At 43.9% G+C, this 70,698-nt stretch overlaps 4 protein-coding genes and 1 gene segment (V, D, J or C); 1 reads left to right on the top strand and 4 right to left on the bottom strand.

Annotated features, from left to right (window-relative positions):
• The window catches only part of PRSS58 (serine protease 58), a 6,366-nt gene extending 2,585 nt beyond the window's left edge, over positions 1-3,781 (bottom strand). Inside the window, exons 1-3 of the mRNA XM_010989861.1 lie at positions 3,742-3,781; positions 1,966-2,104; positions 1,490-1,746 (exon numbers count right to left, since the gene is read on the bottom strand). Coding sequence (XP_010988163.1) covers positions 1,490-1,746; positions 1,966-2,104; positions 3,742-3,781 — 436 coding nt within the window. The remainder of the gene's footprint in view (positions 1-1,489; positions 1,747-1,965; positions 2,105-3,741) is intronic.
• Positions 3,782-10,239: 6,458 nt separating this feature from the next.
• Positions 10,240-14,578, bottom strand: LOC105097333 (probable inactive serine protease 58). The gene is made up of 4 exons (XM_010989862.3): positions 14,430-14,578; positions 12,648-12,898; positions 10,895-11,031; positions 10,240-10,494 (listed from the first exon to the last, which is right to left on the bottom strand). The coding sequence occupies exons 1-4, from the start codon at positions 14,516-14,518 to the stop codon at positions 10,345-10,347; spliced, it is 627 nt and encodes a 208-aa protein (XP_010988164.3). The 5' UTR covers positions 14,519-14,578; the 3' UTR covers positions 10,240-10,344.
• Positions 14,579-22,621: 8,043 nt separating this feature from the next.
• Positions 22,622-26,670, bottom strand: LOC105106781 (serine protease 1). The gene is made up of 5 exons (XM_064487780.1): positions 26,605-26,670; positions 25,039-25,198; positions 24,032-24,285; positions 23,353-23,489; positions 22,622-22,831 (listed from the first exon to the last, which is right to left on the bottom strand). Exons 1-5 carry the CDS (start codon positions 26,642-26,644, stop codon positions 22,682-22,684), a joined length of 741 nt encoding a protein of 246 aa, XP_064343850.1. The 5' UTR covers positions 26,645-26,670; the 3' UTR covers positions 22,622-22,681.
• Positions 26,671-37,065: 10,395 nt separating this feature from the next.
• On the bottom strand, positions 37,066-41,003 carry LOC116154090 (serine protease 1-like). Its single transcript, XM_064487779.1, has 5 exons — positions 40,964-41,003; positions 39,423-39,582; positions 38,416-38,669; positions 37,737-37,873; positions 37,066-37,215 (listed from the first exon to the last, which is right to left on the bottom strand). Exons 1-5 carry the CDS (start codon positions 41,001-41,003, stop codon positions 37,066-37,068), a joined length of 741 nt encoding a protein of 246 aa, XP_064343849.1.
• Positions 41,004-68,283: 27,280 nt separating this feature from the next.
• On the top strand, positions 68,284-68,890 carry LOC135321766 (T cell receptor beta variable 5-1-like). The segment is given in 2 exon segments: positions 68,284-68,332; positions 68,469-68,890. Coding segments are annotated over 2 exon segments (471 nt in total).
• The last annotated feature ends 1,808 nt before the right edge of the window (positions 68,891-70,698 follow it).

Raw genomic sequence — 70,698 nt, 5'->3', positions numbered from 1 at the left:
TCCAAACTTTCAGTGGTAAGAGGAGTAAGTTCTGGGGATTTGATGTACAGCATGGTGACTATAGTTCATATTATTGTATTGTGTACTTGAAATTTTCTAAGGGAATAGATCTGAAGTGCTCTCACCACACACACACACGTGAATATGGGAGGACGTGGTGGAGAATTAGCTTGATTGGAACCATCAGGTCACATGTATATGCCTATCAAAGCATGCATAGCTTTTTAGAGCTTAAATATATACAGTATTTATCTGTCAATTGTACCTCAATAAAGCTGTGAAAGAAAGAATGTCTCCTTTTGTGATCTATTCAAGAAAATGTACCCCAGGATCTGAAGGTATTTACCAAAAAGTAGTTTAAAAAGGTTTGAGTAATGGCAGCATTGTTAGGATAAACGTACAGCCACCCCTTGGCTTCTATAAAAAGAATGTAGAGGTGGATGGATGAATATAATCTGACAGGCTTTAAAATTAATCTCCTTTCCATACTATGATGTCTAGTGTGTGATGTATATTAAATATATTCAAACTTACTCATGAGTAAAAATGTATTAATAATTCTTCCTAAAGGATTCTATCATAGTTTTCTTTCTCTTTTTCTAATTGTTTTCTTTTTTAATGAAACTAGATCACTGCTATTTTTCTTATGGTTAATCACCCCCCCCCCACTGTCCCTCCGTCCAGTCCTCAATCCCATCTTGTTTAATAGCTGCAGTAATTAGAATTTACATGAAAACTATGAAATGGGATAGTGGGCAGATGGGCACAAAACCTAGAAAAGAGAGCTGTCTTGCTCAAAGGTTCTTCATGGAATTTGAAACTTGTGACACAGAAGAAAGCTGAAGAAGGACAAGAAATTCAGTAGTTTTGCATTATATAGAGAAGACTTCCGCTGAAAAATAAATAATGACAGCTGTTTTCCAGTTTCCTGAAGAAGTGAGTGCATGTTCATTCTTAGGATGTAACCAGTTAAAAATACTTCAGAAATATTTTCCTTACACTTGTGTTGATCTGTATCATAATTTCACATTAAAAAAAGTTCTGCATGATTTTTAGCACAGTATATGTATTTATCTTTTGTTTAACACATAAGCATCATTTTGTGCTATTTCAAGGCTTTAAGTTTCTTTATTGCCTGGAAAATGGCTTGAAAACCTCTGACAACATTGGTGCCACATTTTAGAGTTAAGAAAATTGAGGCTCCAAAGGTTAAGTGACCTGCTGTCACACAGCGAATTGAGACCAATACAAAGGTCTTCTTTTCCCTAAAACCACTTCTGTCCTACATGAAAGCAAAGATGCAGAAAGATACAGTGGGGAGGGGGAGGTTTCAGGGCTCTAACAGGGAGGTGCCGGGGAAGGGAAAGGAGATGAAAAGATAAATGAAGAGGTTAGCCCAATGAAGATGAGAGCCTCCTTGGGAGGAACTGCAGAAGCCAGGAGTGCAGAAGGGAGCGATGCGTGTCTGGTTCTGGGAGAAGACACTCACAGAGGTCACACATGTTGTAGGCCCAGGTGGACACCGTGCACACGGTGTTCTCAGCGGCGGGTTCCTTGGGCAGGCTGGCCAGTTTCACGTAGTCATTGAGTTCGATATAGCTTTTCAGCTTGATTAACATGAGGTTATGCTCAATAGAAGTGACTGAGAATTGTGGGTGATGGATCATCTTCTGATAACCAACCACTTGTAGATGTTTTTCTTTTGTATCTGATGGTTTTGTAACCCCCAGTATTAAGAGAAGCTTCCTGGAACAATAGGAATGTTCATGAGAGGACTTTGGGGACGGCTTTTCCACCCTCATGGACCTTTATTAGCTCCTCCCTGAAGCCTTCTCTCTACTACTGAACATCCCCAGAAGGCCTCTCCAATCCCCTGTAATTGGGCGGTGGCCCCAGGCAGGGTTCTGATCTGTGCGCATCCTGAGAACCCAAAGCATAGCGTGGTGTCGGGGACTTCCTACTCACGGTAAGTTGCAGTGTGCAGCTGTGAGCACCCAGAGAGGGTGGATCAGGACGCCAACACAGGGCAAGTAATCAGATTTCAAGAAGACCATGTAAGGAGGGGTGATGGCATCTTTGTAATCTGGATCAAAGTTCAAAGCAACTGGCGAGACAAACATTGACAGGAAATTCTGAGGGTGTTTTTTCTTTAGGTATAATTAGAAAAAACCACAGGAAAATAATTCAGTAGGCTCAGGACCCCCCTAGCCTTCTCTCCAGTACCTTTATCTGTGAGTTGTAAACTGGATTCCTTCGTTCTAAAACAAGAGGAAAATAATAGAAACGTATCTATTGCAAAAGATAAAAGGTGTTTTCCCTTTTAGTTGTCAATAAATAGACTTCAAATTAAAATACAAGTTTCCTTAAATACCTTCCACATTTCAGTGGCCATATGTTAAACTGATTCATGGAGAACACACTATTTTTACCATTTTTAAAATGTTTTGGCCAATCTTATCCCTTTCTCCTGACAATGCGAGGCTGAGTGGTCTAGATGTCATTTAAAGAACAGACCAAATGCTCAGAGTCTGAGAGGGGAGGAGACCATTCATTCCTTCAGCAAGTACATACTGAGCATCTAGTACGTGCCAGGCTCTGTCTTAAGGGCTTGGGCTCCATAGTGAACAAAACAGAGAAACAGCCCCGCTCTCATCCGTTCTAATGAGTGTGTGTATAAATACTATTTATTCAATAGTGAGAAGTACAACACACAGGTAAATGATGTAGTGTGTTTAGATTAGTGCAGGAGATGGGGAAGAAGCAGCATCAGGTGCGTGTGTGTGGCGGGGGTGTTGTGCAGGATTACATCAGTAGTCAGGATAGACTTCATGGCCAGTGAGAGATGAACAGGGAAAGGAAGATGAGGGTGTTCGATAATCAGGGATCTGGGGAAAGGAATTCCAGGCAGAGAAAGCGGCTGAAGCAAGAGGCCTAAGGCCTGTTTAAGGAGCATCACAGAGGAGCATGTGGTTCGGGAGAAGAGTAGGAAGGGAGGGAGGTCAGAGAGGTGATGCAGGATTTTGTAGGGTTCTGTAGGACGTGGATTTGTCTTCTGAGTGAAACGTGGAAATGCTGCCAGGTTTTTGGTAAAGCAGTGATGATAACTGCCCTCTGGAGAAGTGTTGAGTGTCGGCATGTAAAGCAAAGAGGGATGTTTGGAGAATAATTTGAGAGTCAAGACAAGAGATGGTGTCTTGAGTCACAGTGAGCAGTGGAGGTGGTGAGATGGGATTGGATTTGGGATGTGTTTAAAAGACAGAGCCAACATTTTCCAAACAGATTGAATGTGGGCTGCGAGAGACAGAGGATTTATGAATACCTCCAGTGTTTTTCCTGAGTGACTGGAACCATGCCTGGGCAAGACTGAAACCCTGAGCGCTCTGCTGTGTGCATTAATTGGACCCCTGCTCTCCCCTCTGGACTCCACTTTTCCCTCTGTCATGCCAGCATCATTCCTGTTCTCGACAGGCCCAGAGCCAGGCATAATCTTCCTTAGGAGAGGGTCTGGTGTCGGGTTTCAGAATCCATGCTTCCCCTAGAAGTATACAGACCATCAACCCGAGGTGAGACTGGCAGGCATTGTCACAGGAGGAAGCCTGGTGGGGATGGTTGCAGTGCAAAAGGAGAGCCTCAATCCTGTCCTTGTAGTCTGGAAACTTGCCTCCTGATTTTATCCATCTTTCAAAATTCTGCCAGGATTTCTCTTGGGCAAGTATGGAGGAAAATGGGCAAGATACTCACCAGGCAGGTTCAAGAGAGCCCACAAGAAGATAAACTTCATCATGTTGTCAAAAGCTTTTCAAAAGATGAGGTTCTGCTCAGGGTCTCTGGAAAGGATGGCGAGGAAGGAGGGAAAAGGACTAAGTAAGATAAAGTATGAAGGGGTTCTAGGATTGGGAACAATTTGTCATCTGAGTTCTTTCAGTGGCAGAATTCAGTTCCCGAAGAGGTGTCCATCAGTCAGAGTAGGGGGTGGTGCCAGGTGTCAGAGGCACAAAAACAGAGATGCAGTGACTTGGTCCTTGACATCGCAGAGAATGGACCTGAAATCTGGCATTTCACTCTCCCCCTTCAGGAAGAAATGCCTGATGTGAGAGATGTCAGTGCTCACAGTGTTTCCTCCACCCCTGCTTTGTAAAACTCAGAAACCAGGCCCCTCTCTGAACTACATGCAGGATGCTGATCCCTCCCATCTTTGTGATGCTAACCCACATTTATGTGACAAATGACATTCATCTCCAGTGACCATAACCCTCTGGTGCTGAGCTTGACCCCTCTGCCTAATGCTAGACTCCTCCTTGAGCTATATTGGCCTTTTCCTTCATGTCACTACTCATCCATCTAGTCACTCAGCCAGCCAGCCAGCCAGTGATTGCCATTATGTGTCAGACTTGCGCTAGGACCTGTGTTCACCGTAGAGGATACCGACACGTGAAGACACTGTCCCTGACTTCAAAAAGCTTATAGACCAGTGGGAATGGTAGATACATAAACAGGCAATTACTAAACAAAGTATTCAGACCTAAAGATCTAGGCGTACCACTGTCTAGGGGAAAACATTTACAAAATACCTATCTGTTCAATGATTTGTATCCAAAAGATATAAGGGACTCCTAAAACTCAACAAGAAGAAAACAAACAACCCAATTAAAAAGTGGACCAGAGATCTGAACAGACAGCTTACCAAATGCTCGTGTCTGCTCAAGCTGCCATGACAAAACACCACAGAACAGAAGGCTTAAACACCAGGCATTTTCTCATAGTTCTGGCAGCTTGATGTTCACGATCAAGGTACCAGCATATTCAGTTTCTGGTGAGAACTCTGTTCCTGGCTTGAGCACAGCCTCTCACTGAGTTTTCATGTGGCCTTTCCTCTGTACGTATGTGGAAAGAAAGAGCCAACTCTTCTTTTAATGAGTTCACTAATCCTGTGGTGAGTGGTCCCAACCTTATGACCTCGGTTCACGTAAATTACTTTCATTATCTATCTTATCTCCAAATACAGCCACACTGGGGTTTCAACATATGAATTTTGGGAGGACACAATTCAATCCATAACAACAAAGAAGATATACAGATGGCAAATATCATATGAAGAGATTCCTAACATGTCATGGGGAATTACAGATTAACACAATGTTGAGCTACAGCCACACACCTAGTAGAATGGTGAAAACACCAAATGTTGGCAAAGATAGGGACCAACAAGAATAAGGCACAATGGTATAGCCACTTTGCCAGACAGTTTGGCAGTTTCTTGCAAAGCTAAACATAATCTTACCAAATGACTCAGCAGCAGCGCTCCTAGGTACTACCCAAATGTGTTGAAAACTTACGTCTGCAAAAAATTTACACATGAATGTTTACAGCAGCTTTATTCGTAGTTGTTAAACCTCAAAAGCAACCAAGATGTCCTTAAATAAGTGAATGATAAACAAAATGTGGTATGGAAAACAGTATAGCAATTCCTCAAAAAATTAAAAATAGAGCTGCCATGTGATCCAGCAATTTCACTTCTGGATATTTACCCGAAGTAAATGAAAACACCAGTTCAAAAAGATATGTGCACTCCAGTTGTTCACTGCAGCATTATTTACAATAGCAAGGCATGGAAGCAGCCTAAGTGTCCATCAGTAGACAAATGCATAGAGAAGTTGTGTGTGTGTGCGTGTGCGCGCACACACACACAAACACACACACACAATGGAGTATTACTCAGCCATAAAAATGATATCTTGCCATCTGTGACAACATAGATGGATCTAGATAGCATAATGCTAAGTGAAATAGGTCATATAGAAAGACAGATACCATGATCTCACTTACGTGTGGCACCTAAAAAACAAAACAAATAAAATGAAAACAGACTCATAGATACAGAGAACAAATGAATGTCTTCCAGAGGGGAGGGCAGGGGAGATGGGGTAAACAGGTGCAATGGATTAATTAAGAGGGACAAACCTCCAGTTATATAATGTTATGGGCATGTGATTAACAGCATAAGGAATATGGTCAGTAATATTGTAATGGCTTTGTATGGGGACAGATGATTACTAAAACATATTGTGGTGATCATTTCATAATGCAAATGTCAAATCACTATGCAGTACACCTGAAATTAATGTAAGTGTATGTCAATTCTATTTCATTTTTTTAAGTGTGGTACACCCATAAAATGGAATACTATTCAGGGACTTAAAAAATGAGCTGAGCTATCAAGCGATGAAAGGTGGGGGAATCTTAAACGCATATTACTGAGTGATAGAAGCCAGTCTAAAGTATTATATAGTGTATGACTTCAATTTATGACATTTAAAAAAAAGCCAAGCTACACAGACAGTAAAATGATTGGTGGTTGCCAACGTTTGAGGTGAAGGAAGGAGCAGGTGGAGTACAGGGCCTCTTTAGGGAAGTGAAATTTTTCTGCGTGAAACTCTGTGGATACGTGACTTCATGCATTTGTCAAAACCCATAGGACTGTGTAACATAAACAGTAAACTCTACTATAAACTATCGACTTCAGTTGATAATAATTTATCAATATTAGTTCACCAGGTGTAATGAATATACCACACCTACGCAAGATGTTTTAAATGAAGAAGTAGATGACTCATTGGTATAATTCAAGCGGTATATGCAGGTGTACTTTGTAAAATTCTTTCAGCTTTGTTGTATGTTCTAAAATTTTCAAAATAAAATATTGGAGAAACATTTCTAAAAATTGAGATATGTGACTTAAAGCATACCTTAAGAAGTGAAGACACTGTGTATAAATAAGAAGTACTCAGAAATTACAGTTTATCTGGGTCTTAGAGAAGGGGAAGGAGCTTGTCTGGCATAAAAAGAAGAGGGAAACATAATTCAGAAACCAGGAAAAGCATCTGTAAAGGCACGGATATGTGAAACAGCACGATATGTTTCTGGAACTCCTACCCAGTATAATAGGGCGCGTGCTAAGAGACAGGTGGAGATGATCAGAAATTAAATAATGAAAAGCTTTATCTTTAAGTCTTGAATATATAAGACTTGCATTGTCTTTTTTTCTGTAGGAGATAAAGAGCCAATAAATTCATTATTGCACAAAGTTCTATTCACTGTTGTGGAGGACAGACCTGAAGCCCATGCCACACCCTGCAGAATTCCCAGTTGCCTCCCCTTGAGTGTGGGTGGGACTTATGACTTGATTCTAACACAATAGGACCAAAGTTAGGGGATGTCATCCCCGTGCTAATGTTACTCTGTAGCGTTAACATTGTGTAAGTATCCATCCTGCTAGCCGCATAAGATATTCTTCCTGCTGTTGACAAAGTAGGTGACCATGCTGAGGAAGCCCAGGTGGCAAAGAACTCTGAGCAGGCGGCCTCTCTGCACCAAGTACAGCCTCAGGGACCCGAAGGCAGCTTTCAGCTTTCAGCCAGCAACAAGCAAGGACCCTGTGTCATACGCCACAAGGGGATGAATTCTACCAACAACCTGATTAAGTTTAGAAGCAAATTCTTCCCTCAGAGACTTGCTAGACCCAGCTAAGCCGTGCCTGAACACTTGACTCATAGAAACCATGAGATGATAAAGGCTGTTTTAAGCTGTACAATTTGTGATACCATTTTTATACAGCAATAGAAAACTAATACAAATGTATCCTGTATGGTGGCACTTTATTAGATATTGATAATGTAGTGATAAGGGAGATGAGAATCTTGCCCACATAAAGATTAACAGGGGAGACGGATGTTGTAAGACTTACCATCAAGAATGTCACAATGTGGGAAGTAAAGGGAGGTGGAAAACATGGAGCAGGGACCCGAATGCAAGGGTCAGAAGAAGACCTCCCTAAGGAAGTGATGTTTAAGGCTTGAAGGATGAGTAGAAGTTAATCAAATGAAGAGACGGGGAAGAAATCTCCAGGAAGATGAACAAGGACTCAAAAGAGAATAGAGCACATGTGAAAGGACACAAAGAGAAACACAGAAGAATCTTACAGAACAGACCTTACAGTAACTGCCTGTAAAGGAGGTGAGAAACAACCAGAGAGTAGATAAAGGGAGAGTGTCCTTGGGTGTTACATTTTAGATGTGAGAGGCTTTATCTCACTTAGATGGTGACAGCATGAAGCCAAGAGATAGGGGAAATTGAAAAATACAGAAAAGTGGAGATAATCCGTAAAGCAAGTCCATGAGGTCAGAGGCGGGGAGATCCATATCACAGGTGAAGACAGGGCTTCGCTTCCAGGAAGGATGGGAAAAAAAAAGGAGTAAGAAAAAAACTTGGCATGTTTTCAGGTTGGGTGGTGGGAAGTGTAATAGATGGGGTATCTTCTGATGGTTTCAATCTTTCTACTCCCAAACCTGAGGTCATCTGCTGAAGGTGAGCACTGAAAGTTGGAGGAAGAGAGGAGAACGTTTGAAATGGCTATTGTGGAGAATGAGATAGGCAATTGACTTGAAAAATATAGAATTGTCAATACATGTTGAAGACCTGATTTGAGTTATAAGAAGTTAACTGAATCACTCGTGTGAAACTAACACAATATTGTAAATCAACTAGATGTCAATAAAAATAGTTACAAGAAGTGATCAGATGAGCCTTTTATTAAAACTCTGGGACAAGTATGTGATTCAATAAAGGGAACAGGGAGCGCTGCTCAGTGAATCAGAGATAGGAAGCCGGGAGTAACTGGGAACAAGCCCACTGGAGGGGACAGGCAAACGAAGGGGCTTGAGGTTTGGCTGGATCAAAGATTACAAGAAAAAGAAACATCACTGAATTCAATGGCCTTAGTGTCCCAATCTGAGGATATGGTGTTTCTGTATGTGCCAGGATAAGTGGTGGTCTTAGTCATAACCCAGCTGGTTCTTCTGTTGTTGTTTTGCTTTGCTTTGGTAAGAGAGGAAGAGCACCCATGCTCAGCGTTTTCAGTATCCAAGAACCAACCCACCTCTGCATTCTCTTCACACAGATTCACCACCTCCCCCATGGGATGGAATTCCAGACCTCTTCTCTCTGTGCGGAGTCTTTTTCTCCTCTGACGTGATTCTCTCTGCTCATCTCCTGGCCCTCTCTGTTCCTCTTTCCCTTTCTAATAGACGACCCGGTGTCGCACTGCCCTTCCTCTACATGTAATTCCATTGCCTCTCATATGTCATTCTAGACCCCTACTTTTGGGTCACTCAACATCCTCTCAGTTCTGTATTTTTAGGTGTCTTGGCCAATGGGTTTGGGATGCTCTACATCGCCCCACTATATGCCAGTGCGAGAGAAGCACTGAGCATCCGTCAAAGCTCTTCCCAATAATGCAGAGCGCCACTAAAGTCTGTGGCTGCTACCTATAAACACAGAGCCCCCTAGTTGTTATTCTCTAGACAGCATCTGAGAGCCGGACCTTTGTCTCCAGTTGTCTGCTAGAAATGACCACCTCTAGGTCCTTCAAGCATCTCAGATACAACTTGCCCCATCACTCCTGATTCATGACCACGCTCCTAGTCCATTACGCATGAAATCATTGGTTCTCTTTATATTACCGTTCAGAACCACCATTCACCTCATAGTGCAAGTCAGAAACTCAGGCGTTATCCTTGACTCTTCCCCTTCTGTCTGTACTCAGTCAGTATGTCTAAATTGTCTGTTCTCTGCTTTCCCAGTTCAGAAATCTGATGATGTTTTATTTGCCATGGAGGCTTTAATGACACGCCTTCTGATGCCTACAGGATACAAATCTACATTCCTTTACCAAACAGGTCAGGACCTTCACTAAAGCTTACTCACCCACTGTAAATCATACTCTTATCAAATCCTCTCTTCTCCTCTGCAAACTATTTATTTTCTACCTTCCAGTATTACTTATTTACATATATTTTTCAGAACATGCCACATTTTTCATGCTTTTCTGACTTTTGCCTGACTATACCTCAGTTTTACAACATTCTCCCCTGAATTGTTTGCCTCTGCGGTGGTACCTCTCATGACTCTGAAACCGGAATGGTTTTTTTCTATACTGTCATGGAATTTATTGATCATCTCCACTGCAGCAACTGTCACAATGTATTATAATTGGCTACTTGATGGCAAAACCTGTGTCATATTCACTCATGTTTTCGGTAGCGTATGCAGTGCCTACCAAGTAGCCAATGTTTCAATAGTTTTTGAATGAACAAATCGTGGGGATGTTGCTAAATTTCTCATCATGTTTACAGTTTATATGACAAAGAGATTAGGGGTCATGGCATATGTTTTTAAGTGTCTTTTTTAATGGATTCTGTTTGAGAACAGGAAAGATCAAGAGAGTTGTGCATCCAGTGTAGAAATGGTGAGCATATTGCACTGAGGGGGTGAAGGAACAGAGGAGCCTCAGTAGGTATCAATAATTTTCATGATCCATCTTGCGTAGGGATCAACTTCTGTGAAGAATCCTTCACTTCCCAGGGTGACACTTCCTCTTGCCCAAGACAAGATTCCATGCACTCTCCCACCACAGATGGCCGGGGCAGCGGAAACCTCCTGCCAGGGAAAGGAAATGGAAGGTCAATTTTACTTTGTCCTCATGGAACAAGAATTAATCCTAAAGCAGCACATTGTGGCAGTAGAAGTGTTTAATGGACTAGAATCATTTTTCTTGAGAAGTGACAACTCTCTCTTCACATCCATGTAGGTCTCACCTCTCTTAGTTTGAATCTGACCCAACCTGAGTGCAAGTAGGAGGAGAAAGGACAAATGGTTCTCCTCTAGCATTTCTCCCACTCTAAAAAGGGGGGAAGGGGAATTGATGATAAAGCCAGAGACTGAGGAGGAAGGGGAGGAGGCTCCAAGCCATCTGGATGAGTACCATTTGGTTTCCCCTGGGCACCTCTCCTCCTCATGGTCCCCTTGCTATCCGCCTGTCTGGGGAAAGGAAAGATACCTTATTTTCAGATAGGGTTTTTAGAGGTTGTCCTACACACATGATATTTGCTATCATTCTTTTGGCCTGAATGGTCTGGCAGTCATTGGAAGGAAGAATATATTGGTTTATCCAAGTCAGGATGTCAGGGTCAGTAACTGCGGGAAAGAGAAATGAAATCCAGGGTTACTCTTCTTCTCATAGATACCTGTGATCAGCCTCTATTTTGTAAATTTGTTAATCTCTGAGACTATTTACAGCGGGTGTCAGACCTTCCATCCTCCTTAGAGTTCCTTATTCAGTATCAGTGTGACAGAGCAGTGGATTTAGAGCATGAAGTGCACCTTACATCAGATGACATAAGATCTACAGTTCTCTCTGTACTGTGAATGACTTAGAAAGCTTTACAAACCCACAAGAAAATTATGGTAGTGAGAAGAGATAGACACAAAGCCATTGTCCCCCAGAAACCTTCATTTTTGGCACCACTTTGTTGCCTTTACATTTAATCATAAAGGAAAAAAAAACTACAATGTGTCTAAAACAGCTTTTTAATGAGATAATTTATAAATTCCCCTGTGAAGTCATAATGCTCATCTCACCCACAGCAATTGTTACTATGCTGTTAACCTCAGGATGCAAAAGTCTAACCAAGGCATTATATAATTTTAATCTCTGGCAGAGAGTAGCAAGGAGGAAGGAAACAAAAAATTGATCAGCACTTACTCAAGCTAAGTTACTTACAGAGCAGGACTTTTCTGGTCTATATCTAATCTACTATCTTAAAGCAGATTAGACCAGAAAGTATCAGGTCAGAAAAGAAAAGAGAAGAGCTATGTTCAGTTTTAAGTTTTTATGGAAATTGAATTTAAAGACACAGAGCAAGCTAGGTGGAAATAACCTAGTTACCTGGAATAATAAATTCTTAATGAATATAGGAAGCCTTGCACCAGAGAGCTTATGGAATTGGTTTGTCACTGTGATTCTGACATGGAGAGCCTATGTGATAAAAATTTGACTGTAGTTTTATTTTGTTTTCCAATGATATATAATAAATTAATTTTGTAAAATGTGATAGTTACTTCTCATAGGATTTACAAAGGATAAAATCGTAAAACTTCAATTAGTTCAGAAAATATATTCACTTAGATTTCCTGGAATGTTGCTCTTAAGTTGAAAATACCAAGAATGTGAAAGTTCCCAGTTTTTATTTTAGTTTTCACGAAACAGGCTGATCTAAAAGCCCCTACTTTTTGTTTTTACAGAATGTATAGATTGTTCTATAACCACCAGAGCAGTGTCTACACCTGATTAATAACCTGACGCAGACAATCAATGCAACTTTTTTAAGTCAGCCAATCACACTCCCCTCCCATGATATATGCTGGGGGCCAACCAACCAACAACAATCTCCACCAGGTGACCACACCTCTACACATGATGTCAACTCTCCATAAAAAGTGTCCCACAAACCCCCTATAAGCCCAGTCAGTGCTCTGCTCTGCTCCTGAGACCGTGTCTGCTCAGCATTGCTCTTTTTTCCATGATAAGCAAGAGGCTTAGCTGTGTGATTTCATGTCAGCTATGGAGTGGTGTTTCCAGCATCCTTTGACAATACTGAAAGAGAGTGTAATGCCAGTATAAGGCCCTGGCAGGAATCCCTCTAGGGTCAAGACATTAACTCATGGCAGGGATTTCCTTCAAGTCTATCCCTCCACATTTCCCCCAGCTCCAAAACTTTCTCAGCATGAAGAACACGGAGTCAAACCCTTACATTTTTTGTATTTACTCCAGGTCCAGGTGGGGATGAAGCAGGAGTCATTAAACGCCAAGGGTTCCATCGCTATGGCGATGGTCCCCACGTAGCTGTTGATGGCCGCAGGCTTAGACAGTTTTATCATCATCAGGTCGTTGGCCAGAGACTGTGCGTTGAATTCAGGGTGGGGCACGGTCATCAAGTAATTTCGTGTCTGCTCTTTCTCAGTTTTGATGTTGGGTTCATAAACTCCCAGTCGGATCTGAACACTTGGGAAGAAGAGAGGGCAGGGAGATGGAAAAGAACAGGGTCACAGAATGTCAGAACTCCAAAAAATGCCAGAGGTGACCTTCTCTGAGCATCTTAATTTTATCCCTTAGACCTGAGCCCTGAAGTGACCTGCTTTGGTCTGTAAAACAGTAATAACAATGGTTTACAGGATTGTTGTATTAGAGTCAATGTGTATGCATAAACCTGCTGTAGCATAACCTAGTTGTTTTCATGATGATGACGATAATTTGGATAATCGGAATGAACAGGTAACAGACGGCACCACAGTCCATTATTCCAGAGCTCTTTGCCTGTACCACACTGTCTCAAGCAACTCTTGGACAGGCATATTGGATCCTTTGTTTCTGGATATTCTCAGGCCCTTCCCAGCTCCTCTCAGGCCCACATCATGGTATTAACCACGGGCTGCCTACATTGATCGCAGATTCACAAGACACTGAGTAGTCTATCAGGACTCCCACTTACCAGTTTCCATTACATTTCCCAGACAAATTAGAACCCACCCTTTCCCATTGCCAAGAGTCCAGTCCACGCAACAGATACAAGAGCCACTGCCCACCAAATCCAGTTCATGCATTAGGTCCGGCTGAGAGAAGAACACCTGTTTCTCGCAGGGGATGGACCTTTCTGTATTTCCTCTGTGTTTCTCATAACACACAGAACAAGGCTTCAGTCTGTGTTTGGGTAAACCGCCCTGAGCAACCAGATGGCTGAGAGTTCTGAGTCTGAAATGGCCCTTATACCCCTGAAACTCTCTGTCCCAGTCATACAACACAGGCTCACACACAACACAGACACTGAGGTTTGCAAGGGACAGCATCATTGTGTGCAGGGCCCCCTGCCTCGCTCCTATTGCCTGCTATCACAGGGCTTCTGCCTAACGCTACAGCCTCAGCCTGTGAACACCCATCCCTACTCATTACACTCACTCAACCCTGGTCTCTTGGTTTGCCAATCACTCAGTCATCTTTATCACTTTGGGGACTCCAGGCATTCCATTCCCCCTGCCTGGAATTTTCCCCAGGATGTATTTACTTGGTTGTCTCCTCCTCTTCCTGTTGGTCGCATGTCTTCAAACAGGCCTGACACCATCACCCTAACTAAAGTAGACACCTTGTGTCGTTCTTGTGTATTACAGCGTGCCACCCTCTCTGTTTCATTTTGGACCATTTATTTGTTTTGGCTTACTTCCTCTACCAGAATCTAAGCTCCCTGTGGGAAAACTAATTTCCATCTTGTTCCCTTGCTCTTTTTTCAGTGCTTTTCAATAAATATGTTAAATGAATGAATATTATTTCCTCTCCATGAGAAAGGGTCTCTTGATAGCTTCCTAGTCATCTCTTAAACCACCCAAAATGTGCATTATTTTTCCCATTGTGGGGAAGATCCTCTTTCTTTCTGGGTCTTCTGATTCCCTACGATCCCTTTAGAATATGCTGGGACACCTCACCAGACCTCCTTTTGTTTAAACAGATTCACCCTGGCTCCCAAGAGCGAAGGGGTACTTACGGTAAGGGGCAGTGAGCAGCGGTCAGCACCCACTCAGGGTGGATGAGACACCCCACGCAGGGTTCTGGGATGGACTGCAGATAGACCATGTAAGGAATGGTATAATCTTCTGGGAAGTTCAGCTTATTAGTTTCAAAACCTTTGGCCAGAATGACTCCTAAAATCAACACTAGAAAGAGAGAAAGAGTGAGAGTTGTAATTTTTTCTACCTGAGGTTTTCAAAGATAATATCGAAGTCTTCAAATTATTAAAAAATTTTTTTTAATTCAAAGAGGAATCATGTATGTCACCCAAGCTATACAGATTAAGAAAATCGACACATCTTTGCTTGAGATGGAAGTATATTAAAGTTCTGTGAAAACTAACGCACAGGCTTATCTGAGGCTGATCATAAACCCTGATTGGCTGTGCTGGATATTATAAAAAATTTTAAAAAGAATCATTGCTTTAAAAACATTATTTTAAATTAACTTTTGCCTGGAATGAAAGTAAAAAGTTAAATATCACCTGACTTTGGTGCTGAAAGGAATGGAAGAGCTCAGGGTAGGGCCATGAGCACTCCAGAGCCCCTGACCCAGCCCACCTTCCTCCCCTATACTCCCTTCTCCAAAGTCCATCTGCCCAGAGAAAGGGAAGGTACACTTTTCCCAGGTCTGTCCAGGAGTAGTGGCAACCCAGGAAATCACACATGCAAGAGTCTTGGGAAAGTGTAGGGCACTTACAGTGACACATCCCAGCATGCTCATGGGCCTCGGAGAAGCTTAGAGAGAGTGATGATGGGGTGAGTTGTGCATCAGGAGTGGTTCCTTTTGTTTCCATCAACAGTTAATTGAAGGAAATGCCCGCCACCCCATCTCTCTTCAGTTGTGGTTTGCTACTTCCCTTTCTGACCCTTCCAAAGACCACCCTGTCTCTCCCTAGGCACCGGACTCACCAGCCGTGCTCACGAGCATGAAGATGAGATAGCCCTTCATGTCAGGTCGGGATCTCGCCCGGAGCAGACAAGTCAGATAAAGCCTTCAGCTGTCTCAATCTTTGGTCCTAGTGTTCTTGGCAAGAACAGCTTGGGGAGAAATACTAATTGTGGGGTGCAGGGTGTAGGGGAAAAGCAAGACTCTTCTAGCAGTCTTCAAATGATTCCTTATCAAAACCCAGTTGTATAAGGCATAGCTGGGAGCTGCCTCTGATGAGAGTAAGAGGAAAGGACAGACCACGTCCAGCCCCTGGTGCCTCTTGTCTGATCCTGAAAGTCTCAGGAGTCCTAATGTACCTGCTGACTGTTTCCTCCCCTCTCTGTGACACCATCTTTTTTTTGTCCCCTCCTTCATTTGTGACTGTGAACCTCTCTCCCTGACCTCACTTGCCATCTCCTATTTCCCCAAGAGTCGGTCCCTCTGCCTCTCTCAGGGAGTCATCAAACATTGGAGTATAAAATAAATTTAACAAATCATCTTTCCCTCCTCATTTTTGTGACAAGGAAGCTGTGGTCCTCATAGCAGTTAGCGGCAAAGTCAGGACTTGGAACTGAGTCTCCAGATTTCCTCTGATGTGTTGAACTCTACCTGAACCCTGGGCTCCCAGAAAACAGCAGTGGGTGAAAAATCCCTAGGAATCCTGTATCCTGGGAAGTGGCTTAGCACAGAGAATTACCCTTCCCCACATAAATGAGAACAGACCTCCCACTCTTTCTCATGGCGCCCTTGAGGTTTTAGGTGACTCCTTAGTTAACCTGTCACAAGACCTTTCCCCTTTTGCCTAAACCCACTGACATGGCCAAAAACACGTACCTTCCAGCTCCCCATTCTCTTTTCTCGTCAATGATTAGCCGAACTTAGAACTGTCTTCCCCCTGAAACTAGCTACATCGAGAGATAAACACTTCCTGTTCTGCTGACTGAGAATCCCTCTGATTGCAGAACAGCTTCCACTGCCAACCCCCCACCTGCAGCTGGTCTGTTTCTCCTGTAAAGGCCCTAAGGCAAAGCCAGCCTGCTGAGACCCTCTGATCTTTGGATCTGGGATGCTCTTCTTATTACAATAGCCTGAGTAAAATCAATCTCCCTTTCCATTCAGTGTTTGTCTCTGATTCTCAGCACTCTTTCCAGTGCGCCCCACTCCTTTTTATGAGTTGGCCTCATGTGATAACGTTCTGAGGTGAGCAATAGTGGGTTCAGCCAGGAATACTGGTCGATGGTTTTCTTTTCTTGTAGTGTCCTCTGGCTTTGGTATCAGGGTAACGGGGCCTTTTAGAATGAGTTTGGAAGTGCTCTCTCTTCAGTTTTTAGAGGAGTTTGAAAGGGGTTGGTGTTCATTCTTCAAATGTTTGGTAGAATTCACCAGTGAAGCTATCTGGTCCTGGGGTTTCCTCTGTTGAGAGGTTTTTGATTACTGACTTAGTCTCTTTACTCATTATTGGTCTGTTCTGATTTTCTATTCATAAAGCGTTTAGAGCAGTGAGTTCTAATGGTAAATAGTGAATGCTATGTAACTGCTTGTTAAGTAAAATGACTATAACCTTAGGATCCTCAAATTTTCCAGGCTTCTGGGGACACCTTTTTATCTTTATGTCCAAATATTGCTGTAAGTCCTTAAATCTTTGTAACATTTCCATGTTTATTAATAGCAGTGAAGGGCATGGACCCAGGAGTCAAGATCTTAGGGTTCAATTCCTGGCTTCAGGACTTTCTAGTTGCCTTATCCTGAGAAAAAAAAATTTAATCTCTTTAAGCCTCAGTATTCTAATCTGTAAAATGAAAGAAATATTAGTGCCTACCTCATAGGATAGCTGTGAGGATTAAATATTATTTAAGCATAATTAAATATTATTTGTGCATAAGCATAGTGTGTGACACCTAGAAGATACTTAATAAATACTAGTTATAATTATTATTACATTTTTTGCACCTTTGCATAAATGAGAAATGAGTCCTGAGGACTTAGGAGAAGCAAACCTTAAGTATGTTTCTGGTCCACAGAATTGTGTATCTTGGCTCCAGCAGAGTCCTGGACCATAGTGCTGCCCGGAGTCAGGGATTCAGAATTACTGAGCCCCCTGTGGGTTTCACATCTCCCCAGTCCAATACAGCTTCCTCTACTGAGAAGAATTACCACCCCCTCCAGTTCTCACCATGTCTGACTTGTGACATCCAGTGACAAACGTGAGACTTAGAAAAGATGTGGGATTCTCCTTGAAGATGAGGATGGATGAAGAGATTTTGGTAAGGTGATAAGGACTAATACTAAATTTTGTAAACTAAACTGTCTGGAAATTTCATTAAAAATAAACGTTATTTTTAATGTAAAGTCTATCACATGTTTATTGAGAAAAATCCAGAAAAAGAACATCAGAAATAGGAAACAGTTACAATGAAAACTCACTAATTTAACTCATTTGGAGTTGTCCGCTATTAGTATGTCACACACGGCAACACTATATTTTTTGCTCTGCCCATTCTCTATAATTTCCCCTCACACATGCAAAAAGTTAATAATTCTTTAAGACTTTAGAGCAGTTTCAAGTTCACAGCAAAACTGAGAGAAAGGTGCAAGGATTTCCCATATACCTCATCCCCCTACACGTGCATAGGTTCCCCCATTACCAGCGTCCTCCATCAGATGTTACATTTGTTACAGCTGATGAACCTACACTGGCACATTATTGTCATCTAAAGTCCATAGGTAACCCTAGGGCTCACTCTTGGTGCTATACACTCTATGGGTTTAGACAAATGTATGATGACATCGTAACAGCATCATACTGAGTGTGGTACTGGTATCATTTAATAGTGTCATCACTGTCCCCCCGAATCCTCTGAGCTCTGCCTGTTCATTCTTCCCACCACTCCGAACCCCTGGAAACCACTGATCTTTTTGTTGCCTTTATAGTTTTGCCTTTTCCAAGAATGTCATCCAGTTGGAATCATACAATACGTAGCCTTTTCAGATTAGCTTTTTCCAGTTACTAATGTGCGTTTAAGTTCCCTCCACGTCTTTTCATCACTTGATAGTATCTTTTTAGCGCCGAATAACTTTCCATTGTTTGTATATACCACTGTTTATTTATCTTTCCGTCTATAGGAGAACGTCTTGGTGGCTTCCACGTTTTGTTAATTATAAATAAAGCTGCTATAAACATCCATGTGCAGGTTTTTGTGTAGAGATACATTTTCAACTCCTTTTGTAAATGCCAAAGAGTGTGATTGCTGTACTATACAGTAAGAATATATTTAGGAAGTTTCTTTTTTTTTTCTTTTTTTCAAAAATTGAAGTATAGTCAGTTCACAATGTTGTATCAGTGTCTGGTATACAGTGTAATAGTTAAGTTATATATATGCATGTGTATATTCATTTTCATATTCTTTTTCATTATAGGTTACTACAAGATATTGAATATAGTTCCCTGTGCTGTACAGTATAAACTTGTTGTTTATCTATTTTATATATAGTAATTAGTATCTGCAAATCTTGAACTCCCAATTTATCCACTTAGACTGAGCTAGTCAGAATAAATGAATATTTTTAAGACTAGTGACTTTTGTAACTGTATCCTTTCAACAAGACAGACACTCTGAATTGACTTTTAAAAATAAGACCAAGTTAATATTAAGACAGTAAATATCTTTATTTTTAAAGATCTTTTAAAATTTGATTTTAATACTAAAGTTACTTGCCATAAGAGATAAATGATTAGAATATTTTTTCATTTAAATGATGAATTAAATACGATTTCTAGGGAAAAAAGAGGCTTCTATTTGTCTTATTAAAGCAAATTTTCTTAGATAAATTCATCTGGAGCATTCCTTGAAATTCTTTGCTTGTTAATGGGAAAACTGACAAATAGATTATGGACTATAGCAGTTTGAAGTAAAGTTACTTCTGTCCAGCTTGTGCATCCCACAGGAAAAAAAAATATTTACATAAGTAGTAAAGCTTCCAAGTGCAAACATTGCTTCTCTTTACATAGCTATCAAAGTTCATAACCATGAAGTTGACAGTTGACACCATCTTCTCAGAGTTTTCAGGTGTAAGAGATAAATAAATTAATCTGTTACTATAATAAGGCATACCAAGCAAAAAACAAAAAACAAACAAACAAAAAAACCTCTTTGTTTCTATGCATTTGCTCCTAATCTTAGATTGTTACCTCTTTGCCTTATTTTTGCTACAAAATATCATGTCTCCCTGGATTTTATTGAATCATAAATTAGGTGTTTATTTGTAGTAAGTATATCTTGGTGAGAGAGACCTCCTCTGATTCTGCAAAGTGGGTTTTTACTTTACACTCTATCTTGCTGTCATAGGTCTTTTTGCTTTTCGGTCATCCATCCCTCAGTCTGGTTTGCTTTTCCTGTGGCATTTGCATTGATTAGCATTATATCCAATAGCCTCTATTTATTTGTTCTCTGTTTACCCAGTCAGAAGGGATATACCAGGAAGGCAGGGTTTTAACTGATTTCCTCCTTTCTGTACCTTTAGTGCATAAAACACTGGTAGGCATGTAATAGGCCCTCAGTAAGTATTTGTTGAGTAAGTGATTGGATAAATGAATGGAATAGTTACATTGTCTCCACTGTATGACATACCAGGTTTATTTAATAACCTTCTATTAATGAGTATTTGAGTTACTTCTGGATTTTCAGTGTTAGGTAGATATCAATAAGCATCCTTGATTACTCTAGTGGAGATCACAGCTACCTCCTTATCATTTACTCCTCCTCCTGATAGGCAACCTTATAATTACTCAGTCAACCAAGCATGTACAAGTAGGCCAAGCTTATTACAAAATAAAAAGTCTACCTCACACTCTGACGGTATGCCGCATAACTTAATTGTAAGTTAATCAGCATAATCCCCTTCGATTACTGGCTCAGGGATAAGCAAGGCACCAAATTCAGTTAAGGAGATACAATATGGTGTTTAACAGGAAAGAAAAAGCTTCTCTCTCCCTAGATACAGGCAAGGGAGAGTGCCGCCCTGAGAGCCATTTTGATCGCAAGGGTAAAGCCTTGCGATCAAGATCACAGTAATGCATTACTGTGATTGAATGGAATCTTTAACTAAACATTTCTTGAATTGCTGAATCAAACTATCCTTGAAGTCCTCACTATATCTAAGCTTCCACTAGCGCACTTTTGAATATATTTGAAACGTACGAGTTGGACATTCTGTTCCTTGCAGCTGAATGACTCCTAAAGGATACACGTGCATTAATACATTTTTTTGCCTTTGTTTTTATATGCACATTTTAATAAAGTAGAATTGCACAAGTTAAGTTACTGCGCCAAAGAGCACAGAGAATTTACGTTTTAATATAAATTCACAAATTGTGAAGATTTATATTTTAAAAAAAATAAGAGATAGAAAATGCCAAAATATGCTGAAAAGGGACTGTTGGATGGCATCAAGAAAAATGATGTATTTGTCCTTTTCATACTTTATTTTGGTGCTTTCCTGATCTCTCATCTTTTATATATCCCACTTGTCAGGTCTCTGAATCTTCCCTCTACCTCGAGGTGAGTAGGGGTATATTTGTAGTGGTAAGGCGTGGGTTAGAAAGACATTTCAGAGGGAACAGAGAAATCTTTAAACTTGTTTGTTTCTGTAGAGAAGCCTGAGGTGTTTAGTTAAGGTAGATCCAAGGTAACATTTTTAAAAAGAGGAATTATATGCGAAATTATTTTAGGCCATGTGGAACATAACAGCAATTCAATAACAACTAAGGAAATACACAGGATAGGTTAGCTATGACCAAAGGATTTGTGCTCCGTCCTTGTGGCATTGATAACGCAATGCTAAGGGCTCAGGATGGCTCCCTACAAAAGTGCCACCCAGAGTAACAGAGGGATAGGAAATTGGTAATAGGAGAACATATCTTCCCATATCTTCCTTTTCTAAGATACCTGTTATGGACTGCACATTTGTGTCCCCCACCCCCCAAATTCATACATTCAAATTCTAAACCTCAAGGAAATGGTTTTAGGAGGTAGGTCCCTTGGAAGCTTTAGATGAGGTCATAAAGGGGGAGGGGCCCATGAGGGAGTTAGTGGTTTTATAAGAGGAAGATCCCAGAGCTAGTTCCCTGAGCCATGTGAGGACACAGCAAGAAGGCAGCTGTCTACAACCAGGAAGTGAGCCCCCACGACCTCCTGCATCACCTTGATCTTGGACTTTCCAGCTTCAAAAACTGTGAGAAATTAATGTTTGTGGTTTAAGCCATCCTGTCTGAGGTTTTTTCTGTTACAGAGCCCCAGCTGACCAAACAATACCCAACCTTCATCTTATCACCTTATCTTTCTTTCTTGATTAATACCAAATACACACAGGAATCATGTATTGGAACTTGTACCTCAAATCAATCCCTGGGTGATCCGAGGAACAACAGAGATGGAGGGGAGCAATGTTGAAGAACTAAAACAGCGGGTCTGTGGTGAATATTGGCGTAGGACTGAAGAGAACAGAAAGCACCCCTGTAGCCAAGACTTTTATGACGTCAGGATAATAGATCTATTTTCGGCAAACTTATCTGCATTTGTCACTTTTTTTAGCTTATAGTTCAAATTAGTAATACTTTGGGCTGGGGTTTAGGGAGTGTGGTGTTCGGAAAAGGGCACAGATTACTTGCAGAAATCATGCCAGCTATAGAAATAAAAATCCAGGTGGAAAATAAGAAATATCTTGGAGAACACAACACATAGGTAGAAGAAACTTTGGAAAATACAGGGAATCTGTGATTTAAAACATTATCTAGACTTTCTATTGTCTGGCCTCACAGATTCCAGGTAGATTAGAGACAAAGGGGGAGCAGGGGGTCACAGCAGTACAGAGCACTGAGGTCTCACCTCTGCTTCACTAGGAACCAGGTGAATGACTCTGGACAGTTGATTTTAACGTTCTGTCACTTTAGTGTCACTCTCTGTGTAAAACTGTGACGGTAACAGTGACCCCTAACCATATTCATATTTATATCCTCAACACCCACACAGAGTCTGGCATATAGCATGTGACTAGCCATTTATTTTGCTCAGTTTGAATGAATGACTAAATAACCTTTCAAATTCCATCTTTATAGAACAGTTCAGTTCTATGTTCACCCTCTTCTCAGCAGCCACATTAAAAAGAAAGTACATTAAAAACCAAGTAAGGATACTTGGGACATATTTGTACAGGAAAAAGCATTTTTATTTAGATACCACTTTGAGGATGGGAGGAAGGTGGAGCTGACTAGCAGGGAGGGTCATGAAGAGATGAAGCTGTTTAGTAGGAAGAGATGGTCTGCCGAATCCAGCTCACGTAGTTGCAGACCTTGGTGTAGACACCAGGCTTGCCTTTCACAGCGCAGCCGTAGCCCCAGGACACAATACCCTGGAGCTTTCCATTGCAGACCACAGGGCCGCCAGAGTCACCCTGAGCAAGAGGGAAGAGCCAGTTAGAACCCTCAACTATGCCCAGATGGGACAAAGGCTCCAGGATGTCCCTCCTCTATCCTGGGACCACCTTCCCAGGCTGCTGATCCTCCACGAAGCCCTGCGCCTTCCCCGGAAATCCAACCCTCAGCCTCTATACTGTATCCCTAGCCTTTCTCCTCCCTCCTTCTAGCTCCCCTCGGTCCTCACTCACAGGCCTGTAGGGCCAAGAAGAGGTGAGGACTGGGTAGGACAATGCTGCCCAGTTAGCCCTGCTCCTTCCAGAGGTTCCTTCTACCATATCCCTCTGCAGAGGGCGTCCGGATGTACTGTTTGCACATGATTGTCTGTGTATCTTTCTAGCCTGAACCCTAGGCATAAATATGTCCAGAAGAAAATCGATCGTTTCTGCCAGATCGATCGCTCAGAGAGAGCTGTTGAATCTTCTGTTTTGCAAAAGGGAAGGATGGCGGAGATACTGTGAGGCTGAGCTGGAAGGAGAAGGCGTGCAAAGGAACGAACCTGGCAGGAGTCCTTCCCACCCTCCAGGAAGCCCACGCAGATCATGTTGCTGGTGATCTGGCCTGGGTAGGCGCTGCTGCAGGCGCTGTTCGACAGGATGGGAGCGTTCAGACACTGCAGCAGGTCAGGGGTGCTGGCTGTTGGGGGCCAGAGTGAAGAGCGAAGAGGATTACTGCTAGGATCCTGGAAACTTCTTTCTCAGTCTCGTTGCCCTCTCTTCCCAATACCGCCACTCCCTCTCTCAGATTGCCAGGAGCTTCTATTTTGGAAGAACAACTTTTATCTGGAGGTCCTTCCAAACGTGTTCATCAACAACCTGTTCTCTCTCTGACACTAGCATCAGTGACCACAGACCGCAGATCTGCAGACTTTGCTTCTCAAGCAGGTCTATAGTTCGGGAAGTCCCAAATCCCTTAGCCTCTGTTCCTTTTACCTCCTCAGATTTTGTTCGGTTATCTGCAAATCATGAACCACACTTCAGCTGCATACCCGGCAGCTTTATCATGCTTGCTTTTTGCTGTGTTGGCAAGCAGAGGAATCTTATGCATCTCAGTTAGTATTCTCTAAGGCTCCATAGGACCACACTATCCTCTGTGAACATGGCCTTGAGCGACCAATGGGATGAACTGCCCCTAAACATGTTCTTCACCTTAGTGCTTCTGTTCCGGGGGAGACTTACAGCCACTGCTTTTGGTGTTGCCCCAGCCAGAGATGAGACACTTGGTCCCAGCAGATGCACAAGACGTTGGTAGAGAGATACTGGCTACTCGAGAGTTGAGAGTGGCAGCAGTCTTCAGTTTAATCAGCATGATGTCGTTGTCCAGGGTATTTGAGTTGTAACTGGGGTGTCTGATGATCTTGGACGCACTAATGAATTGCTCATTGCCCTCCACGACGTTGATGTTGTATTCTCCCAGACGCACCTGTATGGAGCTGGACAAAGGAATGAAAGTTCTCTAGGTACCCAAGTTGAGCTCCTTCCCCTCCCAGTACACCCCGGTCATGGGCACAAGCACCGACACCTGCCCCTTGACGCACTCTCACACACAGGCCATCGTGCACTTAAGGGAGTCCTACCCGACACGGTGCAGGCTAGAGGAGTCCTTAGGAAGGTGTCGCTACAAGCATAGATTCAACCCAACATCTTGTGAGCGTGTCAGGTATAGGAATAGCGACCAAATGATGCCAACAGAACAGCGGGTGACGAGATGGGAACTGGTAGTGGTGATCAGACAGCACCTGCCATTTCTCCTCTGGTGGGGCTTACCAGTCATTGCAGGGAGGTGTGGCAGGACTCAGAGATGCAACAGAATTACCAGGGGAGCAGAATGCGCTGTGCCTGTTTTAAGTTGTACCAGAAGTTTTCTGTGTTCTGTGACTTCCATGTGCCATTTTTCCTGCTTGATCTCCGATTAGTGGTCTTGAGATAGTTCTAGGTATAATTCATCACTCACTATTTCCCCTCCCAGGATTATATTGCCGTGATTTGGAAGGAAGTCAGGGCACTCTGAGGGTGTCTGAGGGGGAAAGTCCCTCAGTGCTTAAAACGTCTCGGGGAATAATGAGGTTTTAGACTCTGAACGCTCACCCCTCGAGCATATCCTGTAAGTTACCCTGATTGCACTTTGGCAGGACTTGGGGCTGGCTCGAGCCCAGAGGACGGGGCTGTGAGTGCTGGTTACTTACGACTTGTAGCAGTGAGCAGCGGACACCACCCACTGGCTGTTGATGAGGGAGCCCCCGCAGAAGTGGTAGCCGGAGTTCAGGGACACCTGGTAGGGGACGGAATTCTCCGCACAGGTGTAGCCCCCGACGATCTTGTCATCGTCGTCAATGGGGACAGCAACTGACAGAGAAAAGTTGGAAGCTATCTGTACAACAGCTCTGTTGTGGAATCCCTACCCACCACCAAGTTTTTGCAGATCAACCAGGAAAGGATAAGTGATGTTTCCATGTCACGCATAATCTGTAACACATAGTCTACTTGCTATGCCTGTCTAATTTTTAGTTTTATGCTTTAAATTTGATGAATAGACTGATTTTCACATATGCTACACACACACACACACACACACACACACACACACACACACACACACACAATCAGAGACTCCTTACATGATAAATGCCTTAAAGCCCACTACCTGAGGATATGAAGAATACGTTTTACCCAAAACCCTGCTGAGCAGACATTTAAGTATGTGGTCAATGAAGCTCTGCAGGAACCATCAGTATGTTTATTTGTAGATTTCAGTGTGGGATAAATACCACATGAGGTAACAGGAAGGGAGCTTTAGAAGCTACCTGAGAATGTTGTAGCCTGGGATAAAATGGAGAGTTTTGTACTTTTGTTCTCCTAACCTCTTCCTGGTTCTTGCCTAAAATGCTCACTAAATAATCGAATAGAACTTTGTAAGTTTTCCCTCTCCAGTCTTTCCCCTTATCCCAATATCTCTCCAACATTTTGAATTTATTCAGCACTGTGAAGTCTGGAGTATTGATTTATTGTAATTTCTATGAACATCAAATGCCTAGGATTATACTATATGTGCCCTATTGTTCATGTATTTTTAAAGTAATTTAGGGAAAGTCATTTCCTGGTATATAAATAGGTGTATTGAATTTATAACTACGCAGTTTGGGAAGATTCAGTAGTAAGTTTGAGTTGCATACAACTGAGTAGCTTGAAAACAGAAAGAGTCATTTGTCTATTTCTTTTCACCATTGCAAGAGGTGTTATCTCACACTAGCGAGATTTCCTTACTGATGATGTGGTATAACCGAGTCCATAGCTTTTATTCATGAAAAATAGAGTATCTTTGCCTGTTAAGGTCCCTGTTAAGATGCCCTTTAGTATAGAGGAGACTCAGGTTCTCATTCTCACAGCTTCTTCTAGAAGCAAAAAATAGTCATTAGTCTTACTAATTATTAACTCCATATCCTTAGAAAGGCCAAAGCAACATTTCCTTAACTTTGCCTATCCCTTCCTCTTCTCTTTCTTCAGAGATTGTACCTGAATTTTAGGGAAATTCTATCTCTTAATACTTCCTATACTGATTGCCCCTTTCTCACCATAATCTCTAATAAGTGAGATTTCATTATCTACAGACGTATTTGCTATACACTGTCGTTTCAACGTCTTAAGCTCCTGAGTGCAGAGATTATATTCAGCATTCATTGTTGTCTTCAGAGTAGAAAGTCCAACTTAAATACATGACAGAGACCTATCGCCCTCTCAGTAACAAGACTCACCAGCGGCTCCCAGGAGAGCAAGAAAGATGAAGGTCTTCATGTTTGCTCACTGGATCTGGGCTGGGGGTTAGGTTGAAGGGTTTCCCTCCACCGCTATTTATACGTCCAGGTTTGTCATTGACACCCATGGCCACAGGTGCCAGGAATGCGATTTCACTGGAAACTCACAAATCCAAATTTAGAATTCAGTTCTGTGCCAAACTGGAGATAATTTAGCATCCAATTTAAACATCCACCTTTGTTCATTTTTCCAGAAGGTTATGGGAATGGAAGAAATGAACCCACCTGGCAGGCCCTGTTCCCCGTAACAGCAAAGTAAGTTGGAGGAAGGTCACAAACAGAGCTACAGGTGTCTTGCTTCTCAGACAAAAATTGTAGGTTCTTGGTTGTCTCAAGTGTGAACTTTTATCCTGAAAACTATCTTGTAGCTACACCCAGATCTTTAAGTAACATTGGCTCCTTCACTATCGTAAATCTGTCTTATTGTAGGTCTGGCCTTATATACCTATGTTAACCTTTCACTATTAATAGGAACACTTTTTCCTCTGAGAAAAAGAAAATCTTTCTGATTTGAAACCACAATAGATCAAAGAAGGAAAGAGAAAGAATGAGGATAACTTATGTTTGTTTGGAACTTACTATTTAATAGGCATAGTCTCAATACTTTGCCTATGTTACTTTAATAAATCCCAAAGCAAACCTACAAGATACCTATCATTGTTCCCACTTTACAGATGGGAAATCTGAGGCACACAAAGGTATAAGGGACTTTACCAATCACACAGTAAGTACATGGTAGGGTCTGAATTCCAACCCAGGATGTCTGGCTTCAGTGTCTGTGCTCTTAACCGCTGTATATAACACCTCCCTAGTCAGCGCATCAAAATCTGGAGACCAAGGCAATACAGAATTCTTGCCCAGTGAAAAGACAGCAAGGATTTATCGAGTGCTTACTGTATCTCAGACAGTTCATCAGGATTTCCACATATTAACTCATTAATTCCTTACAAATAACTTTATAAGTGTGCTCAAATGTGTGCCATTTTATGATGGAGAGGTTGAGGCTTAGAGAAGGTGATTTGCTCAAAGTTTCATAGCTCTAGATGTTCAATACAGGGTTCAAACACAAGCAAACTCACTTCAGGGTCCATGCCCTCCACTGTGATTCCATAAATATAATAGAGGAATGATGAAATAAAATTTGTATTTTCAGGCAGGACAAGAAAAATTAAACACAAATTTCTCCCTGTGTCACTTTGGGCCTCCTTCCTCCCTCTTAATATGCGGTGTGCATGTGCATTTCACATTAACCAGACCTCCTCAAAGATAGGAGTACCTATTTGGCAGTAAAGATCATTTTTTTCCCTTTTTTCCTGAAATTAGCTGTGTAACTTCTTCAAAGTTCTTTCCCAGCTCTGTAGGGGATCATGGTGACTTGCTGCTCGCTTTTGTACATGTTTACCTGGACAATGTATGCTTGGTGAACTTTACATGAAATAACACTGTATTATTTTGATGTATGATCCTGTGTCTCAAAATGTATTTGACTGTGCCCTTGACTTCTAATAGGTGAAACAGTTCTCAAACCTTAGTTCTGAGGGTCTGTTTCATGTGTTGTAATCCTCAGGTTGGCTCAAATAAAATTTCCCTTTTCCCCTTAATTTGATTGCTAATTGAATTTTCATCGACAGGAGAAAATTCAGAACTGTACCAAATTAAGGGATGATTACAAGTAGCATATGGAATTCTGAAAAATCCAAGAAATGGATTTCTGGAACAAGAAGTGTCATAATTAATGGGGTATGGCTGAAGTATCCAGAATAAGTGAATCTCAATGAGAACTAACCTCTTGCTAGATACATGCAGACTCTACAACTACACACATCTGAATGGTCGACCAGGATGCCATTTCTGCGTTAGCAAATCATCACTCTTAAAGTAGTTTCTGTTTCTTTTTCATTTGAAATTGTGCTGATATGAAGATGATTTAGTAGAAACAGAGTTTCTCAGCTCTGCCACTAACACAGGCCGGATCATTGTTGTGAGGCACTGGTCTGCACACTGTAGGATATTGATCAGGATCCCTGGCCTCCAGTTACGAGTAGCTCTAGTCCTCCTCCCGGTTATGACAACCAAAGATGTCTCCAGACATTGCAAATATCTTCTCGGGTGTACAAATCATCCCCAGGGGAGAATGACTGAAATAAGGATAAAAGATGACAAAGTAGCTTCTCAGGCTACAGCCATGGGAAAGCGCCTTGAGCTTTCGAACAATGCTATATATACTGTCCCTAACTGAATTCAGTAACTGCTGAGTGAACGGTAAATAAGGCAGGAAGCTGCCATTTGTTGATCCCTAAAAATCAGGAAATACTAAAGAGTGAGGGGAGGACCAGGCGCAGAAGGAGGAAGGAGAAATCTTCCCATCCTGTTCAATTATCTTCCATTGCTGACGCCTCCACAGTGAGGTGTTGGGCTTTGTACAATTCCACATCACCTAAAGCTTCCCCAAACCCCTTCAGAGACTTTTGCCCCATATGAAAAGCACATCTTAGAGCAGAGCTTTTCACAGTCATTGGCTCATGTGCTGCCATGTCCTAGAGAGCTCTCTCTGCTATGCCCTGGGCTTTATCACCTGGACCCCTTCTTTTAGGAAGGGAAAGAGTGATGGTTGCCCGTTAAGGGGAGTTATCTAGGATCAATTGCAAATTCTCAACTAAACACCTTGAAATCAAAGGATGTGGACATGTCTGACTGTAGTGTGCAGATTCTTCAGTCAACCAAAGCAGTAGTGTGCATGTGGGGAAAATGAGAAGTGAAGGTTTCCAGACTTCATTTTCCTACAACTCTCACACATGTTGCATGTAAAAATGATTTGGCACGGTGCTTGGACTGTAGTTATGTTCTGATGTTTTAGATTACATTGCTTTTCCTGAGTCCCTTTTTCAACAAAGATGTTGATATTCTGTGTCTTTGTGAATTTTTTAATCTAATGCACATTAAAGTGAACCCGTGCTATTTAATAAAATAGCTATTTAAATAAAATAGTCACCGTGAACTACCGAAAATCATGCTGAAGGCTTCTAGTGATGCACATACCAACATGGTACTAGGCAGGTGGTTGGACAATGTAAGGGTGGGGAAAACCAAGGCTAATGGGAGTGGCTGTGAGTGGAAGGGGTACAGAGCAGAGCAGTTCTGGTATGAAGTGAAAGACCTTAGTATCCTAAGTGAGAGTGGCTCGGAGAGTGCCCTCTGTTGAAGAGGCCAGCGGACTACTGGGTCAGTGTGAGGTGTCTCTGTATCTATGTATGTGTGTTTGTCATTTATGTAAAATGGGTGAACGAATCTGAAGATGACCTCTTTGCATGATTGTGTGGGAGCTTGGACCTTATACTTCTGAGATATTGCCATCTTTCTGAGAAGTTTGACCCTGGAGAATTGGGTTGCGTTCCAGACTAAATATATCTTATTGTCTGCATTTTCTATGGTTCGGTACTTATATTTCTTTTCCTAACTTCAAACACATGGTGGCCCAGAGGCATGTGTTTGTGTTAATTAATCTGTGTTTGTCACCAATATGTTCCATACACGTGGCTTAGTGGCCTTGGAGGATTATTTAAGCTTGTACCTAAATTGGAGGCTGATTGGCTCCAGCAAACATATTGACATTTGTATTGGCAAGAGTAAGAGTCACTGACCTTTAAAGGTGATTTTATACCCTTTTCCTCAGTGAGTCTGTTTTTCCTTTCCTTGGCTTCTTCTGGCCCTTTCCTGGTTAATACTTTACCAGTTACTGTGGCCACGCTAGCCCTTTATCACTCCAGTGTGTAGGGGCATTTTTAAATAAGAATTCATCTCCTTGAAAAAAGATAAATGAAGGAACTTACTGAAAAATTGAAGTAAGCAATCAGGGTGCTAAAAGTACAAAAGGATTATAATTCACTATATATGCTTGTATAATACCTTTGATGCTAACCATGAAAGTCTATGCTAAGCTGAATTTCCATCTTTGCTATAGGGAAATCTGTGTTAGTGAACAGAATGTTCTTTCTTGCTAAAATGAACCTTGGAACCAGGACTGGCTTTCCTTGAGAACCCTGCTCAAGGGTGGCGTTATTTTAGGGTGCATTTCTAATCTAGCTGCACGTAGTTCTCTCCATATTGTTTTGCAGGGTCAGCAACCTTTTCCTGTAAAGGGACAGATAGTAAATGTTTTGGGCTTTGAAGGCAATACAGTCTCTGTCACGACTGCTCTGCTTTTGACCATGAGCTGCCCTGAACAGTATGTGAATGAATGAGTGCAACTGTGTTGCAATAAAACTTCATTTACTAACACAGGCTACTGGCCAGATAGTCCATGGGCCATAGACTGTTGACCCTTCTCTAGAAATTAGGGGTGAAACCATGTAAATGTTCTGTAGCCAGGTTTGAAATTAAATGGTCATTCAGTTTCAGTAATCAGGTACGGCTTGAAAAGAAATTAGTAATCGTAAGAGAAGAGAATATCTCACTGTTGCCTTTACTTCAAACAATGTTTTAGGGACAAAAGGAAGAAGGTAAGGGTTGGGGATTTAGGGCCAGGTTACTGCAGTGACAGAGAGCAGTTCAGGGAAAAGAAGAGACTGACAGAGACAGACAATTGTACTGAAGTAGGAGCAGTGATAACGTATGTGGGAAAGAACATTTAGATCTGGGACCAGAGTTCTAGCATTCATTTTTCCTTCTTTTTTTTTTTTTTTTTTTTGTCTCTGGACTGTAATATCCTCATGAATAAAAAGAATACTATATTTACAGAATATAATGTGGAAATAAGAGAATTTAACATGATCTTTTGTCCATATTTCAGAGTTTTGTTAGAGTGCCAACATAATTAATTATATCTCTGTCAGAATTCACTTCATGTTGCTCTGTCTTACCATTTGTAGCCATATCCTACCTTCATCCTAGAAGATTAGATGGTAAAGCAGACCTAATAAAAGGACAATTAAGTTTTGTCATAGAAGTTTTCAGGTATGTAAACTTGTACCCACAGCTGTCAGAACAGCATGTGAAAATGTCACCATGAAATAATTTTGGAACTTGCCATTTCTGAATATGATGGGCTGGCTGGTGAGGTATTTATGGAGAGAAAATATCCTACTGGGTTGGAAGGAAATGGAATTAGGAAGAGAAACAGAGATGGATGGAGGTAAAAGTGATGCTGAAGGTCAAAATAGAGCATCATAAACAGAATATGACAAGAAACAGGGAAAAATTATGCTTCACACCTCATATCAGTTTTTTGACAAAGACAGTTTTCTGTCAAATACATTTATATCCTCATCAGGAAAGCTTGTTTTTCGGTGATTTGTCTCCAGGCTCAATCCATCCCAGCTACCCTCCATGTACACACCTTTCTTTTACAGGATACATTTCCTAAATCAAAATAACTTGATATTCAAAGAGTTCAATACTTTGTTCAGAAATATTTTTCTATTGCAGTTTTGGAAGCTACAGTTTGGGGATTAGGAAAAGAAAACATGTAGCCATCTTGAATTCCACTCTAGGAAGAACCTATGGATCCTGGGACATGAGTTGGTGAGCAATTATTCACAAGTGCTGTAACCCTCAGAGCTCACAGTCACTGTCACTTTCCTATTTCATCCTTGCGAGTGACAGTCATCAAGTGATTTAGCAGTGTTAGTAGAGAAGATAGGCTCACTTAGCACTAGTCATGTCAACTAACTCCATTGTCTTCTGCGTGAGCTCACTAGGTTATATCAAAATGTGAGTCAACACCACAGATGAATGAATCAAGGCACCCGAGAGATAACATCCAATGTAAAAAAATCTTCCAGCTTGTCCAAGGAGCTCCCCAATTATTTTAGCCTATTAAGGGCTACTATCAGACTCAGCTTTGACTCACATTTTGATATAATGCCATTCCTAGACAGTTGAAATTCAAGGATATCAAGGCCAATGACAGAACATCAAGCCATGATGGCCAGTCATCCTCCTGAACTCTTGTCTCTTCTCTGCTCAAGCATCTGGGCTGTAACCATTTCCTCATCTGGGCTATAACCCAGTCCTCATTTGACATGCCATCTCCAGTAAATGGGTTTCTCCTGTCCCCACTTTTTTGTGTGTGTCAATACGCACTTTGTATTCCAATTCCTCAGAAAAAGTGTTCGGTCTTACTAGTCTGAATCCAAACTGTCACCCTCGAGCCCAACTTATTGCCTTCTTCCCATCCCTCTGTGGTTGACAGCCATCTTCCAGGACCTCCCCTGGTTCTCTGACCCAATCTTCCCACTCACTCCAGCTGCCTATCTTATCTGCTTCCTCTTGCCCATTTCTGGGACCTGTGGAGATTAACTTCTCCAGCTGCCACTGATTTCAGCCGATATAGCCAAATAGACTCTGTCTATGGATGATACGCTGTGTGGTGAGAGGAATGGAGCTCCTGCCCCGTGGGGCTGGCTAAGGAGACCGTGGGCTGGAGAAGAGACCCCCAGGCAGACATGGGAGTTACTGTCAAATACCTGACACACTGACATGTAAGAAAATACAAAATTGTGCCATCAGGGTCCATATGACAAGAGTGGAACCAAGAAGTGCACATTGTAACAGAGCATATCATGACTCAATGGAAGAAAGAACTTCCTAATGACAGGTGGCAACTATCTAAGTGAAGCAAGAGGCCCTCTCTGTGTGGTACCTGGAGGAGAGATCTGTAAATCCTTCCACTAAGGGAGAGTTGATGCTCTTTGATAAGCTTTGTTTTAGCTTGGTCTTTATCACTTGAAAACTATACTTTTCCATATAAATTAGTATATTTTGGCGTTTGAGACACCATTGTCTCTGCAGTTTCCAGTTGTACAGGATGAAAGGAAACCCCAGTTTGTGCCTGTGCTGTCCTGGTCAGGCACTGCTCATCACAGAGCAGCAGCAAGCTGAGCCGAGGCAGAGATCCCAGAGGAAAGAAAGACAGTTTCTGGGCCAAGCATCCCTAACCCTGGGCTCCTTAAGCATTATACAGAGGTGGTGATTTTTGGTTTTTTTTGAAATAGGCTACACAGTCATGTCGGGAATTTAAGCAGAAGTAGAGTACAGTAAAAATTCAGGAATACAGAAGAAGAGAAATACCTCACACTCTACTCTCTGAAAATAACCTAAATTTGCAGCAGACATTCTCACCGGCATTTCTCTTTCCTGCCCACATATACACACTCACACACACACACATATAGAATGCATTTTTCATAGGTAAGCTTTTCTCCCAAACACCTGATACAATGAATTTATCTACTCGAAAATGTTTTTAAAAGCTGAGTAAATTTCACAGACTTACCTTTAGGGACCTCCCAACAGGAAAATGCTAATATGACCGGTTGTTAAAGGTAGACAAATCAGTACTAGAGCTAATAATTGATTAGTAAAACTATAATAACAATAAATAAGTCAAATCAAGACAGTCATTGCTGGCGAGAGGGTATAGCTCAGTGGTAGAGTGCATGCCTAGCATGCACGAGGTCCTGAGTTCTATCCTCAGTACATCCATTGAAAAAAAAAAAAAGACAGTTGATGACATTGGACAGTCAATATAAGAATAAGAGGTGCAATCAAGCTCTAAATTTTCAGAAGTTACATATTGGGAAACTGAAGACTGCATCATTTCATAGAGGTCAGTAAGAGTTGGATACAGGATAAAAACAGTTTTTTCAATTCTGGATACAGTGCTTTCCTTGAAATTCCACTGCCTCCTGTCCAAGTAGCTGAAGTCATTTTGTAAGTCATTTTGTGGGATGCACTATCTAAAACTGCATACTAGAACATTCACATTTTATAATATCAACTGTGTGTGCAGTCCTCATTGAGAGAAAAAGATATGATGAAACTATTATGTGACAAGAGAAAGACTAAGAAAAATTTCTACTTCCCTACCTTCCTATTAGAGGAAAAAAAAAAGGATTCTTGGAGTGAAATAATTTTAGGAGCTTTTTTCATGAAGGAAGGAAGAAAGGGAGCGAGGAAGGAAGAAAAGGAAGGGGAATCAAGGATGCTCTACATTTGAGGGACGTGCTAAAACTTGGAAATGGTCTGGGGGGCAAAAATAAGATTTTTTGATGTAAAGAAATATATGCAGGTTGTTTGTCCTGGATGAATGGCTCCCTCCGAGCACCTTGGTTCTGTCCAGAAGCTAATAGCACAAGGAAGGATGTGACGCAGGTAGAAACCCTGGCTTGTCCACGTGCGAGGCTGTCTGTTTCCAGCCAATTTTCAAACTCTAGGAAAATTCTACAACGTTAACTTTCATATTATAACAAGAAGGTCCAAAGCCGACACATCTCTGGCTCTTATCAAAATCTGAATCCAGGAATCCAGTGGAGAGGAAGCTGAGAGGGGCAAGGGCCAGTGGCATTGACCTGGAGCCCTGTTGTTACATACAGTCTTGATTTGCTAGAGACACTTCGAATTTATGCATGCTGCCCTGTTGGAATTATCCATTGTGCCACTTTTCATTCTCAGAAATGACCCAATTTGATCGATGAACTACATGGTTACACTAGTTACATAACGTGGTCTCAGGTAATCATCAGAGTTGGAAAGAAAAGGAAGGATGGGAGTTTCCTACTTCCTGTTGCACATCCTTTGCTGCATCTCAGACATTCTTTACATTCCCATGTTGTTTCCGTGGAGTCGGGAGACCCGTATCTGCTGCTTAGTTTCTGACCTACACAGGAAACCACATTTCCTGAAAATTAGGTCCTATCTCTGTCTCTCACTTCAGTATTGAATAAGAAAATAAAACACCAACAAGTACAGGAATGTGAGAAAGATGATGGTCTTCATGGTGGTTCTCCAAATATACTTGGGGTGATGCAGTTGAACGAGGGGATAATCCCCTTTAAATTCTGCCCCCACTACCACCTGCCAACCAACCAATCTGCCAACCAAGCAATCTCAACTCTAGTCCAAGGATTCTGGGAAACAGGTGGAGTGTAAGAGGAGAGATCCAGATGGTCATCTGGAGGGGCCTCCATTTCTCAGTCACAGCAAATGTTGTTGCTGGAGTGAATCATAGACCTGAGTACAAAGGTGAGTTGGGATGATCAGAAGCAGACCCCATCTCGTGGTCTTCTTGGTTTATCAAGGTGTAACTTCAATAATGACACAAAAAACAGTGTTAAACAGAACTCTGGATCACTTGAAGAATGACATACTTCAGGTAGAGTTAGGTATATATTCTTTTCTCAATGTATACATTCCCTCTCTTTGACTTTTAATAACTAATTTCTTAAGACATAATCTATCTCTCTAATACCAAGGCTTCTCAGCTCCCCAAACTGTGAAAAATTAATACTTGTGGTGTAAGCCAGCCAGTCTATGGGGTTTTTATGTTATAGCTGCCCAAACGGACTAATACCCATTCTTCATGTTACTTCTGGGCTGGCAAATATTTTTCCCTTTCAGATTTCTTCCAGCCAATCCAATGATTTCAAGCTCAAACCCCATTGTTTATTTCCCTCGATCTGTACAAACTGTGCACAGAATCATGTGGTGGGCACCTGTCCTCCGACTGTTCTCTGGATGACCTAGAAAATGAAGAGTTGGAGGGGACAGTGTTGAAGAACTAAAGTGGGGTGTCTGTGGTGTCTCTTGGGATAGGACTGAAGAGAACAGAGAAGACCCATACAACTAACTTTTATAAAGTCAGGATAATAGATCTATTTTCTACAAACTTATCTACATTTGTCACTTTTTTTTTGACTTATACTTCAAAATAGTACATACTTTGGGCTGGGATTTGGGGGGCCTGGCGGTGGGAGCGGGGCACAGAAGCCTTGTAGGTGTCTTACCTGCTATAGCAATAAAATTCCAGTTGGAGAAAAATATATTTTGGAGAACCAGGAAATTTAGGTAGTGAACCTTCGGAAAATACAGGGAATCTGTGATTTAAAACATTATCTAGACTTTCTATTGTCTGGCCTCACAGATTCCAGGTAGATTAGAGACAAAGGGGGAGCAGGGGGTCACAGCAGTACAGAGCACTGAGGTCTCACCTCTGCTTCACTAGGAACCAGGTGAATGACTCTGGACAGTTGATTTTAACGTTCTGTCACTTTAGTGTCACTCTCTGTGTAAAACTGTGACGGTAACAGTGACCCCTAACCATATTCATATTTATATCCTCAAAACCCACACAGAGTCTGGCATATAGCATGTGACTAGCCATTTATTTTGCTCAGTTTGAATGAATGACTAAATAACCTTTCAAATTCCATCTTTATAGAACAGTTCAGATCTATGTTCACCCTCTTCTCAGCAGCCACATTAAAAAGAAAGTACATTAAAAACCAAGTAAGGATACTTGGGACATATTTGTACAGGAAAAAGCATTTTTATTTAGATACCACTTTGAGGATGGGAGGAAGGTGGAGCTGACTAGCAGGAAGGGTCATGAAGAGATGAAGCTGTTTAGTAGGAAGAGATGGTCTGCCGAATCCAGCTCACGTAGTTGCAGACCTTGGTGTAGACACCAGGCTTGCCTTTCACAGCGCAGCCGTAGCCCCAGGACACAATACCCTGGAGCTTTCCATTGCAGACCACAGGGCCGCCAGAGTCACCCTGAGCAACAGGGAAGAGCCAGTTAGAACCCTCAACTATGCCCAGATGGGACAAAGGCTCCAAGATGTCCCTCCTCTATCCTGGGACCACCTTCCCAGGCTGCTGATCCTCCACGAAGCCCTGCGCCTTCCCCGGAAATCCAACCCTCAGCCTCTATACTGTATCCCTAGCCTTTCTCCTCCCTCCTTCTAGCTCCCCTCGGTCCTCACTCACAGGCCTGTAGGGCCAAGAAGAGGTGAGGACTGGGTAGGACAATGCTGCCCAGTTAGCCCTGCTCCTTCCAGAGGTTCCTTCTACCATATCCCTCTGCAGAGGGCGTCCGGATGTACTGTTTGCACATGATTGTCTGTGTATCTTTCTAGCCTGAACCCTAGGCATACATATGTCCAGAAGAAAATCGATCGTTTCTGCCAGATCGATCGCTCAGAGAGAGCTGTTGAATCTTCTGTTTTGCAAAAGGGAAGGATGGCGGAGATACTGTGAGGCTGAGCTGGAAGGAGAAGGCGTGCAAAGGAACGAACCTGGCAGGAGTCCTTCCCACCCTCCAGGAAGCCCACGCAGATCATGTTGCTGGTGATCTGGCCTGGGTAGGCGCTGCTGCAGGCGCTGTTCGACAGGATGGGAGCGTTCAGACACTGCAGCAGGTCAGGGGTGCTGGCTGTTGGGGGCCAGAGTGAAGAGCGAAGAGGATTACTGCTAGGATCCTGGAAACTTCTTTCTTAGTCTCGTTGCCCTCTCTTCCCAATACCGCCACTCCCTCTCTCAGATTGCCAGGAGCTTCTATTTTGGAAGAACAACTTTTATCTGGAGGTCCTTCCAAACGTGTTCATCAACAACCTGTTCTCTCTCTGACACTAGCATCAGTGACCACAGACCGCAGATCTGCAGACTTTGCTTCTCAAGCAGGTCTATAGTTCGGGAAGTCCCAAATCCCTTAGCCTCTGTTCCTTTTACCTCCTCAGATTTTGTTCGGTTATCTGCAAATCATGAACCACACTTCAGCTGCATACCCGGCAGCTTTATCATGCTTGCTTTTTGCTGTGTTGGCAAGCAGAGGAATCTTATGCATCTCAGTTAGTATTCTCTAAGGCTCCATAGGACCACACTATCCTCTGTGAACATGGCCTTGAGCGACCAATGGGATGAACTGCCCCTAAACATGTTCTTCACCTTAGTGCTTCTGTTCCGGGGGAGACTTACAGCCACTGCTTTTGGTGTTGCCCCAGCCAGAGATGAGACACTTGGTCCCAGCAGATGCACAAGACGTTGGTAGAGAGATACTGGCTACTCGAGAGTTGAGAGTGGCAGCAGTCTTCAGTTTAATCAGCATGATGTCGTTGTCCAGGGTATTTGAGTTGTAACTGGGGTGTCTGATGATCTTGGACGCACTAATGAATTGCTCATTGCCCTCCACGACGTTGATGTTGTATTCTCCCAGACGCACCTGTATGGAGCTGGACAAAGGAATGAAAGTTCTCTAGGTACCCAAGTTGAGCTCCTTCCCCTCCCAGTACACCCCGGTCATGGGCACAAGCACCGACACCTGCCCCTTGACGCACTCTCACACACAGGCCATCGTGCACTTAAGGGAGTCCTACCCGACACGGTGCAGGCTAGAGGAGTCCTTAGGAAGGTGTCGCTACAAGCATAGATTCAACCCAACATCTTGTGAGCGTGTCAGGTATAGGAATAGCGACCAAATGATGCCAACAGAACAGCGGGAGACAAGATGGGAACCGGTAGTGGTGATCAGACAGCACCTGCCATTTCTCCTCTGGTGGGGCTTACCAGTCATTGCAGGGAGGTGTGGCAGGACTCAGAGATGCAACAGAATTACCAGGGGAGCAGAATGCGCTGTGCCTGTTTTAAGTTGTACCAGAAGTTTTCTGTGTTCTGTGACTTCCATGTGCCATTTTTCCTGCTTGATCTCCGATTAGTGGTCTTGAGATAGTTCTAGGTATAATTCATCACTCACTATTTCCCCTCCCAGGATTATATTGCCGTGATTTGGAAGGAAGTCAGGGCACTCTGAGGGTGTCTGAGGGGGAAAGTCCCTCAGTGCTTAAAACGTCTCGGGGAATAATGAGGTTTTAGACTCTGAACGCTCACCCCTCGAGCATATCCTGTAAGTTACCCTGATTGCACTTTGGCAGGACTTGGGGCTGGCTCGAGCCCAGAGGACGGGGCTGTGAGTGCTGGTTACTTACGACTTGTAGCAGTGAGCAGCGGACACCACCCACTGGCTGTTGATGAGGGAGCCCCCGCAGAAGTGGTAGCCGGAGTTCAGGGACACCTGGTAGGGGACGGAATTCTCCGCACAGGTGTAGCCCCCGACGATCTTGTCATCGTCGTCAATGGGGACAGCAACTGACAGAGAAAAGTTGGAAGCTATCTGTACAACAGCTCTGTTGTGGAATCCCTACCCACCACCAAGTTTTTGCAGATCAACCAGGAAAGGATAAGTGATGTTTCCATGTCACGCATAATCTGTAACACATAGTCTACTTGCTATGCCTGTCTAATTTTTAGTTTTATGCTTTAAATTTGATGAATAGACTGATTTTCACATATGCTACACACACACACACACACACACACACACACAAATCAGAGACTCCTTACATGATAAATGCCTTAAAGCCCACTACCTGAGGATATGAAGAATACGTTTTACCCAAAACCCTGCTGAGCAGACATTTAAGTATGTGGTCAATGAAGCTCTGCAGGAACCATCAGTATGTTTATTTGTAGATTTCAGTGTGGGTTAAATACCACATGAGGTAACAGGAAGGGAGCTTTAGAAGCTACCTGAGAATGTTGTAGCCTGGGATAAAATGGAGAGTTTTGTACTTTTGTTCTCCTAACCTCTTCCTGGTTCTTGCCTAAAATGCTCACTAAATAATCGAATAGAACTTTGTAAGTTTTCCCTCTCCAGTCTTTCCCCTTATCCCAATATCTCTCCAACATTTTGAATTTATTCAGCACTGTGAAGTCTGGAGTATTGATTTATTGTAATTTCTATGAACATCAAATGCCTAGGATTATACTATATGTGCCCTACTGTTCATGTATTTTTAAAGTAATTTAGGGAAAGTCATTTCCTGGTATATAAATAGGTGTATTGAATTTATAACTACTCAGTTTGGGAAGATTTGGTAGTAAGATTTAATTGTATACAATTTAGTAGCTTGAAAATAGAAATAGTCATTTCTCTATTTCTTTTCACTGTTACATGACATATCATCTCACATCAGAGAAATTTTATTAGCAAAGATTTTGTATAACCCAGCCCATGGCTTTTATTCACGAGAAGTAAAGTATCTTTGCTTGTGACAATCCCTGTAGTATAAAGGAGACTCAGGTTGTTATGCTCACAGCCTCCTCAAGGAACACAAGATTGGGTATTAGTCCCAATTATCAACTCCAAATCCTTTAAAGGTCAAAACAACATTTTCTTAATAGTGTCTATCCTTTTTTTTTTCTATCTTTCTTCGTTGAAAGTACCTTGAAGTTTAAGCCCAATTCTGCCTCTTAATACTTCCTATGCTGAGCGCCCCTGCTCACCAAAACCCTCTCCAACAAGTGAGATTTTGTTATCTACAGACGTATTTGCTATACACTGTCGTTTCAACGTCTTAAGCTCCTGAGTGCAGAGATTATATTCAGCATTCATTGTTGTCTTCAGAGTAGAAAGTCCAACCTTAAATACATGACAGAGACCTATCGCCCTCTTAGTAACAAGACTCACCAGCGGCTCCCAGGAAAGCAAGAAAGATGAAGGTCTTCATGTTTGCTCACTGGATCTGGGCTGGGGGTTAGGTTGAAGGGTTTCCCTCCACCGCTATTTATACGTCCAGGTTTGTCATTGACACCCATGGCCACAGGTGCCAGGAATGCGATTTCACTGGAAACTCACAAATCCAAATTTAGAATTCAGTTCTGTGCCAAACTGGAGATAATTTAGCATCCAATTTAAACATCCACCTTTGTCCATTTTTCCAGAAGGTTATGAGAATGGAAGAAATGAACCCACCTGGCAGGCCCTGTTCCCCGTAACAGCAAAGTAAGTTGGAGGAAGGTCACAAACAGAGCTACAGGTGTCTTGCTTCCCAGACAAAAATTGTAGGTTCTTGGTTGTCTCAAGTGTGAACTTTTATCCTGAAAACTATCTTGTAGCTACACCCTTGATGTTTAATTATCATGGGCTCTTTCATAGTTATATCATCTGTCTTGTGGTAGGTCTGGCCTTATATACCCATATTAACATTTCACTATTAATAGGAACACTTTTTCCTCTGAGAAAAAGAAAATCATTCTGATTTGAAACCACAATAGATCAAAGAAGGAAAGAGAAAGAATGAGGATAACTTATGTTTGTTTGGAACTTACTATTTCATAGGCATGTTCTCAATACTTTGCCTATGTTAATTTAGTAATCCTTATAACCACCCTGCAAGTTGCTCAGTATTCCTCCCACTTTACAGATGGGCAAACCGAGGCACACAAAGGTATAAGGGACTTTATCAAAATCACAGGTACACGTTAGGGTTAGGATTCCAACTGAGGAAGTCTGGCTTCAGTGTCTGTGTTCTTAACCACTAAATAACACTTCCTTTGTCAGTTCATCAAAATGCAGAGGACAAGGTAATAGAGAATTCTTGGCAATGAAAAGACAACTGAAATTTAAGCTGTAGATTCTACACCTACACACATCTGAATGGTCTACCAGGATGCCATTCCTGCTTTAGCAAATCGTCACTCTTCAAGTAGTTTCAGTTTCTTTTTCATTTGAAATTGTGCTGATTTAAAGATGATTTAATAGAAAACTTTCTCAGCTCTGCTACTGTTGACAACATGGGCCAGATTGTTGTTGTGAGGCACTGGTCTGCACAGTGTAGGGTATTGATCAGGATCCCTGGCCTCCAGTTACAAGTAGCTCTAGTCCTCCTCCTGGTTATGACAACCAAAGATGTCCAGACACTGCCAAATGTCCTCTTGGGGGCCCAAGTCATCCCCAGTGGAGAATGACTGAAATAAGGATAAAAGATGACAAAGTAGCTTCTAAGGCTACAGCCACGGGAAAGCGCCTTGTGCTTTAGGATAATGCTATATGTACTGCCCCTAACTGAATTCAGTAACTGCTGAGTGAAGGGTAAATAAGGCAGGAAGCTGCCATTCATTAATCCCTAAAAATCAGGAAATACTAAAGAGTAAGGGGAGGCCCAGGCGCAGAAGGAGGAAGGAGAAGACTTCCCATCCTGTTTAATTATCTTCCATTGCTGACGCCTCCACAGTGAGGTTTCGGACATTATATAATCTTACATCACCTGAAACTTCCCTCAAACCTGAGTTTCCGACCTACATGGGAAACTATATTTCCTTGCAAATTTAATCTCCATCACTGTCTCTTACTTCAATATTGGGAAAAAAAAAAACCCAGCAGTTTTTTAGGAACGTGAAAAAGAGAATGGTCTTCATGGTAGTTCTCCAAATGCACTTGGAGTGATGTAAACGAATGGGGAGCTAGTTCCCTCCATGCCCCACCCCCTCAATCAACCAATCTCTTCTCTTGTCCAAGGGTTCAGGGCAGCAGGTGGAGTGAGTATAAGAGGAGAGATCCAGATATTGATCTGGAGGAGCCTCCATTTCTCAATCATGGCAAGTATCATTGCTGGAGTGAATCATAAACATGAGCACAAAGGAGAGCTGGGACTGACAGAAGTAGACCCTATGTGGTTAAGAACTGCTCGTGGCCTTCTTGCTTTCATAAGATGTGACTGCAATAATGACACAAAGAGCATTGTTCAGCAGAACTCTGCATCAGCTGAGGAATGAAATACTTCCAGTGCAAGTGATGTACATGTTCCTTTCTCACTGTTTACGTTTTATGTGAGTTTTCTTAAACTATTTTTTTAATGCTTCATGATCTATCTCTCTAATACCAACTTCTCTTCTGAGCTTCCCTTAGGTACAAATTCTACCTGAACATATCTGCTCTAGTGTCCTACAGCATCTGAGGTCAACTTACCCAGAGCCGAATTAATCGTAGTTTCCTCTTTCTATACCTCCTTTGTCAGTGTAATTGACAAGGGTTAGTTACTTGTCAGTAACTTCATCCACATGGTTTGTCAGACTTGAAACATGGAAGTCACCCTTAACTTCTCCATCCTCCACCTTACTCCCTGCCTATATTCAAATGGCAAGTCTTGAAGATTTACCTATCTTGAAGATCTTTGATTTGTCTTTGAAGATCCTTGACTTGTCTTTGAAAATTATTGACTTATTTTTCAAGCCAACCACCTGTGCTTTAGTGCGGGACCACTGTCTCTCCCCTGAGTTACTGAAATAGCACTATAAATACTTCATTTCTGGATCTACTCTTCTTCAGTCTATCTTCCACATTGCTCTACCAGAGTGATCTTGCTAAAAGGCACATGTATTGTGTCATTTTCCTGCTTAAACCCCTTCTATGGCTCCACAGTGAGGTCAGGATAAATTTAATTTCCTGGACGTGGCATTGAAGCCTGTGCACTTGGATACTCCATGCTGTTTTCCACCTCTGTGCCTCCCCGCCACACCCTGCCTGGTTACCTCCCATTCATGTTTTAAGTTGCTAACCAGGGAGAACTCTGAACCTCACCTGTGCTCTCCATCTCAAATCAGGCCTTCCTGAGTTTTCTTGTCAGCCTTTACTTTTATTTTATTACATTTACTTCCAATTATATATTATTTGTATGAATATCTGCTTAATGTCTGTTGCCCCAGGTAGTTTAAAATTCCTGGGGGCAGAAGTAATGTCTGATTTGCTCACTATTCTGCCTCAAAGCCAGAATGTACCTGACACATAGTAATCGCTCAGTAAATAATTGATGAATGAATAAATGTGGTTACTTTCCTCACTTCTTTGCTGATAAACTCCTATTCGTCCATTAAAATTCATCCTAATTATCATCTCTTCTTAGAATTAATCTCTGACATGTAACTATGCCCAGCCCTAACTCCAGCCCCATGCTGCCCCCGATTTATTAGATAACTAAGCCCTCTCTGTTGCCTTACTTCACTCTTTTCAAGCCCTGCGTATATTACTATAATAACTTTAAAATTTTGTTGCAAGTTTTGATTTCCTTGTCTTGAAGATAACTAGATTCTGAGCTCCTGAAGCAAGCATTTTGTGTTTAAATCCCCAGTTTGCAACTCTGTCTCTGGCACAGGGTAGGTGCTTAAGCTCCTTTTTACCCCTCAGACACTTGAGCCCCACCTACAACATCCCCACCAAAGGTCGTCCAGCCTCTACTGCAGAGAGGAAATCACACATCTTCTCGACCATCCAGTTTTCTAATAGTTAGAAAATTCTTCCTTGTGTTGAAACAGAAAACTACCCAATTTAAGCTCTAACCATTTGTTCTTAGTCTTGTCCCTTGGGGAGATAGGATCAGGAGAGTCATAGTAAGAAAGTAAGAGGTCACCGGAGGCCAAAGCCAGCAGAAGATTGTGGTTCTAGAAAAGGGCACGGGAGAGTCAAGGTGAGTCAAGGTTCCAGCCCACTAGAGGCTCTTACCTCTTAATGCAGCAAGAACACATCTCAAAAGGCAATCTCAAATGTCGTTTCATGTTACTGGAGACTAGCATGCCAGACAGTACTAGCTGAAGCTAGCTGCCAGCCTCCTTTAAGACAACCTAGCAGAGCTATTTCTTAGAAAAAGAGAAATTAGTATAGGATTAGTTAGAGAGCTTAAAGATCTGGTTAAAAGCCTCTCCTTCAAAAATCCTTCTCCAACTATGGCAATCCCCAAATGATAACTGTTTTTGTCTATGTATCCTTTCAATGATGGTGAATACAGCTGATACCCCATTATTTTATTTATTTATGTATTTATGTATGTACGTATTTATTTATATTGACATATAGTTGATTTACAGCGTTATATTAGTTTCAGGTTTGCAGCAGAATGATTCAAAATTTTCCATATTATACTCCATTTAAATTTGCTACAAAATAATGACTATATTTAGATAAGAACAAGTATACACTGTGTACCCCATTATTTTATGATTGGTGAAATGTCATATAGTTTTTTTTTCAGTTACTTCATCTTGATTTTGGCTCTGTCTCACCATGTAGAATATTCGCACACACCAAAGACAAGGCTGTATATCCTGTTTGTTTTCTGTTTTGCTTTATTTGCTATATTTATAGAACCCGTTGCTATCAGGGCCCTTCCATAGATTCGTAGTCCATGGATGTGTAGTGACCAGAACATCAAGTGAGGCCCGTCTTTGAGGAAGTTGAGACTTCAGGCAGGCTCTCAAATGCTGGGAAGAAAGCATCCCATAGCGGTTCTAAAGCCTGGGATCCTTGCAAGATGACTGGGTGCCGATTAGACTGTTTGCTCACCTGGGGTGCTGGACGGCGCTCTCCAGTCCCCACTTTTAAGGGAGGAAATGATGAGAAACATGGGGTGGGCGATTGGGAATAGCTGTTGTTTCCAGCAAGAGGAGTGTACCTTTAATGCACTATGCCAGCCTGGCAGGTGAGGAGGGGGATTTTATTAGGAAGGAGAAAAAGGAACTAATTAACATAAGTATGTTATCTTGATTGTGGGGCTGGCATCATGGGTAGCTTGCATATATCCACACTCATTGAATTGTACACCTTAAATATGTACAGTTCTTGGCATATCAGTTGTACCTCAGTAAAGCTGTTAAAGATAAACAAAATAAAATTATGGCAAACAATATGCAGAAAAACTTAGGAATTGGACTGAAAAAAAAAAGGTACAGCCTGTGACTTCAAAAAGAGCACATGCAGTAGGGGAGACAAGTACCTACATGATAATAATGTGTTATTACAGGAGAGGGTAAAAGGGAAAATCTAGGACTTTGGAACCAAGGAACTAGCATTGCTTCCTGGAGAACAGGGTGAAAAAAAATGAGAAATGCACATTGTTCAGAGAAGCCCAGGTAAGTTGTGTACATGTTCATTAGCTGCAACCATCATGCTGTCTACATCTGTCCAGGGTGTGGAGGAGAGGTTCTGAGGACTCCCTTGCTCACCACCAATCTGAGGTGTCTCAAGTTTTTCAATATGCACCCTGCGAAGTGAAATATCTTTGTTGTCAGAGAACTAAACTGATGGATTTCTTTGTATCCAAGCAGGAAGGGGGCCCAATGCAAGACGACAGAGGCCATGCCAGATGAGGGTATCCTGAGTGAGTGCGGTGTTGGAGCCCAAGTGAGGTGCCGACAGCAGCCTGGTGCAGGCCGGGGAAGCCCCAGCAGATTGAGAAGGGCACCCACGTTGGGTAGAAACTGGACTGAGGTAAGGCGGATTCCAACAGGTGCAGATTCCCTGACTCAGGGTGCCAGGTCCCAGGCAGGGTGAGAAGGGCGCTTGCAAAGGAGAGAAAGTGGCCATTGCGATGGACAATTGGGTACCTGCAAGGATCAAATATGTTAATCTGAAAAGGATAACAGGAGCCAGGTTTCTCAGTGCTGGAAAAGGGAATTGCGTATATGAAAAGGCAGAACGCTAGAATGAATCTTACAGAATTGGAATCGAAACTGGAAGTTTTGCTGTAAACTCATGGCTTTTCAACATGTGCCGACAGATATAGAATTAAAGATACATGTAGGTGTGTGGACATACATATGTGTATACATATGTGGGTCCCCTAGATCTGTCCACTGTGATGACCAGAGAGTAGTGTCACCCCAAAAGCCTAGATCTAGTGCCTGTATCTGATTTCCTAAATATCATTATTCAATGTTATATCTTTGTATGGTGGCAGATGGTAACTAGACTTATTCTGGTGATAATTTTGTAATGTAGAGAAACATCAAATTCTTGTGTTATGCACCAGGAAATAACGTAGTATTGTAGGTCAATTATACTTGAAAACCAAACAAACAGACAGACAAGTGAACTCATAGAAAAAGAGATCAGAAGCACGGATTTGGGGAAGGAGGAATTGGATGAAGGTGGTCAAAAGGTATAAACTTCCAATTATAACATAAGTAAGTACAAGGGATGTAATGTACAGCATGATTGATATAATTAACACTGCTCTGTGTTATAAAGGAAAGTTACTAAGAGGGTAAATCCTAAAAGCACTCATCACAAGGATGAACATATTTTTCCTTTATTTCGCATCTATATGAGATGATGGATGTTCACTAAGCTTATTGTGGTAACCACTTCCTGATGTATGTAAGTAAATCATGATGCTGTACACCTTACACAGGGCTGTATGTCATTTATAGCTCAATAAAACGGGAAGGAAAAAACACACACACAAAATACACAAATACCATTATCTACTCAAAGGAACCAGGACTTTTTGCAGAAAGAGCTGATACCAAAATGGAGACAGAGAAAGTACAAGATGAGCCTATCATATCTTCTTGTGCCATAAAGGAAGGAAATACTCAAAGAATGATGGAGAAAGTGACAAGAAGGAAAGTGTAAGAAGGGAAACAATTTTCCTATTCCCGTGTTTCCTTTGGATAATGCTTGATACTGTCGACTGAAATAAATGCGCAGCCTAAAAGTTAAGAGTTATGTTTTACTTGGCGGTAGGACTAGAGCTGGGATGACAGCCTCTCAGATGGCTCTGAGGGGCGGCTCCGAAGAGGTAGGGGAGGAGCTAGGATATATAGGAGCTTTACAACAAAGACCGGGTAGTTGGAACAATAAAAGATTACTTGTTATCCAAAGAAAATCAGGCATCTCAAGTTAAAGAATTTAGTGCTTTTCTATGTATGGGAGGAAGCAAACCTTTGGGCTCACTGAATTCATTTCTTTGACAAGCACCTAGCTATCTAGGGCCAGTATCCTGTCCTTTCTTATTCTGAGTCCGCTCAGAGGGCACCGTTGTGAGTGGCTGCAGAGGCTGGGCTGCAGGCCTGTCCCCACTCGGGGGGGGAGGGGGGGGGTGGCGGCAGCCCCTGTTGACTTGATGTCAGCATTCTTTGTTTACTGATATGTTTGCAGTATTTTCATTCACATTACAGTATTTTCATTCACAATACAAATGAAAAATTACTATTCTATACCTATCCAAATTTTTAAAAAATGTACCAAAAGCTCACCTCTTGCCCAGCAAATTTATTTTTATCTTTTACACTTCAGCCTTGTATCCTAATTTCTGAAAAGCTGCCTATACAAATACCAATACCAACCATACCACATTTGGAACACATTTTTTTAATGGTTAGATTGACCTGTTAGATGTGGCCTTTTACTATTTTCCATTGTATCCATTTATGCATTCGTTCATTAAACCAGCGGGTATTAAATACCTGCTGGGGACACCGGAAGGTCCTGGCATGTGAGCCTAGGAAACATCTGGGTGGAAGTCTATCCTGATCGGTTCGTACTGTTTCAGAGCTGAACAGAGAGTTGGAGACAATTATTTCAGACTCTCCCCTCATCCAGGTTTCGTGAGGAAATGAGAAGGTGAGTCAATGAAATGACTGAGGCATCTGAAAACCTTCCTAAGACACACACTTTAAAACTCTCCAATTAGACACTTTCTGAAAACCTGGCTTATTGCTCTTACACACCTAGAAGCATTTTCAGGATATCGACTGAAATAAATGCACAGCCTAAAAGTTGAGAGTTATGTTTTATTCAGTGAACATTTCTGAGGACGTGAACCCCTTCAAGCCTAGGATGATGGCCTCTCAGATAGCTCTGAGGGACTGCTCTTAAGAGGTAGGGGAGGAGCTAGGATATACAAGAGTTTTACAACAAAGACCAGTTAATTGGAACATTAGAAGATTACTTGTTAGCTAAAGAAAACCAGGCATCTCAGATTAAAGAATTTAGCACTTTTCTATGTACAGGAGGGAGCAAAAATTTGGCTCATTGAATTCATTCCTTTGACAAGCACCTAGCTATGTAGGGCCAGTCTCCTGTCCTTTCTTATTCTGAGTCCCCTCAGAGTGCACATTGTGAGTGGCTGCAGGGGCTGGGCTGCAGGCTTGTCTTCAGTGGGGGGGGGGGGGGTGGCGGCAGCTGCTGATGACTTGATGGTTTCAGCATTCTTTGTTTACTGATATGGTTTGCAGAATTTTTCATTCACAAGGATGAGAATGTTGCCTTTTTTCATGAATGCTTGTGGGACAAGGGTCTGTTTTACTCACTTCTCTAATTCCTAGTCCTTGAACAGCACCTAACATTTACAGTATGTGTTCAACAAACACTTAATGAAGACTAGGGGGAAAAAAAGATGCTAAGTAAGTGTGTATATGGTGGTGGCAGCTGGCGATGTTTCACCAGCAGGGGATGGTAATAGTCGCTGAAGCCTTTTCTCTGGTGCTTCAAATGCCTCCTTGCCTTTATATTTCCCTGCTTTAGAAGTCCCAGCCTTATCCCTGTACATTATCCCTGCTCCCAGTGCTCTGTCAGGAGGACTGGGGTCCGGTGACTGAGATGAGGTGCATGTGCCTCTTCGACCCCAAAGAGAAGCTGTGGCTTTACCGAAACTCCTGAGGCTGGAGGCGGAGAAGAGAGGGGAGAGGGAGGGAGGGGCTGCGGAAGGAAGAAAATGCTCTGGCATCGGGGTCTGCTCGTGGTTCTAGCTGGGAAATGGTGTGGGGACTGCTGAGAGCACTGAGGTCTGGTCCAGGCAGAACCCCCGACCTCAGCAGCACCGTACCTGCGGTCCCTTTGGCTCTCAGCCCTGCGGTCCTTCTTGTGATGCTACTTCCGCATCTGCTCCGCGTTCAGGCTCCACGCCCCACGGAGATGAGATGCTCCCTGGGGCACAGGTGGCAGCGTATTTCCCTCCTATCTCCCTCAGCACCCACTGAAGGGTGCTTCCTTCCTACTTAGCCTTAAATTCCTGGGTCTTAAGATGACGTACAGCTGGGAGGGGCTCTGCTGACCCTGCAAGGCAGCTTATCTGAGTTAAATCAGGATTCGGCTTGAGGGAGATTGTCCTGCGTCCATGAGAGGCGGCAGGGGAGGATTCTTCCCCAAAGGGAAGGAATGTGCGTGTGAGGGGAGGAGGAGGTACTTTAGAGTAGAAAGAAGACCCAGTTTCTTGCTGGGGAGTGGGGTGCTACTAGAAAAAAAAAGCAGCTGAGAAACCCCCTTGAGTAGCTGGGGGGGCTGGGGGGTGGGTCTGTTCCTCTGATGCTTCCTCTGCACACCCAGTCCTGCCAAACCAGCCCCATCCTACCCTCTGAGGTCCTGGTGCAGGACATGAAAGGGGAAGTGGGAACGAGAGCTGAAGAAATTAACAGGGGCAGTCGCTTCCCAAGCAAACCCCCTCTCAGGACCAGGGAAACGCGCTCAGAGGACAGGAACGTGGGCAGGGAGACACCCAGGCCCATCCTGTCCAACGCTGACGAGGGCTCCAGGCTCCTCCACTGTGTGGTTCTTTGTCTCCTGGAAGCAGCTGAGTCCTGGGAACAGATGGACAGCTCTGTCCTTGGACTTCTAGCTTTTTTCATAGAACGGCCTCATGAAACTCTCTAAATGTGGTTTCTGGCTCCCACAGGCCCTATGGGCACTGGAATCACCTGGTGACAGTGATGTGGGGAGTAAAGGAACCTTAAAGTATGAACAATACCTGGGATGTAATTCTGTGTCTTGGTATAAACAGAACGCTAAGAAATCACTGGAGCTCCAGTTTTTCTAGCAGTCAGCCTCCTCTCGATTGAGAAGTCAGTCTGAGACGGGAGGGTCAGGGGCTCAACCCAACCCTCTGACTGTACCCCACCACCCCCATCTCTAAGACCTCTTACTGCCTTCTTGTCTTGGTCCAAAACAGGAGAACTGAGTTTTCCCCTTGCCCACAGGGAGGAACTGTGACTCTCCTGAGATTCAGGGAGAAGAGGGAAGGTTGAGAGAATTCCCTAGATGGGAGAGTTTGGGTTTATTCACAACACAGGGGAATGCGGTTTGCAGAGGCTGTGGGTGAGTGCTGAAAGGTGAGTGGTTAAACACAGACTGTTCAGTTTGTGTTGATCGGCAGGTGTTTCTGTCCCAGCAGGTTTGTTGCCATGAGCCTGCGTGGGAGAAGGAAGGACAGGGGGTTGAGGTGGGGGGGGGGCGGCGGGAGCCCTCAGGTGCAGGCACAGGGCCCACTGGGAGAGGAACAGGAGTGTGGCTCTGGGGCTGGGCTCCTGCCTCAGGTCAGCCCAGCCCAGCTGAGTCCTGCTGTGATGTGAGCTCCTGGAGCTCAGGCAGAGAGCCTGACAGGCCAGAGGTTTCTTGGGGATCCTGCAGAGACAATAATGACCTAGGGACAGCTACCTACCAGGCCACGGGAGATCTGCAGCCCCATCCCCTCACTACAGGGCAACACAGAGTTCAAGTAGAAACTCTGCTGGGTGGTCCTGGAGCAGAAGAGTTTGGAGTAACGATAGGAAACCTCTCTTCTGGGTTTGATAAAACGGTTCTGCCAAAGTACCAGCAACAGACTTCCTTCTGGACTCCGTCCCAAACTTCCACATCCGTCGAAAATGACACGTGGAACCTGGAAGAGTCCAGACATGAAAACATTTGATACCAAAACATCTAAAAATAGAAAAGCCATCCAGAATAGAGACCTGAAACATGACCTTTCACTTTGTTTTCACTCAAGGTGCCTGTTTCTTTTTTTTTTTTTTAAACATTCGGAATTCCCATTTCTTCTTGGAAATCCAAGAATGCTATAAAATTACATTTTATATAAACTCTAGTTATAGGCAGCAGGAGGGAAGCTTCAGAATATCTATGTATTCTGCCGTATGTATTCTCCTGTACCGCCTAAAGTGAAGGTCTGGTTGGCCAAACAATAACAGAAAACCTGTTAGCCCTTCTGTGAAGGTTAATTCTGCAGTGCATCTCAGGAAAGAACAGAGGAAGCTATTAAAAAAAAAAAAGCCAACTCATTTGTCCACACTCAGATCTAAATTTAACTTTCTGTATTAGGAGCCACTTTCAAAATCTGTTGAAAGTTAAAACCATTAGCAAATGCTGGAACACACACTTCTAAGCTCAATGCTGAATATGCTGAATGACCAACTTTAAGGCCTGAGAACTCAGGGTCCCCTGGGTCTTTCCCACCCTCACCCCCACAGAACATCTACAGCTTCTTCCTAAAAACAAAAACGAGGCGACATATAATCATTGCTGACAGTTCATAAGGCATGCATGCACATCACAGTGCTGCGTTTCATTCCTACCAACTGACTTAAATGACTTAAAGATAAAACATTTATGATCCATATAATAATAGAAATCGTAAATGTAAATATTTTAAGTTAGGTGAGATTTCAAAGGTTAAACAGGCAAACAGCACAAACTGATGATTTATAATGGGAGGGGCAAATGACCTACACAGGCTGTTGCATCTGGTCTCGATCTGGATTTTCATTTGGAAAACCAACAGCCATTCGTCCACCTGCAGACGTATGATTGCAAGAGTCGATGTGTATGTTGACTTTCGTATTTTTGTCAATAAGAAAGGAGATGTCTTTTCAAGGTCAGAGCCACCAGCAGCCAGCTGAGCAGAATGGAAGGGAGACCATGACCCTGTTCCCCATTGCAAAAGTGAGAAACCAATTTTGAGCACCAACAAAGAAAGAGAGAATCTGATGACACTGAAATCTTCATGGGATACTGTGCCCGGGGGACTAAATTTGACAGAACGGTGATCAAGAGAGTTTCTTTCCATCCCATTCTGCCAAAGCTCACAGCCCAGTTTCCCGCCCCCCAAGTTCTTAGGGAGCTGGTGGAAAGAGGCAGCTCTGTCAGGAGGAGTTCTGTTCTTACAAAAGTCACAAAAAGCAGAGGCAGTGGTGGAGGTTTTGTTTCCAGAATGGGAGGAAGATTTTACTTTTAAAACACGCCAACACATGCCTCTTCCCACTAACATCCAAACTCTGGGGAATGGTCCAAACATAAGAGGAATTTAAACATTAGATAGCCAAAAATACAACCAGTGTCCAAAATACACATCCTGATATCATTCAGCGTGTTTCTTTCTTGCTCTAGTTTTCTCTAGCCTTCTGCCTCATCCCCACTGGTCCTATGATGCTTCACCGTTTTGTGGACAGGGTTATCTTCATGCTATTATTGCATTTTTCTTCCCTCATTTACCTTCCCATTGTAATTAAACCCTGATGCTACCCAGGCTACCCAGCCTCAGCCCTCTGTTCTTTCTGCAGAGGCGTCCCCTTCTCTGATTCAGCTGGACCCGTCAGAAAAGAAAAGCAAACAATACATTTCTTTGTTCTTCTGTTTTCTGTGGGCAATTCTTGGTAGACAATGAAAAAATAATGCTTTCAAACTCCTGTGAGAAACAAGACAATAAGCAGAACTGCCATACCTCGTGTGATGCAAGTGTCTGAGTTTCATTCCAGGTTCTCTGTGGATGGTGTGCAGCTGATTTTTCAAGAGTATTTGCATAAAGCACTGATATAGATAATTCATGTGAAATCCAGTCTTTAACAATGGTTACTTCTTTATATGGTCAGAATCACTAATATATGTAGTCTCTTGTCAGTTCCATGTTTATTCCCTTCTTCTGTTCTTCCTCCCTTGCTCCTTCCCTCCCCTCTTTTCTCTGATAAGCCTCACAAGCAAGCTGTGTGGTACAGTGAGGTGGGTACTTGAGACGCTGGATGCATAAGACCTGCTAGCCAATAAACATCGAGGGGTGCCCTGGTTAGAATCATACAATTTAAAAACTGGACAGAGACTTAGATATCATTTATTTCAGCCCACTGTGTTATAGATGAGAAATCGGGAAGTCATGTGAAGGAAGGTATTTAACTGTATTAATATTGATTCTATTCTCAACCTCCATATAACATAAATTTTGTATTTCTGGTCTAGGGTAATCTGTAAATTTCTTGTTGCTCCTATCAGAATATAAGCATCATGAGAATGAGAATATTGTCTTACTCATGCTTTGCGCTAAGCAGCCGTCCAATGACTGCCGACACATAAATCATGCTGAAAGTTCCCAGACCGTGGTCCTTTCTGTTTTATCTCTCTAGTGCTTGTTCTGTGTTTAACAACAACAACAACAACAACAAAACCACTGGATGTGTCTCTGAAGGGGTGTCGCCAGTAGTTGATAGTGTTAGTCTTGCCATACATTGTGTGTGTGTGTGTGTGTGTGTGTGTGTGTGTGTGTGTGTGTGTGTGTGTGTCAGATGCCTCCGCGGCACTTGGCGCCCTGCCCTTTCCCGGGTTTACCAGGGGCTGGGCGGGGACCAGGAGGGCCCTGAGATCTGAGAACTGCACCGTGCTGACCACTAGGAGGAGCTGCAGCCCTGCGGAACCCCGGAGGCTGGTAGAGGCTCGGAAGGACTGTGGGAAAGAGTGAAGGGGACAGTGGTTCTTAACCCGCGTGACTGGACAGTCTGCAGCCATTTCTGGTTGTCACAACGGGGTGGGGAGTCCTGCTGGCAGGTCGTGGATGAGACCAGGGATGCTGATAAACATCCTACAGCCGCACAACCAAGACTTGTCTGAGCTGTATGTCAATAGCGCCGAGGGTGAGAGATGCTAGGCTGGGCATATCCAGCGGTGAACTTTGTACCGCGAGGAAAGGCGACCTGCAGACAGTGCAAGGGCAAGAAAATCAGTCCCCGTAGATTTCCCTAACCTCGTGCTGTTGCTCTCCTCTGTAACCTCATTGCTCCCGTCACATAGTGACTCCTTACTCGGTTCTGTCCCGGCATGGCCCTGCCTTTGGGACAGAGAACACCACGGAGAGCTGGGCTGCAGTTTATTCCCCGTCCAGGACCCATCAACAGAGTTTGCTCCTGACTGACAGCAGTGCCTGCAGTTTACATGGTCCATGGCTGGTTCTCAGGGAGACCTCGGGGTCAATCTCTTGACCACACCTGAAATAACCAGGGGGCACTGAGTGTAATCAGACATTTAAGGGAGCCAAGATTTGAGTGGAATCGTCCTATATTCTTGTGAAGGAGAAGCAGAAGAAGGTCCAGAGAAGGGAAACCAGCCGGACTCTGAGAGGGGGACCTCAAATGGGGAGGATGAGGGAGGCGGCCAGATCCTGGGGCAGCTGCTGGAACAGAATGACAATCAGAGAAACATCCTTGAGGCAACATGCCAACTGCCCTCAAACTGTGCCTAGAAAACCCAAACTCCTTTGAAAGGGGTAGGAATTAAACTTTCTTTGAAAGGAGCAAGTACAGGACATGAAGGAGGAGGAGACTGGGTCACAGGAGACCTGAGGATGAGGCAATCATGCTGGGCTGTGAGATCACAGGCAGCACCTGTCACGGGCGTGAGCTCTGCAGCCTGGTCTTCTCACCACTGAGGACCAGAATCCTGGGCTGGTCGACCCTGACTCCACCATGGGCTCCAGGCTCCTCTGCTGTGTGGTCCTCTACTTCCTGGGAGCAGGTGAGTCCGGAGTCCAGGTGGCTGGATCCCTCTTTCAGTCCCTGAGTCTGTTCATCACAACTCCAGCAATAGGCTGCTTCCTGGCACTTGTCTGAATTCTGCTTCCTTCCTTCTCAGGCGCCTTGGACACAGGAGTTTTCCAGATGCCCAAATATCTCATCACACAGATGGGAAGTAAAATGTCCCTAAAATGTGAACAGAAGCTGGGCTATGATAGTATGTACTGGTATAAGCAGGGCTCCAAGCAATTGCTGAAGATTATGTTTATCTACAATAATAAGGAACTCATTCTCAATGAAACAGTTCCAAGTCGTTTCTCACCAGAATCTACTGACAAAGCTCATTTAAACCTTCATGTCGACTCCCTGGAGCCAGACGACTCTGCCATGTATTTCTGTGCCAGCAGCTAGGACACAGCCCTGCAGAGTCACTGCCTCCCTGTGCACAAACCCCCTGACCTAGTCAGGAAGCTGTGGGACAACGTGTTCACCCAACCCGAGGCTCCGTTCACCCCTGTGAGTTTCAGTCTGCAGTACAGCCTGCCAGCACACCCGTTTATACACCCAGAAGTCTTACCAAATTCTCCTTGTCAGCTAGAGCAAGGGGTGCCATTAAATTCACCAAAATATTCAGGACTCCACAGACAAGAAAGGGCCCTGTCCCATGCCCTGAAGATCTTAACTGAGGGAAGAAGCCATTCCCTGCCTTTCCCTGTTGTGCATATGGGTACATATTGTACAGAACATTATGATTGAAAACACACTATTTGCTTAGTATTTGATCAGCAATAGCCCAAAGGAAGGTGTGGTGAAGACACAAGTTTCCAAGACCGAGAGGAAATTCAGATTATCGAGGAATTCACCATTTAATGGAAAAGTATTTGGAGAAGCATGAAAGTCCATGGCGACTTGTAAACTGGGAAGAAAGCGCGAGGCAGAGGCACCCGCCGAGGTCGGCTTGTAGGCTGCAGACTTCCTCCCACCAACAAGGATGATGTCCCATTCTCCCCAATTCTTGCTGAGTGTCATCTTTGAAGCTTCCTGGAGAGCAGGCAGGAGCCAGATGATGGAGGATATTTTGAGGCATGGGAAGGACTTTGGCCACAAATCTCTAAGCAGTAGCTAGCCAGTGGTCCTGCCTTAAGTGAGATAACATGATCAAATTCTTATTTTGGTACAAGAACACTGGTAGCAGTGTGGATCAGAAGGGAGATGGATTCCAGGTGGAATGTACAATGAGAAGATGCCTTAAAATATTCTACATGAGTGATTGTGAAGGGGGTTAAGAGAGACATTGTGGATGATACGGAGGAGGGGCTCTGGATTATGGTATATTCTTCTAAAGAGCGTTAGGCTTTATTCTGGCAGGTCTGAATGGAGGATTTGCTGGGATCTATTTCGGTTTTGCCCATCCTCGTGGGAACCCTAGCTTGTGGTCATCATTCCTAGTGTTTGGCCCTTCCGGGGTCTCTGTGGGAATCACAACACATTCATCGATGTCTCTCACTCTAGGTGGAGCTGAATGCCAGCGTCTTCCAGCTGAGTGTCTTCTGAAGTCTCTGCTCAGTTCTATAGCCTTCCAGAACCTTCTGGAGCCCCACTCTGTGCAGACACAACTTAGAAACTGACCAAGAAAATAAAAAGGGAATTTCCCTACATGTACTCTTGGGGGTCCTCTAACTCAAATCCCAGCTGTCTTGGAATCAGTTTTGTCTTTTCTATTTATTGTCAAATAACATATACTATTACCATTTTAGATGGACAATGTTTGAGTTTGCTGACCTGTTTACCATTCCACTTCTTCACTATTCCTTCTTGCAATGCAGACTGTCCTTAAGTCATTTTCTGTCTTCAGTCACATCCCTAATTCAGATAACTGAAACTCAACTTTCACGCCATTCACTTCTTTGGGAAATGCTTATGTTGGCTAATGTTCTCAGGGCAACCAAGACTTTCATTCTCATGGTTCAAGGTTTTATTTTAAATTTCATTATTTTTTGTAATCCTCGGAATTTTTATTGGGAGGCAATAATGCAATACAATTTTATGTATTCATATTTTTGCTGTTTTTTTTTGTGGATGGACCTGTGTCTTCTTGCTCCAGGGAACAGGGATCATAATAATGTTAATATTCTCAATGCTAGCCTTTTAAATAGGGTTAATTTTAGGTTCTTATCTAAGAATGGAATATCTTTGTAGCAGATTAAAGGTCCATCATATCTGCCACCTATTCAGGAGGAGAAGAGCCACCCCCCTTTGCTTAAATTCTAACCCATATACCCTTTCATTTTTTTTTTTGCTTTATGGGCCACATAGAAAATCTGATAAAATGTCTTACATTAGAAAAACACTAACATTTTCTTCCTGACCCAGCACATCCCTGGGTTATAAAACATTTCAATTACTGACTTTTGACTTAACGCGTGGGTAACTACCCTCCCTACTCTCAACATAGATTTATAAAGATTCTTTTTATTCCAATTTAGTAGTAAATATCTAATATAACAGTAAATAAAAGGTAAAAATTGTTCAGTAATTATAGGTCGTTTCATTTCCATGTTTATTCATGTCTTCAAATTTTCTAGAATGAAAACTCAATACTGGCATAACAGTATATTTTAAGAAAATAGATGATATTCCAATAACTAAGTGGACAAAAAGCACACGCAGTTTATAGGGCGACAGGAATGACTCATGGCAGGTCATCCTCGTTCGTCCCGGATGGGAGAGCTATCTGCAGAACTGATGGGCTCGGTTCAGTTTCTAACACTCTAGAAATGCACAGGGCTTTGGGGATCGTTTCATTTCAGTTCCCGTGTTGTAATCGTTGAAGAAATATGCTATCATATTCATGAGGGGATTTAAATACTGAAATATTGAATCATGTCTTAAACTTCATACAAGACATATTGGATTCCCTAGCAGTTGTCTGTGACTGCCCTTAATCACCCCACCGCAATAGGATTCCGTGGGCGATCATGCTGAAGCTTTATGCGTGCTCCCAGCTGTTGCTCAGTGAGTATCTGTTGGACCAATCAAGCTGGCCTCTAAGCTCCACGTGATTTCAAGGTAATATCTGCAGGGCTATGTTCTGTGCATTCCTAAGAATCCAGACATTGCCAATCTCTATTGAGTAAGAACTGAATGTTCTAGGTAAGCAGATGGATGATATTGTTGCCAACTGTTTTTATTGTTTCAGGTGCTTCTTTCCTCTTTACAATTCCCTGGAGCTTCATACTCATCACAGCCGCTCCCAACCTGTGGAATGAGTGACCCAGGTCTGGGCTGCTGGTTCATGGGTAAGACCTGTGATCTGGGTAATGTGCACTTTGGCCACAAGGAGGCGCTGTGGCTCCACTGGAACCTCCGCGGCTGTGGTGGGGGGAGGGGCTGGGAGTGAGTAGCGGGTGAGGAGCGAAGCAGGGCACTGGGGCTCCTTCCGTGTATCAGTTGGGAGCATCAGTTGTAGACTTCCCAAAGATACTAAACTAAAATCATTTTCAAATTGATTTCTCTTTGTCTTGCACCGGATGTCTTGTGTTGTTTTCACAAGCAACCTGTTTGCTTTAAGCCCAGGCAAGCCCTGTACCTTCAAAACGGGGCAGAGGATGGCTTATCCCTTATCTCCGCGTCCTTCCCAGTGTCTGGCTCCTGGCTGGCATCATGGTCCTGCCTTTGTAATGATGGGCACTGGTCCAGAACGGGACCGCAACATTCCAGTTTTCCTCCCACCCCCACCGCCACCCCCACCCCCTCTTGCAAAGGGACTCCAGCAAGCTTAGACACTGGGGGAAATGAAGTTTTGAGTGATGTCCTGCCTGACTGAGCAGGGGAGGAAGGAGATCTCTTGAAGGGGGTATAGTCTGTCACTGAGAGGGGGACTTGGAAGGGAAGGGGAGAGAGGGAAAATCTGTATAATGAGGAGGGCAGCTAATAGCAGAAGAGCAACCGTCAGAGGAATATCCCAGCCCAGTGGGTTCAAATCCACCTTGTACCAGGCGTAAAAAGGGGGAGGAAGAAACATCCCCTGGGGCTGGGAAACTGTCAGGGACAGTGACATCACAGGGAAAACCACCAACCAAGGCCTAGGAGACCAGAGGGGGTGGAGTTGGGGGGCAGGGCTGCCTTGGAGCATCTAAAGGGAGGTAGGGCTCCCTGCTCCCTCTTGTGGGGGTGCTCCTGAGTCTGTGGGTGCTGCCAAGACTGTGACATCATAGGGTCTCCTTCCTTCGGCTACTAAGGACTAGATGCCCCACTGGGAGAGGCCTCAGCCTGGCCTGGACCCTGCCATGCACAGCAGGCTCTTCTGCTGGGTGATCTTTGGTCTCCTGGGAGTGGGTGAGTCCCGGGAGTGTGTGGGACATTCCCATCCCATCCCCTTTATCTAGGACCAGTTCCAAAGTTTTACCTCATTCTCCTTCTGGCCTCTGTCCCCTCCCACAGGACACACAGAACTTGGAGTCAGCCAGAGCCCTCGCCACTATGTCACAGCGATGGGACAGAATGTGACTCTGAGGTGTGACCCCATTCCTGGTCATTTGTACCTCTCTTGGTATCGACAGACCCCAGGAAAGGGGATGGAGTTTCTGCTTTCCTTCTATAACAAAGCGCCTTCAGAGAAGGCAGATTTTTTGAAGGATCACTTCTCAGCTGAGATGCCTAATGGCTTGTACCTCACTCTGAAGATCCAGCCTGTGCAGCCGGGTGACTCAGCCATGATCCTCTGTGCCAGCAGTGTAACCACAGCCCTGCAGAGACACTTCCTGCCCTTCCACAAACTCTGCAGCTTCTCTGTGCTCCCCAGGCTCTCAGCAGCCCTGCCCTGCCCACGGTGGGGAGGGTGGGTGCTGGTGCAGGGGCAAGGGGGTGGGCTGGGCTACAGCTGCTTCCCAGTAGCAGAGGTCAAAATGAACTTTAATTTGCAGAGGAGGAAATATTGCACAGGGTATCTGGGGCTGTGGTATTCGGGAAAGGTCTTCAGGCATCACAGAATGTGACTGTGGGTCCCAGTGATGGGACAATGTGTCCAATGAGAGACCCAGGGAACCTACAGAGAAACCTCTGTATTCTCTTTGGGTCTCTGTTTTTGTTATTTCCTATTTAGTAAAACATGCCTCATCTTTGAGTGGAGACTGGCTTACCTGAGAAGAGAGGAGAGGAGGGGAGGGGAGGAACTTACATGAAGATACCCAGGAGACTTAACTGGGAACTTTCCAGAAGGGGAAGGAGCTGAATACCAGAGCCCGAGGACGGGTGGGAGAGGAATGTTCTGGGACAGTAGACAGCAGAGGCAGAAGCCCCTGGGGACCCTGCCAGCCAGGACAGGGAGGTTCTTCGGGGAACAATTGTTGCCCTCTTGAATGTGATCTTGTTACTGGGAGGAGGGAAATAAGAATTACCTCGGTTCTTAGTCGCCCGAAAAAAAAGAATTTTTAACGAGAGACAAAGTGTGATATAAACAAGATTTTATTAGTAAAGTAAAAAGGCAGTGAAATATAGTGCACCCCCGAGGACTGGGCGCGGGTCAGTCCAAGAGAGGAAAAGTGGGGCCGCGCCTTGGTTTTCCCTGCTTTTGTATCCTGGCTTAAGGGCGGTGCGTGATTGATTGATTCATGGCTCAGGTTGTTTGAGCGCTCGGGCTGACTGACAGCTCAGGTTCCTTGTGCTCAGGCACGCCATCCCGTTTTGGGCAGGTTCTTACCCGTGAAGCACACAGAGAAACCCACGTGGAGGGGCTCAAACCGCAATGTTAATTACGTTATAATGAGCATTGGGTCCGGTTAAGCCGGGTCCTTCTCTCTACTGCGCGGATGCAGCGTTGGATCCTAGCTGGCTTCTTTGCTGGCCCTCATTTACAGTTTTTGGAGTCCCTTACCCTGAGTGCAGGCATACTGTTACTTTCTAGGTTGCTCCTTTCCCCTTCCTCTCTCCCTGCCCAGTGCTCATGTCTATCTAACTGCCTGACAATCTCATGCTCTTGGGCCAGGCCACCGAGAAGGTCACCACAGCAGGACAGAATGAGCAAGAGCGAATGCCCAGAGGATCCCGCGGCATCAACCAGCACGAACTGCTCACTGTCAGCTTGATGTGTGAAAACAGGATTGACTTCCAGAGGCTGAGACCTGAGGGTTGGCTGGAGGGCTGATGTAGGGAGATACGGGGTTTCCTACTAAAAGGCAGATGGATTTCAAGTATTCAAATAGAAAAGTAAGTTGGTATTGGTGTTCTAGTTAGATGAGTGTATCATTATAAGTTACACACCTTTCCTCCCTCCCTCCCTCTCTCCCCTTTTCTTTCTTTCTTTCTTTTTCTCTCTCTCTCTCCTTCCTTCCTTCCTTCCTTCTCTGTCTCTCTCTTTCTTTCTTTCCTTCTTTCTTTCTTCAGAAGATACCCCACCCCAAGATATGCAAAGTAGGGTTAGTGCACCACAGGGACCCCGTGCGGCTCAGAGGAAGAGTCAGTCACAGGGCCATATATGGTAAGTCAACCTCCCTGAGTCAGGTAACCCTCCTTCATGTTATGGAATCGCCAGTTCCTCTAGAAAAGGTTTGCTGGAGCTACTAAGACAAAAACACCATAGAAAGAACATGCAAAATTAGGGGGAAATGTATATCTCATCTTTTTTAGGGTGACCATATGATTTATCATCCACTGTGGGGAGTGAAAATGGTGCTGTTAAGATAATTGCACTTGGACAACGAAGTGAGACCGATGTTTACCCCACCTGCGGCCAATCCCGGGGACTCGTCACAGCGTCCCGAGCAGGAAGAGGCGTCAGGCTTGGGAAGACAGCTGTGGGGAATGAGAGAAATGTCTGCTGAGAGTGGTAGCCGTGGTGGCCCCTGAAGTTTTGCTGGCGAATCTGTCTCCCTGACAGATGGCCCTGAGCAAAGGGGCACCGTACCTTCTCCCTTGAGGAACCGCTAAGGACTGAGCCCACCAGCAGAGCCCTGCACCAGTGGTTACGCACAGAGAGAACAGGGAACTGGGGATGGCATTTTGTGGCCAGTCCCCCACCTTCTCCCCCAAATCCTGACCCCTGGAAGCAGCAGACAGGGCCAATTTTCCAGGCCTCTGGGAAGAAACGCAAGTCCCTGAGGCATCCTGGCAGCTGGTGACACACACAAAATCAACTCCTGCTGGGTTCAGCCTAAGGCGCAAGGTGAGTCACAGTCAATCAACCACCCTGGGGCTCCTTGGGAACAGATGGGAAGCCAAGCCCTCCGGCAAGGCTGGTCTTTCTGGTAGATTGAATCTAAAAAGTGCCAGGTGTTCCTAAAAGCAGAGGAATATACTTTCCTTAGTGTGATTTAGAGCGGTTGCTTGTATTTCTATGATTTTGTGTAGAAACTTATCTATCGACAGAAACTCCGTAAGACACATCAACTGCTATTATGAGAGGCGTTAATGAGTTATGTGTGGACAAAATTCATACAAAGTATTCAGTTATAGAACATTTCCGTCTGGGCTTGAGATAGTTTTACCTGGTTTATATCCATGGAGATTCACTCAGGGTGAAATTTTCCTCCACTGGTGGCATCTTAGAAGAGGCACTGGTCACTTTTAGCTCATGGGCACATCAACTAGTCATTGATGACGTTAATGCTTTGCCCATCAGTGTCACGTGCAGCTGGATCAGGGATCTCTTCTCCGTGGTGTTTGATGGGCTTGTTTGCCTTTGGACTTTGAAAGTCAAGAAATAGATTTCAATAGAATGTCTGTATTCACTCTATACAATGTACTATTTGCAATTTAATAACAAATGTAAATATGTAAAGAAAGCTGGATGGAAAGTAAATTGAGTCAGAGGTAGCAAATACGAGATAAGTTTCTGGAATTGAGTCCTTCTCAGATTCTATTTTCCCAAATCTCTCTGTTTATTTTGTTATCCTCCGTTAATCCAGACTGGACTTTCCTTCTTAGCATACTAAGTGCAGAGGGTTAGAATATTTTGTCTCCTACTTGGGCATCAGAGAAAAACCGAAGAAATATAATCATTTACCTACACACATGTTTACTCACAGATGGGAGAGTGGGCGGTCTATTATTATCGATGAACTACAGCAAAAAGAGGATTTCCAAAAGAGAGAGGCTAGAAGAGAAAGGAAGAAATTCTCCGGCGGTATGGGGACAGTGAGCATTGTTTTCTTTGTTCTGGGATAAACTGATTGACAGGAACCGCACAAAGAAGCCTGTCTGGTCTGCCTTCAGCAAGCTGTCTGGGGTTATCAAAGGAAAAACAACTTCAGTTCGTTATTAATCATCCCCAAAACCCTTGGGAGTCCACCTGCAGGAGGAGAGAGCCTGCCTCTGTGTTCTCCACCACTGTCCTTTTTCAACAATTCCACCTAACCCTGGCAAGATTTGTACCACTTTCTTCATTGGAATGTTCTCAAAGTCAAAATATTTCCTCCATGATCACTATTTTTTTCTCTTAAAATACAAAATCCCAAATCATCTAGGGCTGGGTTTGTGTGTGTGTGTTTCTAGGAAAACAAAGCAAAATAAAACCAGTGCAAAAGGCAAATAAATAGTCAGTTTCTAATTTAAACACATCCCATGACTTACATACACCAGGGCAAAGACAAAATCTTGGTTATCACCCACAGGCCACATGGGGGCACTGTGGAACCGCCAGACTCCAAAAGTGTCTGGGGCAGAGTCAGCAGACAGAGCTAGCAGCCTGGGACCAGAAGGGTCAAAAAACAGCTTTGTTTGGAGCCTTTATCCTCTGGAAGGCTTAATAGCGTAGACACTAATTTGAAGGTGTGCTGTCTCAGCTGGGAGCCATGAACTTCAACCAGGCAGTGATTAGGGAGTCTCTGAGATTGCCAGGGAAAGTAAAGGATGTGCAGCTGGGAGGGGCCGGGGACAGGTAGAGGAACACCTGCCACAAAGAAAAAGCGAAGGAGCCGTGGGAAAGGCATGTGGCCAAAACCCAGCCTCGCCTAGACCAGCCCAGTCCAGCCCCATATGTCACATAAAGGGTTTTGCAGGACAAAGCAGGGTTCCTGAATCAGCTGAGCTGGAGACCTGGAAAGGGAGGCCAGGCTCACGGGAACCAGCAGAGTCAGTGACATGAGTACAGTGACGTCACTGCCTAACCTCCAATCAAAGAAGGGCTGCCCAGAGCGCCAGCTCTCGGAGAACCAGAACTCTGAGCCGGGAGACACCTGCCCAGTTCTGCCCCTCCCTGCCATGGGCTCCTGCCTCCTCTGCTGTGTGGTTCTTTGTCTCTTGGGAGCAGGTACGTCCTGGGTACAGGCAAGGCATCTCTGTTCTCAGCCTGACAGTGCCTGAATCTAAGGCACCATCGGGCTGTCTCCTACCTTCTTTCTCCAGCCCCCATCTCCTTCCCTCACAGGCCCAGTGGATTCTGGAGTCACCCAAACACCGAGACACCTGATTAAAGCAAGAGGACAGCAGGTGACCCTGAGCTGCTCCCCTATCTCTGGGCACACCAGTGTATCTTGGTACCAACAGGCCCCGAGTGAAGGTCCTCAGTTCCTCTTTGAGTTTTATGAAAAAATGCAAAGAGCCAAAGGAAACTTCCCAGATCGATTTTCAGGTCAGCAGTTTGACAACTATAGCTCTGAGCTGATCGTGAACTTCCTGGAGGTGACGGACTCGGCCCTGTATTTCTGTGCCAGCAGCTTGGCACAGCCCTGCCGAGTCATCGGCACTCTGTGCACAAACCTCCCTGTCCCGGAAGCTGACGGATCTGAGACAGCCTAGGGACCACAGTGGGGGAAAAAAAGATTTGGGGCCCTGGAAAGCAGGACTCTTCTGCCCACGCGGGCAGGGACAACAGAGGACAGAGATCTGTTCCGAGGATGGTGCTCTGTCAGCAGCATCACTCCAACACCACCTGCCTTGCCTGCCCCCAGGGGAGAGGAAGAGCTTGTAATGTGATAGCTCGGAGGCCTCTTTTTGGGGAGAGAGTTCATTTGGACATCAAAATCCCCTGATAAATATGGCGTTCTAAAAGATAATCACAGGGATTTGCTTTATATAATATAAGGAGAAGAAATTGAGATTTGGGGGACAGGCTAGGACAGAGAATATGATTAAAGATGGTTGTGAATATAGAGCCACAAGATTATTTTTTAAACTCTTTGTAACACCATCTCTTTCCTCTTCCCTCCCAAGTCTTCAGTCACCAGGAAACATTAAGCAAGGCCATCTAACAACTGGTATCACCTGGAGGCAGGTCTCAGGTGCGATCACCACACAGCTGATGTGGTGACGGTGTGAGAAACCTCGAGCTGATTCTGACTTTCTCTTTCTTACCTCTCACCCCAATCCTGCCTCCTCAGGGCCCCGTCCCGTGCCTCCCAGGCACAGAGAAGGGCGTGCCTCCCCTGATGCTAAACAGACACAGGCTTCCAAGATCAATGCTGCTTCCCTGGAATGGCTTTTTACCACTTCCCCACCCAGATTCCGTTACCTTCAGAGCATCACTTCTTGGCTGTCTGAGGATGCACCTTCCTCTGGGACCGAACGTGTCTTTGCAAAACTCCCTGAAGCACGGATGGCTTTTAAACCCGCTGCATCCGCTCTTGCCCTGTCCATGGCCTAGGGGTCCCCTCTCCTCCCCAGATATAATCAGGTACTGTCCACCTTTCAAGGACCGGCTCAGACGTGTCTTCTTCTTCTTACCCTGACATTCCACAGAGCTATACCACTGGTTAGTCTGCGCTGGCTGCCACTGCAAAACACTGCAGACTGAGTGGCTGGAACAACAAGCATTTGTTTTCTCACAGTTCCGGAGCCTAGAAGCCCAGGATCAAGGCGCTGGTGTTGGTCTGGCGAGAGCTCTACTCCTGCTGTGTAGACAGCCGCCTTCTCCCGGTGTCCTCGCGTGGCCTCTCTGTGCTTTCAAGGGGAAGGAGGAAGAGCTCTCTGGTGTCTACAATTGCCTTGCTCTCTTTACTTTCACAGAAAAAGCCAAGAATATAAGTATATAACTGTTACTCCTTGGCACTTATGAAGTGAATAAATTAATTCCCACTTACACAGAGCCAGGAAATATCATTAATCACCATTTTCCTTCTCAGGGATGTCCTCTCACCTGAAATGAAGTGGATAGCCATTGTGATTGGCCCTGGTTTCTGTCCACCTGCTGCAGCATTCTGAGCAATTGTGTTTTCGCGGCCAGGATTGATAACCACTGTATCAAGAAACCGAATTGAATCTAGAGTTGAAACATGCTCTGGTTCTTTGGGAACAGAGAAAACGATGCTACTGTGATATTTATCCAGTCTCATAATCCTGTAAAGAAGTTTCCTTCGCCAGCCACCCCCACCCCTTTAGAGCTATCTTTTACCATCATCAAGGATGCTTCTCAGAAATGAACCTGCAAAACTGATGAAGGAAAATTGCTGGGCTTGGTAATAAAACGTTGACCTTGCCAATCAAAGGATAATTGTGTGTGTGTGAGGGGCTGTGTGTGGTGTGCGTACAGGCCTGCATGTGTGTTTTCTTGGGTAGAGACACAACATGGGAACAGTTTCTCTCTGGTTCACCAAGGAGAACTCATAGGTACTTCTGAGTGATGTTAGAGAACCCAGACCAGCTAGATCTACCTTAACTATCGCTGCCAGGGCTGCTTATTTCAAGATTATGTAAGTTCAGAAGTAAATAGGTGAAACATATAAACCCTCTTTGTAAAACGCAGTGTAAAATCTGGTAATAATTACTTTATATATAGAATCTGGAGATCTGTGGACCTGACTAATCAGGAGGAGTTACGGAATACCGCAATTCCAGGCGGAACCTCTTGTGATCATCAGTGTTTCTCTGATGGTCTGTATCATTCCGGCTTGTCTCTTTCATCTTGGCACATTACCATGATTGCAATGGTGCTACAGTGATTTCCTTCTTGACTGAAATGTTGCATCCTACGATCTTTCGCCTCTACAGGCAGAGAGTGTATTTGAAGATCAACCCTGAGTCAACCAGGCTGGGAAGGCAGTAGAACAGGTTGTGTGTGTGTCTGTGTGGCTCTGTGGCTCTGTGGCTGTGTGGAGGGGGCAGCAGGTGGTGAATTTTTACTCTTGATTTAGACAGAAGATGCAAATCCACGAGACTGAGGACCATGGGCCACTTGGAGGCACTGTGGGACCACAGAACTCAGGGTGCCCTGGGAGGGGCTGAGAGAGGGACCCAGGAGAGGGCGGCTTAAGGGAACCATGGCTTCATGCCTACATGGGGGAGCCAGTGTGAGTTCACTGAGTGGGTCCCAGGACACGTGGAGCTGGCACAGACTCCTTGCTACCCAGGGAAGTGAGGACGTGCCTCGAACCTCAGCGTGCACCCGGGAGGCGGTCTCCCTGAGCCTGCACAGGAAGTGGAGGGTGAAGGGGCTGGGGCAGCAAGGGTGGGGTGAATAGCATCAGGCAGGGGCCGGCAGAGGAGAACAAGGTATGTTGTGGGCATATGGGGACATGGGGTCGATGCTCACACCCACCCTTTGCTGAGGGGCTGTGTAGCACAGGGAATGGCATAGAAAAGTGGCCCTGGGTCCTGCCAAGGGGTCCAGTGGACTGGGAGGCAGCCTGCAGAGAGTAACGTCAGAGCAGTGACGTCATAGGCACATGCTCCTATCAGGGAAAGAGGAGGTTCAGAACTTTCCATCACTCTCCCAGGAGACCTGCCCCGAGCTAGGACTTGTCTTGGGTTCCCGATGCTGCCATGGGCTCCAGGCTCCTCTGCTGGGTGGCTCTTTGCCTCCTGGGAGCAGGTGAGTCCTGGGCACAGTGTGAAAGCTTCTGATATGCCTTTATCATCTCTGAAATACAAGCCTTCTGATGTCCGCGGCCGCAGGAGGTGTCCCTCTGTGCTCTGCTCTCAGCTTCTCTCTGTCTCCTCTCCCACAGGCCAGGTGGATTCTGAAGTCACTCAGACCCCAAAATACCTGATCAAACCAAGAAAACAGCAAGTGACACTGAGATGTTCCCCTGTCTCTGGACACCTCTCCGTGTACTGGTACCAACAGGCCCTGGGCCAGGGCCCCCAGTTCCTCATTCAGTATTACAGACAGAAAGAGACAGAAAGAGGAAACATTTCACGTCGATTCTCAGGTCAACAGTTCGATAACTCTAGCTCTGAGCTGAATGTGAGCTCCTTGGAGCTGACGGACTCGGCCCTGTATCTCTGCGCCAGCAGCCGTGACACAGCCCTGCGTGAACGACGGCCTCTTGTACAAAAACATCCCACCCCAGCTCAGGAAGTGGCCGCGAAGGCGCTGGCTGCCCGCCAGCCGGGCCCAGGCCTTGGTAAAGCAGACAGCCTTTACTGAACATTCTTTAGGATATGTTTTAATGCTCACAGAAATCACGCAAGGTAAGTATTATTTCACCTATTTATCTGGGAGAAGTAAGTCGCCCAGATGCCCTATTTCATAACTGTCATAGCAGGGTCTCAGACCCAAGTCCGTCCTCAACACCTGTGGTCCCCTTCCACCACCATAGCACTGTCCCTCCATAGAACAAATACACATACACATGTTTGCTTTAAAGGAACTGACTCACATAGTTGTTAATGCTAATAAATCCAAAATCTGCAAGCTGGGCTGATGGTACTAGAGACCCAGGGAGAGCTGATGTTTAAGTTCAAAGGCTGTTAAGCAGGAAGAGCCGATGTTCCAGGTTGAAGGCCATCAGCTAGATTCTCTCTAACCTGAGGGAGAATCTGTCTTTTAGTTCTATTCATGTCTTCACCTGATTGGTTGAGGCCCACCTACATCATGAAAGGCAATTTGCTTTACTCATTAAAATGTTAATCTGATCTAGTGTTAAAGTCTACCTATTTAAATGTTCATCTCTTCCAAAAATACCTCCCAGGAACACAGAGGATAACGTTTAACCAGATACCTGTGACCCAGTCAAGATGACACATTAAATTAGCCATCACACTATCTTCCGGGGTTGTATAAAAATTTAGTAAGCTTGGCGTTCCTGGCACATAGTAGGAATCTGGATTTCTTGACTCTCTTTGTTAACCTCTGACAACCTCTCCACCGTTTCCTGGGTGTAAAGGTAGACATGGACACATCTTCCTTACAAGCCCTGTAGGTGAGGACTTCTGTTTCTGAAGTCACAGAAATGAACATATTTATGCCTGATGACACATGAAATTAACCAGAGCCCATAACATACATCCCTCCTCAGGCATTTTTAAAGCAACTTTATTGACATGTGAATTATGTATAGCTAACCCTTGAACAATGTAGAGGTCAGGGGTGTTGAGCCATCCCCCAACCCCACATTCAAAAATTCATGGATAACTTCATATTTAACCTCTATATCTGCCATCCCAATTCTGCAGATTCAACTGACTGTGGATTGTGTAGTAGTATAGTATGTATTTATTTTAAAAATCCTCTATAAGTGGACCTGCACAGCTCAAACCAGAGTTGTTCAAGAGTCAACCATATAGACCATAAACATTACACACTGTAACTGACAGATCAATGGTTTTGAGCAACATATATGTATATACCCATGTAACAGCCACCCCATTAAGATATAGAGCTTTTCCTTCATGCCCCTTTGCAATGTCTCTCTCCATCCCTGATAACCAACGATATGATTTCTGTTGCTATAGATTCATTTCGCTCAGACATCTTTTTAGCAGAAATTTAAAGTCTCCATCTATTAAAACAATTCCTCTTTAGCCCACAGCTAAATATTTAAGAGAATAAAGTGCTCCTGGAAAGTGTTATTGCTAAAGGAGTGTTGGAAGCCTCGCGAGACAGCACATCCATGTCAGGGATAATGCTGTCTGAAGACGGATGGGCTGATAAGTGGCCATCTAAAGGTCTTGCCAGCTGGTAGTTGTTTTTGTAAGATTTATTTAGTTACTTTCATCAATTTCTTTTCTCGTGCACCCATTCGGTGAAACTGTTTTATAATGCTATTTTGACAAAAAGTCATCATTTCCCAGGAAATTACTTTTGAGATCCCATGAGATACACACATATCTGGGCTTCATCTTCCCACGCTGTGTACTGGGGCTGAGCAGACCACGGGCAGTAGCGACTCTGGTGGGAGATCAGAAAGGTTCCTTTTACTTTGACCCCAGTTATCCAAGCCACAAGCCTTGAGC

Source organism: Camelus dromedarius, chromosome 7, assembly GCF_036321535.1.
Source record: "Camelus dromedarius isolate mCamDro1 chromosome 7, mCamDro1.pat, whole genome shotgun sequence".
Lineage (NCBI taxonomy): Eukaryota > Metazoa > Chordata > Mammalia > Artiodactyla > Camelidae > Camelus > Camelus dromedarius.
The sequence above is the reverse complement of the archived record's forward strand: the minus strand, read 5'-3'. Positions and strand labels throughout refer to the sequence as shown.

What these genes read in the sequence shown, in the direction of transcription:
- LOC105097333 (XM_010989862.3), bottom strand. Translation starts at nt 14,518, where the DNA reads ATGGTCTATCTGCAGTCCATCCCAGAACCCTGCGTGGGGTGTCTCATC. An exon ending in GCTGCTCACTGCCCCTTACC is followed by an intron (nt 12,899 to 14,429) that starts GTAAGTACCCCT and finishes CTTCTTCCCAAG; the next exon opens with TGTTCAGATCCGACTGGGAG. An exon ending in AAACCCTATCTGAAAATAAG is followed by an intron (nt 10,495 to 10,894) that starts GTATCTTTCCTT and finishes TTTCCCTGGCAG; the next exon opens with GAGGTTTCCGCTGCCCCGGC.
- LOC105106781 (XM_064487780.1), bottom strand. Translation starts at nt 26,644, where the DNA reads ATGAAGACCTTCATCTTTCTTGCTCTCCTGGGAGCCGCTG. An exon ending in CAACACCAAAAGCAGTGGCT is followed by an intron (nt 23,490 to 24,031) that starts GTAAGTCTCCCC and finishes GGCCCCCAACAG; the next exon opens with CCAGCACCCCTGACCTGCTG. An exon ending in GTGGGAAGGACTCCTGCCAG is followed by an intron (nt 22,832 to 23,352) that starts GTTCGTTCCTTT and finishes CCTCTTGCTCAG; the next exon opens with GGTGACTCTGGCGGCCCTGT.
- LOC116154090 (XM_064487779.1), bottom strand. Translation starts at nt 41,003, where the DNA reads ATGAAGACCTTCATCTTTCTTGCTTTCCTGGGAGCCGCTG. An exon ending in CAACACCAAAAGCAGTGGCT is followed by an intron (nt 37,874 to 38,415) that starts GTAAGTCTCCCC and finishes GGCCCCCAACAG; the next exon opens with CCAGCACCCCTGACCTGCTG. An exon ending in GTGGGAAGGACTCCTGCCAG is followed by an intron (nt 37,216 to 37,736) that starts GTTCGTTCCTTT and finishes CCTGTTGCTCAG; the next exon opens with GGTGACTCTGGCGGCCCTGT.